Here is a 72,089-nt window from a genome sequence, read left to right as displayed (position 1 = left end):
ATTAAAACAGACCTGTTCGAGACTCAGTCTCGGCTGCTTTCTCATAAACTGTTATTGCCCTGGATACACATTTTTTTTGTGATGAACCCAAAGAAATCGTTGATGAACGAGTTTGTAATATAACAGGACCTGGACATTACTACAGTATTGATGTTAGGTCGTTTGAATGTTGATGCCACTATATATACATGTACATGCATATCGAGAGCTAAAGTCCTCGTCAACATGTCTACATATACACACAAAACACTTAAATAGCAGTCACGCTATGTTTAACACAGCGTCCGTCGAATTCAGCGAGAATGTAGTCAATTCAGACAGGTATGGGTATCACGTGTTTAGGTACTGTTCCGTCTATCATCCGTGACAGAGAAGATGATTGGATGTTCAGACAGGCATTGGTATCACGTGTTTAGGTACTGTTCCGTCTATCATCCGTGACAGAGAAGATGATTGGATGTTCAGACAGGCATTGGTATCACGTGTTTAGGTACTGTTCCGTCTATCATCCGTGACAGAGAAGATGATTGGAGGTTCAGACAGACATTGGTATCACGTGTTTAGGTACTGTTCAGTCTATCATTCGTGACAGAGAAGATGATTGGAGGTTCAGAGAGGCATTGGTACCACGTGTTTAGGTACTGTTCCGTCTATCATCCGTGACAGAGAAGATGATTGGAGGTTCAGACAGGCATGAGTATCACGTGTTTAGGTACTGTTGCGTCTATCATCCGTGACAGAGAAGTTTGGAGGTTCAGACTCGGTTGTGTTATTCTTGTTATCTACTCCGTAAATTGCTATAGCATTGGCTTTCTGGATTTTTGAGATTAACCCGAAAATAAAGCTGAATGAAACAATTTGAACGATAGCAAGAATTGGACAGTACCATTTCAACAATGTCGTGTGGGTGTTGATAGCATTGTACAAAGTGTCATAGCACGGACTCACAAACAAACTGTAGGATCTTACATCAGTTGCAAGCGTCACATTGACATCGATACATTTCCGTTCCTTACGTCGCCAATCCGACTCGCACTTACAGCTATCTAATGCTGTCGTTGATATTGTTTCTGAGAAATTATATGTATCTGACGAGTCGCTTATCCAATCACGATAACCGTCTATCCCGCAACATCTGAACTCTTTCTGCATTTCTGTCCAGCATTCCAGTCGTTCTTTCTGATCGTCTTCCTCCTTTTCGTTGCTGATAAGCCAATGAGTCGAAGTCATACTATTACGGAAAGTCTTGTCATCGAGTTTATGTTTATCAACCGTTGACACAATGGCGGCAGACAACTCCAGTGCTATCAGGAGCACAAAAAAGATGGCAAATGGTCGTAGAGTAGGTGTGTTCTTCGCTTTGGAGGAGGACAGCGCCCCTAATGAACATACACAAATGTTAAGCACTCCAGAGACCAGGACCAAGACACTCGCGACATGGATCTGATAGTTAACGAAACAGTCTATCACCACACGAAGTCGCACAATTAGCCATATCCCAATGCTCAGAGACGCCAGACCTTCCAGGAGGTAGACGAACAGGAAAGCCAACATCAACCGTTTAAAAAGTTTAGCCTTTTCTTTTAAGGCAAAATGCGGTACTTTGGTATTCAACATACTGTACTTTTGTTTTGTCAAGTGATTATGTTGTCTCTATTCGGTACAGGATAAGTCATGCCCTGCAAATAGAAGAGGCAAACATGATTGCAAAGTTCACCACATGCAGTCATCGCTAAATACTTGCAATAAAAACTTTTTAAATATATTTCAAAAGAGGCATGTCACATACAGATTAAGAAGTACCAACTTCAGCAAAATAAATTTTAGTCAGAGAAAAAAAAATTAAAATAGACATTATTAGAACAATACATTATGTTTACTGACTTTATAATGACATTATATTTAATGACTTAAACGGGACATTATATTTACTGACTTTATAGGGACATTATATTTACTGACTTTATAGGGACATTATATTTACTGACTTTACAGGGACATTATATTTACTGTCTTTGCTGGGACATTATATTTACTGACTTTACTGGGACATTATATTTACTGACTTTACAGGGACATTATATTTACTGACTTTACTGGGACATTATATTTACTGACTTTACTGGGACATTATATTTACTGACTTTACTGGGACACTATATTTACTGTCTTTACATGGACATTATATTTACTGACTTTATAGGGACATTATATTTACTGAGTTTACTGGGACATTATATTTACTGACTTTACAGGGACAATATATTTACTGACTTTACTGGGACATTATATTTACTGTCTTTACAGTGATATTATATTTACTGTCTTTATAGGGACATTATATTTACTGACTTGATAGGGACATTATATTTACTGACTTTACAGGGACATTATATTTACTGACTTTACTGGGACATTATATTTAATGACTTTACAGGGACACTATATTTACTGACTTTACTGGGACATTATATTCACTAACTTTACAGGGACATTATATTTACTGACTTTATTGGGACATTATATTTACTGACTTTACTGGGACATTATATTTACTGACTTTACATGGACCTTATATTTACTGTCTTTACTGGGACATTATATTTACTGACTTTACAGGGACATTATATTTACTGACTTTACAGGGACATTATATTGACTAACTTTACAAGGACATTATATTGACTGACTTTACAAGGACATTATATTTACTGACTTTATATGGACATTATATTTACTGACTTTACTGGGACATTATATTTACTGTCTTTACAGGGACATTATATTTACTGACTTTACAGGGACATTATATTTACTGACTTTACTGGGACATTATATTTACTGACTTTACTGGGACATTATATTTACTGACTTTACTGGGACATTATATTGACTGACTTAACTGGGACATTATATTTACTGACTTTACCGGGACATTATATTTACTGATTTTACAGGGACACTATATTTACTGACTTTACAGGGACATTATATTGACTGACTTAACTGGGACATTATATTTACTGACTTTACTGGGACATTATATTGACTGACTTAACTGGGACATTATATTTAATGACTTTACAGGGACATTATATTTACTGACTTTACCGGGACATTATATTTACTGATTTTACAGGGACACTATATTTACTGACTTTACAGGGACCTTATATTTACTGACTTTACTGGGACATTATATTTACTGACTTTACTGGGACATTATATTTACTGACTTTACAGGGACATTATATTAAGTGACTTTACAGGGACATTATATTTACTGACTTTACATGGACATTATTTTTACTGTCTTTACAGGGACATTATATTTAGTGACTTTACAGGGACAATATATTTACTGACTTAACCGGGACATTATATTTACTGTCTTCACAGGGACATTATATTTACTGACTTTACAGGGACATTATATTTACTGACTTTACTGGGACATTATATTCACTGACTTGATAGGGACATTATATTTACTGACTTTACAAGGACATTATATTCACTGACTTTACTGGGACATTATATTTACTGACTTTACTGGGACATTATATTTACTGACTTTACTGGGACATTATATTTACTGACTTTACTGGGACATTATATTCACTGACTTTACAGGGACATTATATTTACTGACTTTACTGGGACATTATATTTACTGACTTAACTGGGACATTATATTTACTGACTTTACAGGGACATTATATTTACTGACTTTACTGGGACATTATATTTACTGACTTAACTGGGACATTATATTTAATGACTTTACAGGGACATTATATTTACTGACTTTACAAGGACATTATATTCACTGACTTTACTGGGACATTATATTTACTGACTTTACTGGGACATTATATTCACTGACTTTACTGGGACATTATATTTACTGACTTGATAGGGACGTTATATTTACTGTCTTTTTACGGACATTACATTTACTGACTTGATAGCGACATTATATTTACTGTCTTTTTAGGGACATTATATTTACTGACTTGATAGCGACATTATATTTACTGTCTTTTTAGGGACATTATATTTACTGACTTTATAGGGACATTATATTTACTGACTTTACAGGGACATTATATTTACTGACTTTACTGGGACATTATATTTACTGACTTTATAGGGACATTATATTTACTGTCTTTTTAGGGACATTATATTTACTGACTTGATAGCGACATTATATTTACTGTCTTTTTAGGGACATTATATTTAATGACTTGATAGGGACATTATATTAACTGACTTTACAGGGACATTATATTTACTGACTTTACTGGGACATTATATTTACTGATTTTACAGGGACTTTATATTTACTGACTTTGCTGGGACATTATATTTACTGACTTAACTGGGACATTATATTTACTGACTTTACAGGGACACTATATTCACTGACTTGACAGGGACATTATATTTACTGTCTTTACTTGGACATTATATTTACTGACTTTACTGGGACATTATATTTACTGACTTTACAGCGACATTATATTTACTGACTTGATAGGGACACTATATTTACTCCCATTCCTAAGACATTATATTCACTGACTTTACTTTGACATTATATTTACTGACTTTACAGGGACATTATATTCACTGACTTTACCGGGACATTATATTTACTGACTTGATAGGGACATTACATTTACTGACTTTACTGGGACATTATATTTACTGGCTTTACTGGGACATTATATTTACTGACTTTACCGGGACATTATATTTACTGACTTTATTGGGACATTATATTTACTGACTTCACAGGGACATTATATTTACTGACTTTACGGGGACATTATATTCACTGTCTTTACACGGACATTATATTTACTGACTTTACAGGGACATTATATTTACTGACTTTACAGGGACATTATATTCACTGACTTTACAGGGACATTATATTCACTGACTTTACTGGGACATTATATTTACTGACTTTATAATGACATTATATTTACTGACTTTACTTTGACATTATATTTACTGACTTTACTGGGACATTATATTTACCGACTTTACACAGATATTATATTTACTGACTTTACAGGAACATTATATTTACTGACTTTACAGGGACATTATATTTACTGACTTTACAGGGACATTATATTTACTGACTTTACAGGGACATTATATTTACTGACTTTACTGGAACATTATATTTACTGACTTTACTGTGACATTATATTTACTGTCTTTACTGGAACATTATATTTACTGACTTTACTGTGACATTATATTTACTGACTTCATATCGACATTATATTTACTGACTTGATAGGGACATTATATTCACTGAGTTTACTGGGACATTATATTCACTGACTTTACTGGGACATTACATTTACTGACTTTACAGGGACATTATATTTACTGACTTTACTGGGACATTATATTTACTGACTTTACAGGGACATTATATTTACTGACTTTACAGTGACATTATTTTTACTGTCTTTTCAGGGACATTATATTTACTGGCTTTACTGGGACATTATATTTACTGACTTTGCTGGGACATTATATTTACTGTCTTTACCGGGACATTATATTTACTGTCTTTACATGGACATTATATTTACTGACTTTATAGGGACATTATATTTACTGACTTTACTGGGACATTATATTTACTGATTTTACAGGGACATTTTATTTATTGACTTTACTGGGACATTATATTTACTGACTTTACATGGACATTATATCTACTGACTTGATAGGGACATTATATTTACTGACTTTACTGGGACATTATGTTTACTGACTTTACTGGGACATTATATTTACTGACTTTACAGGGACATTATATATACTGACTTTACAGGGACATTATATTAACTGACTTTACAGGGACATTATATTTACTGACTTAACTGGGACATTATATTTACTGACTTGATAGGGACATTATATTTACTGACTTTACTGGGACATTATATTTACTGACTTTACTGGGACATTATATTTACTGACTTAACTGGGACATTATATTTACTGACTTGATAGGGACATTATATTTACTGACTTTACAGGGACATTATATTAACTGACTTTACAGGGACATTATATTTACTGACTTAACTGGGACATTATATTTACTGACTTGATAGGGACATTATATTTACTGACTTTACTGGGACATTATATTTACTGACTTTACTGGGACATTATATTTACTGACTTTACTGGGACATTATATTTACTGACTTTACTGGGACATTATATTTACTGTCTTGACAGGGACATTATCTTTACTGGGACACTATATTTACTGACTTTAGTGGGACATTATATTCACTGACTTTACACGGACATTATATTTACTGACTTTACAGGGACATTATATTTACTGACTTTACTGGGACATTATATTTACTGACTTTACAGGGACATTATATTTACTGACTTTACAGGGACATTATATTTACTTACTTTACAGGGACATTATATTTACTGACTTTACAGGGACATTATATTTACTGACTTGATAGCGACATTATATTTACTGTCTTTACAGGGACATTATATTTACTGACTTTACTGGGACACTATATTTACTGACTTTACTGGGACATTATATTTACTGACTTTACTGGGACATTATATTTAATGACTTTACAGGGACATTATATTTACTGTCTTTACAGGGACATTATATTTACTGACTTGATAGGGACATTATATTTACTGTCTTTACAGGGACATTATATTTACTGTCTTAACAGGGACATTATATTTACAGACTTGATAGGGACATTATATTTACTGTCTTTACAGGGACATTATATTGACTGACTTTACAGGGACATTATATTTACTGTCTTGACATGGACATTACATTTACTGTCTTTACAGGGACATTATATTTACTGACTTTATATGGACATAATATTTACTGTCTTTACAGGGACATTATATTTACTGACTTGATAGGGACATTATATTTACTGACTTTACAGGGACATTATATTTAGTGACTTGACTGGGACATTATATTTACTGACTTTACCGGGACATTATATTAACAGACTTTACTGGGACATTATATTTACTGTCTTTACAGGGATATTATATTTACTGTCTTGATAGGGACATTATATTTACTGACTTTACCGGGACATTATATTTACTGACTTTACTGGGACATTACATTTACTGAGTTTACTTGGACATTATATTTACTGACTTTACAGGGACATTATATTTACTGACTTTACTTGGACATTATATTTACTGACTTTACAGGGACATTATATTTACTGACTTGACTGGGACATTATATTTACTGTCTTGACAGGGACAATACATTTACTGTCTTTACAGGGACATTATATTTACTGACTTTATATGGACATTATATTTACTGTCTTTACAGGGACATTATATTTACTGACTTGATATGGACATTATATTTACTGTCTTTACAGGGACATTATATTTACTGACTTTATATGGACATTATATTTACTGACTAGACTGGGACATTATATTTACTGACTAGACTGGGACATTATATTTACTGACTTTATATGGACATTATATTTACTGACTTTACAGGGACATTATATTTACTGACTTTACAGGGACATTATATTTACTGACTTTACAGGGACATTATATTTACTGACTTTACCGGGACATTATATTTACTGACTTTACAGGGACAATATATTTACTGACTTGACTGGGACATTATATTTACTGACTTTACATGGACATTATATTTACTGACTTTACCGGGACATTATATTTACTGACTTCACCGAGACATTATATTGACTGACTTTACTGGGACATTATATTTACTGACTTTACATAGACATTATATTTACTGACTTTACATGAACATTATATTCACTGACTTTACTGGGACATTATATTTACTGACTATACATGGACACTATATTTACTGTCTTCACAGGGAAATTATATTTACTATCTTTTTATTTTTAATTTATTTTTTATTCATTTTCAAATTTTGTTTACAAAACATGACATATACAAAATACACGAGTAAACACAAATATTCACACTTTATACATCCACAGTTACATTTTCACTCCACCCAAATAAATAATGTAGTTAAAATTAAACTTTGCTCAAAAGGCATTATGTCAGTGGAATAAGAGTATAAGCAAACAAAAGAGAGAAAAAGGAATAAACAAACAAAATAGTATATACAAAAACAACTGAAAACAGAAAGGATACAATACAATAAATCTAGATCAGAGATGTTGTACATTTGTATTCTCATTTTAGATTTGTAGCCCCTGCTGTATTTGTGTGTCAATATGTATTTTGTTTTTAATGTTACTTTTGGATATTAACATTTTGTGCACTTTTAACTCAAAATCAAAATGATTTTTTGGACTGTTCATATAAGGTTAGTAAGTTTATTAATTTGCTTGCCAAAGATGAATTCCTGTTTATCGAATCTAAGACTCAGGTTTTCAGTAGTACCTAATAATGATCCTTAATTATTCTATCAAATTTGATATACATTGTATACTCACAATCCTATAAAAGATGTATACTTGTTTCAGGATGAGAATTACAAAATGTACATCAGTTATTGTGATTTTTTTTTTTAATTTTGAATAAAAAAGTTTGTATAGTCAAAACTCTGTGGTTAAATCTAAATTGCAGCCATTGAAATTTGGAACTACATGTAGTATAAGTGTTAAAAGGATACTCTCTTGACTGGGGCATTGTACCAGGTATTTATGTTTTAATGATGGTTACAAACATTTAGTTTCCAGCTTGTGATATATCATAGATTGAGTTGTAGTGTTTAGAAGATTTTATAAGCACATGTACACATGGCATGACTAAATATTAGTTGTAGATGTGTATATATATACATGTAAACACTGTATGCATGTAAAGGCTATTGGAATGTGAATATTGTGTATATACATGTATATCGGATAAAAAGGATTATTTATAGATACACAAATGTACCGAGTAATACAAACCTCAACCAGTGTATTAATATGATATGAAGGAAATTCTCTGGGACATAATGTGAAATGTTGTCCTTTTTTAGGGACATATACTAAGAATGAAATCAAGAAAATTTAAGAATTTGTACGATCAAAAAATATAACAAGAATCACGTTAACCTTTATTGAGTGGTTAAGTTACACAGTCTATTCAACAGTAAAATGTACACATGTGTCATCCAAAAAAATGAAATAATTAAGCTGTTTTCTTGGTAGACTGATCATCAGTTTGAGAAAACTTGTATGTTGACCAAATATTCAGTTTATATTCAGCATGAAAGTGGTATACATATGTACACTGTAGACTTGTTTCATTGATCACACATGTTCTATGAAATTGATCGATTTTCAATCGTGTATGTAACCTATATATACATGTATAAGCACTAAGGCAAGGGTTAAAAGTTAACGTTGCTCAAAGTCTAATTGATGCATAACTTGAATCTTAATATTTTCAAAAGATTAGATAATTAAATATAAAATTCATAGAGACTTAAAATAAGAAAGGAAAATGTATGTACATGTAATTGTCCCATCGACTAAAGATATTGTTAGATTTTTCCAAGATAAAGTTTGAACCAAAGGATTATAATAGTTGAGATCTGAAATCACTAATGTCAGGGGAAATTAAAATATTCTAAACATAAAATACAATCGCATCAATTTAATTCAATTTGATATTTCACTAAATTAGACCCAACAATATTTCTGTTTTCATGAAATGAAGATGATATACATCATACATAAATATTTTTACAAAATGATGTACATAAATGTATTTCAAATCATAAATGTGAGTTGACACAATAAATTATATACATATATATGTATATAAGCTTTAGATAGATCATGTTGACATCATCCCAGACTATAGTTGAAAACATACGAGCGTACAGGTACAGCATATATGTATAGCATGTGTGATGACAACATGTATTCTGTAGATTAATTAATTGTAAATTATTAAATAAATGTTAACGCATATACAGTGTACATGTACAACTGTATTATGCCTTGATGAATAAAAAAATTAAATTCAACATAAATTAAGTAACAATAGATTGAATGAAAGTGACAAATACTAACCTGTCTGTGTGAACGTACCCAGATTATTTCAACATATTTAAAAACATCAATGTATTTCATAATGCAGTGGTCTATAAATAGAACAGTGTATGTATAATGACGACATTTAAATTCATCGACATTAGCTGATCTGATATGTACATAATAGTACAATAATTACAAACATATTACCTGCATAATCCTTATAACTAACAACACTTAATACGATGGAACTTTAAACCACCAACAAAGAAGAATTCACCTGTCAAAGTTCTATCGTACTCCTGACTGAAAGTGGGTCATCTTTGACAATGAAGTACATGTCACGATTTTAAACTTCAATTAAAATCACTGACTGGATGTTGTGGGTCAAATGCCATCAGGTGAAATAATATAGAGATCACAGCGGACTACATATAGACAAATACGAGGACTAGGATGATATTAAAAAGCGTACCTTCTCCCATCTCGCTGACGCAGCCTTCCTCCAAAACAGGTAGATAGAACTAATCGATTATTGGAGTGTTAAGGTAAACAATGCATCTAGGGTCCACGTATGTTTACAGTCAACGAGCTGGCAGCGCAGAGTCAGAAAATCCTCACCTTTGACACGCTTGAACGCTGAGGTCATTGTAAATTAAAGAACCCGACAAATATTCCGGATTGCAAAGAAAAATCATCATCGCTAGCTCGTGAACCAACACGAGAGCTCATTGAAATGACGTATATTGCAGTGTACTTTGTTTATCTATTTAGGAGAGATATGTTAAGCTAACTGATAAAAACATGCATATCAAATTAAATATATTCATGCCCTGCGCAGTTATAAAATAATAATATATTTTTCATGAATCATGAATTTACAGTTGAGTGTAAGCTAACCTGTACACCCTAGTGCACTCCTAGTGCACTACATTTAAACTAGTAGTGCACTACATTTAAGCTACAGGTAAACTAGTAGTGCACTACGTCCAGTCAGGTGTGACCACACTTCCCCCTATACAGGCACAGGTCCTAGCCTCGTCTGTCAATACATCCAATATATAATCTGTGTTAGATACCTGTAGTTGTTACATATATAGCCCTGTGTAAATTGACTGCCTTATATCTGTCATCCTGACTTTACCAGGTATATCTAAATGTTGATAAAATTTGATCTTATATTAACTCAAAATAAAATTGGCTGCGGTTCTTATATATATTGCACAAGAGGAATTAAAACTCTATCTATATAACAGCCATACAAACAGGATATTTCTAAATGTCTTAAAGGTCGTCTCACTATGAACACCCGAGTTTTACAATTATATCAGATGCTACAGCGCCGACAAACAGTGATTATGATTGATTTAAAACAAGAAAAGAAAAGACTAGGGTATATTTTTATACAATACCAAAATTTAAATACTGTATGTAATAACAACCCTCCAAAGTTTTAACTTCTAATTTTGTCTTTAAAATTGCATCCCGAAAAATGCTATCGTGTTCCACCTCTACCAACAGTCGCGTTGACTTTTTCGCGGGATACGAAAAGTAGTTGTGTATAGGTATATATATGTTTTCGTGTATCGAGTACATACAAGTAAACAATATGGGGTATCCGGTTCTAATATTACATACATATATGTACAAGCGATTTCGGAAGACAACAGTGAACAATAACGGTCTTTAAATATTATACAATAATAGTAAGCTTACTTAGTATAGTCCCTGCGTCACAGACCCAATGTGCCTGTACAATAGGCCTACTGATCCAGTCGTTGGATTATAAGCAGGTACATGTATATTGTGTACAGTACATTCATTTGTATAGTAGGTTAAAAAATAATTAATTCATGCTACAGACGTACATATGTTTTGATCATTTTAACAGTTAACAAAATCGAATTATCTTGGTCTCCGTCTGACTCTGGTTCTTGGAGTATTTTATTTTGTCTGTTTCAATACTCGAGTAATTCAATTTTGCAGCAAGAATGACAGCACTATTTTATTCTTTTTCATTTCTTGGTTTTAATTAGAATTTTTTTTATAGGTAATTGGAAACCTCGGCCCTGCACAATGTCAGCCGGGCCGAGGTGCCTCGGTATAAGTCGGTGTAAAAGTAAAAGTCGGCCAATTTTTATACAGTTTTGTGACCGTGTATAGGCTATCGGCACTGTAACATCTTTAATATACCGAAAGGAAAATGAAACGCATTTAGAAATTGCACGGATTATATACTACGGGAAATCAAAAGATGTCATAGAATGTAATTATGGTGTAATTGAAAGTCAAATTTCTGATTGATCCAAAGCTACCCCTTTCAAAATAAATAACGTTTTTGGCCCATCTGTGTCGTGTATACCCCCATGAACTGCAGTGGTTGCAAGGACACTTTTGTGCATTTAATTGGTCAGGGTATTGACCCTGTGGGATACGCTTCATTCCTCACCCAGCGCCAACGTTAACTAATCGACTTTGACTACAGAGTTCGGCCTATGATTGTTTTATCGAGGAGAGGTCAGATCTACCTGAAATTTAATTGCACCATTATTACATCTTATTACAACTTCTTTATTTCTCGAAATCTAATCGCGTTTCTTTCCCCTTTCAGTACATATTGTGCAATACGCTGTCCTGTTTTTTCTCTCCATTTAACAACATGAATGTCTGATCTATATATCATTCTGGCTTTCTTGACAGTAACGAAAAATAAAGTAACAACACATGGTCAGAGGATAATTCATGGCAAGTTTAATACACACACAGAAGCTAAACTATAGTAAAAACTTGTTCATAGGTCACAAAAAGAGATGATGTTTGAGAAGTCTTCATACAATGGAGGGTATAATGTCCCCTCGTCCGCGTTCAGGTACCACCGTACACTGCCCGTGTGTTTCCTTTCCAGATAAGCTCTAATACATGACCCATGGACACCCTGTTCTGTCATCCTAGCATAGTGACCTGGCTATCTTTTTTTCCTCGAGAGTTGTGTCCTTTCTCAGATGCGCCGCGAGATGATTTACCCAGCAGCTGACATTGACCTTGGTCAAGGCACCCTGGTGTAGGCCAAACAGGGTCACTTACTCACCCATGGACAGGCACAACTGCTGATGAAATAAATGACGTTTTACAGCAGCAATGCGACAGAATCAACTTAGTCATATTCTGATTTACACAGCATCTGACATTGACCTTAATTGGTCAAGACCCCCTGGTGAAGGCCAGACAGGGCCATTGTCTGGTAATGGTAAAACGTCATAGACTAGAAACATAAATAAAACGAGGAACGTTGCATTTTTGTTTTTTAATTTACATGTACAAAAATAATGATACATACACGTACGAATGCAGACATATCTTACTTATCCCGTTTAAATAAAAAAGTCAAAGTTGGATGGTGCGGTCTCGAATGTTCGGTATTTGGTCAACGTTAACACATTATCAATAAAAAACATGTCATATTTATGTATCTGTATGGGAAGTACACAGCCAGATGTTGCCTTTGCAACTCCGGACTCCAATGATTCTTCATTTAGTAATCGTTGTAGGATTTTTAGGCTAATCAAGTTCTATACATTTGATGAGCCCCTATACTAAGAGATATAGTGGGCACTCAAACTCACAGCAAGTTCCAACATGAAAAAGCACGAGTCAAGGACTCAATTATTAGAGTCCCAAAAAGCACTCCTAGATACTGGATACCACACATCGGGTGTATATTGTATCGTCTGAAGACGCCTTGTAGACCAATAATTTGTTGTCCACAATCAGTAGGCCTTCATCTGTTCCACTGTTCTTCCTTGTTATCAGTTGCGATCCGCTCAGTAGCTATTTGCTTGAGTTCTGCTATATGAACCTACAATCAAACGCAAAGTAGTAATTAGTCTAACATAAACATATTATGCATCAAATTAAAAAAAATAATCAAAAAAAAAGATTAACTAACTAATTAATGGTAAAATAAACGAAAACCGGTCAACTTTGATCCCTGTCAGAAGTGAATTCCACTCAGGTGTTTGCTACCTCTCATTGGGTTTCCTTTCTATCTGATTTGCGTGGACATTAAACTCCGTACAAAAAAGAACAAGGAAACAAAAAACAAAAACAATAACGAAAAACAAAACAAGAATGTTTAGACTATTGCGATAATTGCGTGGTGTACTATAGTATACTAGTATAATTCTATTGTTATCGCACGTACCGTGTTCATTTAAGCATTGAACGGCTTTCAGATGGCATTCATAGTCAATATGAATGCCAACTGGACAGAGGCAAATTCCATGAAGCGCGCTAGCGCTTCATGTTGAATTTGCCTCTGTCCAGTTGGTATTCATATTGACTATGAATGCCAACTGAAAGCCGTTCAATTCTTATATTTACCATCTGCGATTTTTTTATTTGTCATGCGATTTTTGTTTTGAAATTTTCAAATTCAAATTTCCCGCGCTTACCAGTAGCAGATATCACTTCCTGTTGGCAGTTCATAGGCTGGTGAACTCGCAACTGAATTGGTAGGGTTATATAGTGGCAGTGCCATACAATGGTAAATATATAAAAATAGACACAGAACAGATTTCTTTGCGTTTTATGTCCGGCTTACAGTATTCATCAACAAATAAGCATTTATCGATAGTAGACTAAGATATAGGATCAGGCGGTGTACTTTAGTTTATTGGGATAATAAATTATGTTTTAATATCAAAAGAACTTGACCTTAAATTCTCATGTCAGTCTATAATCGTTATGATCAAAGGAAAGTAATTAAACATGAATAAATACTAGTAAATCGAAATTAGGCTGGTTACCTTATTACGGGCACCGATTCGGGGTAGCTTTTCTAACACAAAGTAGTAGAGTGGACACTGTAGAAACATCAGCTGATACAAATGTGACAAGGGAAACAGAGATATAAATATCAACATATCCATATACATTAATCTATATATATTTCAGTTGCAATCGACATCTTGAGGTATGTTAAAAGAGACACGATACTGTAATGACGTCTTCAAAAAGCCACATATATATTGAAAAAAAAATATTAAACTTACATTGAGTAATAATCTTATGAAAATGAACCGTATAAAAAATATCGAAAGATAACAGCTGTTTACGTAAGACTATGGCATATACATATACAGTGTATGTGTTTAATTTTATGAGTTTTACGAAAATAAGGCTAGTAAAGTTGAACCATCATATCGGTGTCATTACCTTTGATTGAAAGTACGACTCTAACTCATCCTCCGTTAGTGTAGCTTCATGTTTTAACCTGTTACACAGATGTAAATATTTTGATATCCAGTTTATGTTTTAAATTTATTTTACAGAAACTAAAGTTGCGCAAGAATAGAACATGGAATTAGTGTAAGTTACACCGATACTTTAGAATTTCTCAATGAATAAAATGACACACAAAATTATTTCTTTAATTTATTCAATGAAGTTAATTAGATCAGATTTGGATCTAACTGATAGGTACAGGATAGGAAGGTGACAGGTTCAAACAGCTTAAACTATTTATATACATATTTTAAATTTGTTCTTAGAGTCAACAAACAGCTGAAACTAATCATATATTATTTTATATATTTATATACAAATTTTAAATTCGAGTCCAACTTACTCAACAAAGAGGCAGACATCATCACCTAACCTATCATCAGGGATCCCAATGACCTGTAAGAATAAGCCGATAACACCACAGTAGTTATTATGGTAGCATGAACGGTATTCATTAAAATTAAAATATTCGAACGAATTTCATTTTTAAATTAAATATGTTCATATATAAAACAATATATATCTTAATTCAGGAAATATAATAATCAAAAGTAGCTCTCCATTATCACCAGACCCCTTGATTACGAAATGAGCCATAATAATTATGAATTCATTCCTATTAGATTTGTTGCTTAAGACGAACGACACTTTATAACTCAGCACTTATTACTTTCTAAGAATAATGTAAATATGTAATGGGATAAATGTAATGAATAGATATTACACTAGCTGTTCTGTTTGGCCATAGAATAACAAAACATCACATTCTGATAAAACACACAATTCAAGTTCATCAAACATTGAAACCACTGTTCATTTTATTGATCCATCTGTAGCTGTATATTCGCTTGTCAATTTATTGATTCCGCTCTAACTTTATATTCACGACTACCACCTCCGATATACTGACTATCCAGAAGCACAAATATGTACTGACGTTTTTTATGACACCGTATCGATTTTTATTCCTTCGTATTTTTTATGTAGACAGTCAAATGGTGATTCAGTAAGGTTTAGAGGCATAACTTACGACAGCTGTTTCGACCTTTGGATGAGATCTCGCGGTGTCCAGTATCAAAGAAGGGAACACCTTTTCGCCCATATGTTTGAATGTCACACACTCAGCCAGCCGCCCCAGTAGTTTAACGTGACCTGTTTTATCCATCATTCCAACGTCACTAAAACATTTACAAAAATAGATGAACAAAGCCTCACCTCGAATACTTAAAAAATCGATTTTTTAGAGAATAAGATAGTTAACTACTTGGATACTTACTTCGAGTTGTCGCCCTTTAATGTATTTACATATAAAAATATATATATATTGCCGCGCAGCATTCCTACACACGTACCTGTGGTGTTTCATTGTTTAGGTATACATTTGTATCTCGAAATAATGATTATAGCAAAACTCAAAATATCACAACATTGAGAATATTCAGTATTATGATATTGATACACAAACATTCCGTAATATTGGATTTGGGTAATATTTTATTATTGGTTTTTATTTTATAAAGTATCTAACGAATAATAGTAGTGGCATATGTCCTTAATATTCCAGTGTATGTGTATCTCCTAAAATGTACCCCATATGAATCCAGTTACTGTTGCCCTTGGCAGCAGCCGTTGCTCTTGGATCATTGAAGTAGCATAAGAACGATGCCCAACCGCGGACACAGACCTCGCCGGGATTGTCAACAGGAACAGTCTCACCGTGTTTACCAACAATCTTCAACTGAAATCAACAAGAGAAATGACACATACATACCCAAACAACACATAAACAAGTTTACTGGGTATTAACCTTGGCCCAAACACCCAGGAACTCGACCTTGACCGAGATACCATAATCCTGTATCATTATATAATGTATTTTCAAATTCCCTCAAGGAATGAAGCTTCTAGAGCACAGATAAACTTTACGCACATACGTACAAGACGGACGGAGAAAAAAACCTTTAGATATCCAGTTTCACGGATAAGGGACTAATAAAGACCACAAATACCCACATACTGTTTATAAAAAATACACGGTACTTTCAATAATGAATCAGGATGGTGGACGCGATCAAGAACGTCTCCATTATAGGTCGTGTAAGTATTCCGTAATAATTTCACTAACCTCCATATGTGGTAGAGGATATCCGACAGAATTGCGTTTTAGATCGAATGTGGAGTGTAATGTCGATGTCATTGTGGCCAGGACCTCTGTAGAACCATATGCATTCTGAGGAAGAATAATGATTTTAATGTATGTTATAAACAATGTCAATGTCTAAAATTAACTTGTTTTAACATCTCGGAGGTGAAAGAAAGACTTTATCATGAAAATGCAGAAAGGATAACGAGAGAACGCAGACAACATAAGGGGAAACGGGGAAATGAAGATAATACCCAAAGGAAAAGACAACATACAACGACATAATTAGAGTTTATCTACAAACAACGACAATAACAGGGAATGAAAAAAAAATGAATTAGAAAGCAACAACAGACACAATACCGGGGAAAAGGACAATGGAAACACCAGATAACAGAAGAAAATAACAGGGAATCGGACAATGGAAACACCAGACAACAGGAACAATAACAGGGAATCGGACAATGGAAACACCAGACAACAGAAAAAAATAACAGGGAATCGGACAATGGAAACACCAGACAACAGAAAAAATAACAGGGAATCGGACAATGGAAACACCAGACAACAGAAAAAATAACAGGGAATCGGACAATGGAAACACCAGACAACAGACAAAATACCGGGGAAACGGACAATGGAAACACCAGACTAACAACACAAGGGCAACGAACAACAGCAAGCAACAAAGCCGCAGGAAGCGCATAACAATAGTTACAGATTACAAATGCAGAGGCATAGCACGCTGGAAACGCGCAGACAACCGCAGCGAAAAGACATAACAACAGAATCTGGGATGAAACAACGAAGATACAGGAAAAATAACTATTACCATTGTATCGGGAAATTGGTCAAAGATCCTTTCAAGATTGTGACTACTGACGCTCTGTCCGGTAACTACAACTGTAGAAAATACATAATTTAAATTATAATCAACATATATATAGTGGGATTACCAACATCAAATCTAATATAACAGAAACTTACAATGATATGGCTTAAACAAGTTTTAATTTCTTGCCGTATGTGCTGTACTCCCGGGCCATGTTACAAGACGGTTCTTTTTACAAATATAATGTATGGCTATCATTTATAAATTCTTAGTGCCTAAAAGATACAAATAATATAAATTAATGATAAATATGTACATGTAGCACTGAGTTCAGATTTAAATGCATTCATTGTTGACTTAATGCACATGGGTATGACTTTCGTACTAAATCCCATTATATTGTCACCTACGTTATACCATCAAAATCAGCACGGCGCAAAAAATGACGGTATATCGAGGGGTGGGGTGGAAATTAAAAGTTGATATATCAATTACATTATAACCTAATGGATTGTGATAGTGAGTTTACCAGCGCTGAGTGAGCTAATGTCATAACGGTTCAGATCTGGAGAGTCCAACATCTTAATGATTTCGTATGGATATCCACTATACCATGTTAATCTGCAGTGATAAAGTGTATCTTACTGATGGCATCTGTATGTTCATTATATCGCATGTCTTTAGCAATACATGTATAAACAGTCAAACTTTGTTAATTCGAAGTAAACATTCAGTTCCTACTCGGTTTCCTCGACTACTCTTCTGGATAAGTTTGTCCATGATCCCATTGACTTTGAAATAACGAGATTTGACTGCACTTTACTGATCATGGCGAATAGCACTTTAAACGTACTTTTGTTGGCACAGTCAAATATCTGTCCATACCCAAATTAAAAGAAGTCATCGCCTTGATGTATTGGCGCTACAATGCGTGTCATAGAAATCAACAGAAATTACACTTAACACAATCATTGATGATAAAACAATGGAGCCTAACACAATATGATAGAATCCATTTAACATTCAAAGAGTGACGTTCATTTAAGCATTGAACGGCTTTCAGTTGGCATTCATATTGACTATGAATGCCAACTGAAAGCCGTTCAATGCTTATATTTACCATCTGCGATTTTTTATTTGTCGTGCAATTTTTTTTTTTAATTTTCAAATTCAAATTTCAGTTGGCAGTTCATAAGCTGGTGAACTCGCAACTGAATTGGTAGGGTTATGTAGTGGCAGTGCCATACAATGGTAAATATAACGCAATAAACGCAAATCTATAATTCATCAACATTTAAACGTCGTTACAACCTACCTTTCCTGTTCTATGCATTTCATAAAAGAACTGATATCGCGCATGTAGAAGTCGACATCCGAGGGCACGAACACTGCGTACATCGTCCGCCATTTAAACACCGCCTCGGTACATTTGATTACACACATCCCGTCGTCTGTGACGGGGCTCCGAACACCAGCTACTTCTGGCTGCAAAATAACACACGGAGTGAAGTTTAATACGGAACGAGAAGTGGATTCTTTCCCCTGGACAAAATACGAAGGCCAATCTACGAAGGCCAAGTTTGATGAACGATAATGAAATGTTTCCATACCAAATGTTTTGGTTTTCGCCTGTTGTAAAATCTTGCAAAATTCACCATATAGAATTGACTGCGACAAACAAACTTCACATCTCCTGTTGTACCCTGGAATAAATAAATAAACAAATACAGACAAATTCTGCTGTATACTCAAAAGACACAGATACAAAATGAATTATCAAATCATATAATTTTAACAGTAGCTTTTACCATTTAATATAAACTATGAAGTATTTTAGTTAAAATAATCATATCGATATCATTTCATAAAGTGTTGTTACAAATAGCACAATGCAATGTAGAATCATGGCACCAGGTTTATGAAAAATATAATCGATGGAATGATTTTATTTTGATATCCACATCATAACACATATTATGTGTAGTGCATACGTACAGATGTTGTCAGTATAATAGCCGATTCGTCACAGCTGACGTGTGATCTTATTTCAGATAATGTGTCATCTGATACAGTAGCTCCGGAACCCAGGAAATCAGAATACGACAGATATCTACAACACAATAATATATTATAAATCATAATTCGATGTATAATACAATGTTATGAATCATAAAACGATACGTATGATAATATTATGTTATAAATTATAACACGACATGTATCTATAATACAATGTTATAAATTATAATACGGTTTGTATCTATAATAATTACAATGTTATAAATTATAATACACTATGTATTCATAATACAATGATATAGATAATAACTCGATACGTACATGTATCTATTACACAATGTTATAATTCATAACACGATTCGTATCTATGCTACTTTGTTATTAAGCATAATACGATACTTATCTATGATACAATAATATATTTTCTCACACTTGTGACAGAGTTTTCCCGTAGTTTTACTAGTTGGGATATTCCTGTCCCAACCTAGGGTGGGACAGCTCGTGCTATGACGTCACAATGCAACCGCAGCAATCTCTTGAAATCGAAGGATTTTTTTCTTCCTCAAAAACATATAGTTCGTTTTTTTTTCAACTGTTATTTTAAATAAATTGCATGGAATCAAATAACATAAAAAGAAAATGTTTAATAAATACAATGAATTTTATTTTCATCAATATACACATTGAAATTCTTCCGGTAAATCAATTTAAGCGAAAACGTCAGCCTGTGTACTCCGAAACACGCTAATATAAGCTTAACGTTAACGTTAAAATCACCGGCCCCTGTGGTTAGAATAAATACAATGTACCAATGTATAGGTCACTGGAAGTCGTCATCGCTATCACTGAAGACTAAAGCTGGTCTCCTTCGTTTTGCTGGGCGTTTTTGGCTATGGTTATGAATATGAACGTTGAAAGTGCCCCCGTGAATCGTGGCACCGTCAAAAACAGATCTCAGCGTGCTGGAAGTACTAGTGTTTACAGTGTGTTTCGTTGTGCTTGACTGCGTCGACGACTGGAGACCGGATATCCGTTCATTCGGTAAGCAAGGGCGAGTAATTCCACACAACATGTTCGAGACATGCAACTGAGTTTCTGAAGACACAGTTCTGTAATTGTTCAGCAAGTTTGGGTTTTTATGGCCGGTCCAATGCACAGCCTGTGTGTCGGGCACGTTGTTGTCCAGCAGAAGTTGACAGAGATGTTTTCTGGCGCTAGTGTTGGTAAGTCGTTTGCCTTCGTCATTCATGTTTGATTTTTTTATCATTGTTGACATCAGAGATCTCAGTTTGTTTACACCAATAGGTCCACTTAAAAACCATTTCTCCTCATCAGTTGGATTGGCCACATGTGTAACCACAGCTAGATAAAATGGATGATGTGGTTGACTGAAACCAGCTGGTCGTTTGTCCGAGAATTTTTTGTAAGTCGTGACTGGACAGCGGTCTTTTTTGTCGGGTAGTTCATACATTTTTGGGTTTGAATAACGAATATTGGTAAGGTCAGCACCGGTTCTGGTTTTTGTCTGTCTCTCGTTATGTGTTAAATATTCTAAGCCCAAATTGTGATCGTATTTATGCTCCAAGTCGCCCCAACGCATGGCTCTGTGCTCTTCAGCACCACCTCTCATGCCAAAATGCAAAGTGTTATTCAGCCAAAGGGTATTGATTAAACTAGAGGGTCATTTCCAAGTTGACCAGCACTGTAAAATTGTTCAATGTCTTTTTGAGTGATTGGGTCAGCTGCTTTAGGTTTATTTCCAAGCCCTTGTTTTTTTAGGTCCTTTTGCTTAGATTTCAACGCATCCCTTGTCTTAGAAAAAGGAAACCCTCCAATTATGTTACACTCATACTTGTGTCGTTTCAAATGGCGGTCAAAAGAACCAATCATTCCTCGCAATACTGACGGCTGATACTCCTTACCATCTTTTTGTCTGACAGAGATGATGAATTGACACAGATATTCATTAAGCTGTTCAGGCGGTATGTTTTGGGGTTCTCTAACCTCATTTTTGGATTCCAGAAATGTTTTCAACAGTTTTATATGGCTCAATGTTTTTCTTGCTGTGTTTTTATTTTCATTTTCATTCAAAAATTTCTCCACATCACCATCATCAATAGGAACAAATCTAGAAGTGGAATCTTGACCAGTTTTGGCAGAATTTGGAAATGAAGGATCTGGGGGTAGGGATGAACCTGTAGCCGCAGAATTCTCAGATTGTATTTGTGCATGACCATTATCTGTGTGAGTAGGTGTATCAAATATATCATGAAGTAGAGAGTGATCATACTTGTCTGCAAGTTCCTCTCCAAATATTTAACCAAAATAAAATTCATCCATGGGCATTCCTTTAACCAGTTCATGCCTGGCAGCACTTACAATATTTCCATCATCTAACAGTTGTATTTTGTACATGGTTATGTACCCAAGGGTTTTTCAGTGTTTACAATTTTTCCTTTCTTACCACCTGCACCAACAGTCACATAATCACCAATCTTAAATGTTTTTTTTCCATTTCAGAATACAATATGATGAACTGAAGCAGAAGACAGACAACGGGAAGTTGACAGACAGACAACAGGAAGTTGACCGACAGACAGGAAGTGGAAGTAGTGCTGAACGTATTACTGCGCCAACATCTAAAATGGTTTAATTGCTACAGGAAATACTAATTTATGCAATATAAACTCTGTCACAAGTGTGAGAAAAATAATCAATCGCTAGTTATTGTGTGGGATAGAGAAATCTCAACCACTCAGGTTTAGATTTTTAGTCCAGGACTCGGCAAGCCTCGTCCTGGACAAAAATCTAAACCTTCGTGGTTGCGATTTCTCTATCCCACACACTAACTAGCGATAGATTCTATTAATAAATCAAAGTACGATACATATACCTATGCTATGATATCAAAATGTGTATGTGTCATTTATCAGAAAGCGATAGATATCTACAATTATAACTTTTTATATCATCAATCAGCATAAAATATGCATCTCCACAGCATAAACTTTTGAACAAAGACAGTTTTCTTCAAAAACCTAAATTCATCAAAATAAAAAATGGTAATCTTTCCCAATAAAAAACGTCTATAAGATATGATAACAGTCGCCTTTATTTGTAATAGAAGCGTCATTTTACAACAGATAAATGTCTTATTCATAGGAAATACTGTGTATAGTCTTATTTATCTATATTGTTCTGATATCAATTAAGGTGTTAAGCTATCTTACCCGGACTCACAGTTTTCTTCTAAAGACACCACACCTATCAGGTTTGACGGTCTGCAAAGAATATAGACATTGTTAAGATTTTTTTTTTTTAGAACAATTAGTATCGGGTAAATATATTTTATTGAACACGGGGGGATAACGTGGACGAAAATCGTTTAATCCGTTTCTTGGTACAATAGTACATGATTAATGTGATAATATCATTATTTGTCTAATCGATTTTTGCTATTTTTACTCCATGAGGATTATCGACATGGCATGACAATGTAGGGTCCATGCATTTTAAAACAAATCTTGTATATATATTTATTCGATAAAATGATCACTTTATTTACCCTTTAATGTAAAACTTTAACCTTAAACGGGGACAATACCAATACCTTGCGTCATTTTTGTTCAGTACGATGTCGTTTAACAATTCTTTAACAGTCGGTATAACAAGACTTCCCACAAATATCACAGACGGGTTCGTCTAAAAGGCAAAATGTTAAAGTTAAAAGTGATTATGTAGAATATGTAAAATAATAAAGTTTAAACAGACTGGTAGGTTTTATTTTCAACGAATCGTTGTTAAATTGGACAAATATCAAAACAATGTCAAGACGTTATATGCATAATAAAGATTAATACAATAGCATGCATAACAAAAGAAATCACACGCCCCTACAGTTACAGCGCTGGTGGATATATCTTATCTGGTGTTGTATGTACATGTACTTTAATTATTTATCTCGGCTAGATAAAACAAAACAAACAGAGTAGTGACCCCAAGTCACGGTACCACGTGAACAGAAATCATATCCAGTTTATATATAGCATCTGTTTATCCTCGCGCTCATACGGTGTCTTTATATAACTGAACACGTACATATTATACTACTGCCTTTCAATTATCAAATACAATGTAGAATTCTTCATATAATGTGAATATGATTTTTGTGACAAAGATTAAGGTATATCGCAAAGTTTAAAGTTAAAATGGAAAGCTATCATATTAAACATAAATCAACATAATGCAGCTGTCATATAGTAACTGAAATATTATAATCAAAACATTAATTAAAAGAAAATCAATACATTGGAATATACAGATGAAATTTCAGAATCTCTTGCTTTTAAGCTGCTCACATACATATACTTCAAACAATTTTATAAACCGAATCTTAATCATAATAAAAAAAATAACTAGAAACGTCCATGCTACTTGGTTGCTTTATGTTTGAAAATTATATTGAGGATTATATTCAAAATAAAATGAGACTACAATGTACATCTTTTTCGAAACATATTTTCAAAATGTTTTAACATAGGAGTTCCATGTAACTTCTGGATCCTTGGCTGTTACCACCGGATACTAAAGTAAACAGAATAAATTTCGAAGTTTTTCCCAACGCAACATGATATAGTTTTTAAGTGTATTGATAAACATAAATTTAATTGATTACAATAGCGATCAGAAACATAATGTATAACAGCAGCAATATATCCCTAGTTAAATACGATACATTGATATAACTGTCAAACGGTTCCCTACCTTTAAACTGACAGGAAAGAACTTTTCAAAGGGGTATCGCATGGTGGGCTGAAAAAAAAACCCATTATGTTAAGCTCACTTTAAGTCGGATATGGCAAATATTATTAAAGATACACGTATTCATTAGGTTCTAATATACTGTACAATTAACTGCATTTAAATCATACACCTGACAGTAATTATAAAGCTTTTTCCCACCACGTGTATTATACATGTAATATTTTATCTTGTACGTACATGTATCATACTTCATAAGTTGAAAGTATTAACCCTTAAATTAATGATTATTTTCACGCTTCAAATATTTTTGTTTTCATCAAAAACATCTCAAAACGGAGAATAAAATGAAAATTTTACACAGTTTATGTCGCTTTAAGGTAAATAAATCAAAAAGACAATTTTGAATTTTCAAACATTAAACCATAATGCATAAAATTATGAAGTTGTAGTCGCTTTAATGCTATAAACAATAAGCAGCATTTATTTCGTGCATTTCAATAGTACTCTCCTTAACGGTGATTTATAACGTAGGCAATTTTCAATGAATGTGACGGAAGCGTATTAGGGCCACTATAAAAAAAATTAAATCGTACGTACGATTTACTAATCCGTACGTACAATTTACTAATTCGTACGTACGATTTACTAATCCGTACGTACGGATTACTAATTCGTACTAATTCCAGAGACATAATATCTATATATGTCTCTGCTAATTCGTACGTACGAATTAGTAAATCGTACGTACGAATAAGTAAATCGTACGTACGAATTACATTGTAGTAATCCGTACGTACGGATTAGTTAATCGTACGTACGAATTAATAATCCGTACGAACGAATTAGTAAATCGTACGTACGAATTAGTAACCCGTACGAACGAATTAGTAAATCGTACGTACGAATTAGTAATCCGTACGTATGAATTAATAAATCGTTCGTACGAATTAGTAAATCGTACGTACGCTTTAATTTTGTTATAGTGGCCCTAATATGCTTCACTAGAATGTTAAGCTGCTTTTCCGTTGAAGAATTATTTTGCAGCAGTAACATTAGTAGCTTGTCGCTTTCAGGTTCAATGATGACGTTAACAACTTTCACTTCAATCGCTTTAACGTTGTAGAAAATGTATATAATTTTCGCTTGCAGACATAGATGTCTTACACAGATAATATATAAATACATTAAGCATTATTTTGCTTGCAGATATTTGCATATAAATTAGACAAACTATTTACTTTAAGTATACACATCGTTTTAGAGGACATTCTTTCGTTTTAATAAAGCGTATGTCGCCAAAATGAAACTTAATGAGAAATGTGTACTTTTTCCAAGTAGTAAAAGTTATGATCTTCAAATTAATACGACTATTTTACTCTCAAGAGGAAACCAAAGTGTTTCAATGTATTACATCATAAAGATTCTCAATTCGACCCTAAGTGTCACTAATTACCACAAAGGCAGGCGGTAATTGTGTACGAAACGCCATTTTTTTCTGCACATTTAGGCGTTACTTTCATTACTTGTAGGCACAAAAACTCATATAATTCTCATTCGGGCATAGATTTTATCAATAGAAAGTTTGCACGTTTTTGGTGTCCGAATACAGGAATGCCCCATTAACCATTTTATCCCTAAAATGATAGTTTCCTACTATCTGATACTTACAACGTAAAACTGCAGACCCAGTGATACAGTAGCATAGTACAGCGTCATATACTCTCCATCTCCTACACCATTTAACATGACGACGTCACCTCTCTTTAGTCCCATTTCTACCAAACTCCTGGATATCGTGTTTGCCTGGTGAAATTAATCCAGCTGTGTTAATTGAGTATTGGCATTGTTAGTCTTACCAAGGGTGAATACAACTGAAGACTGTTTTTTCCTGTATATCCTGTTTATTTATAAACAAATCTATTAATAGATATTACGAAATCACAAAACAAACTAAAAAAAAAATAAAACAATGACTTTTTGTTTATGTTTTGTAACAAAGAACAGGACTGTAGCATAAAAGTAACAAACCAAAAACATAAAACGATGAAATATGTTTAAGCATGAAAGAGCCGTAACAAAGTTTACCTGTCAATATGGCAGTTTGATTTTCAACACGTCTCGATACTGAGCATGCATAAACGATCATTTAATTGAATTGTAATAGCAATCGTCAAATATCAAAATCCAAGCAGGTTCACTGATCGGTCATTTTCTTATACTGATCAACTGAACAATATAGAGCTAGTGACCAATGGGAACCAACACATGGAATTTGACAAATATCGTTGCAGTTTGATATACATGTAGTAGTATTCCACTAAACCTCTGTTGCTATTTTGTTTGAACGTCAGTTTCAAGATGAATAGTTCACAACTCGTGACAAAGAGATACACATTATCAGAAATTTAAGGAAGATCATTGGGGGAATTTTTTGAGATATAGCGGTTGCTTCCATTGCCAGTTCCAAGATGACTGCTTTTCTCTTTCTCAGACTCTTAGCTGAAAGAGCATATGACGTTTTAGAAAGACATTGGTAGTTTTTCTTTAAAGCGATTCTGAACGGACAGATTTGATAATTCAATATCAATTTAGCAAACAAAAATCTATTTTCTTATACACACCCTTTCGAAAATATATTTGAGTGTGTATTCCTGACGAAACTCTGGTACTTTCAAAGCCACATGATCAGGTGGTGCTTGCTGGGCTGCAGACTCCAGTCCAGCAAACAGCGACTGGTTGGTTAGAGGTGTTCCACATATTCCATGATAGTAACTTCGTGTCAGGGGGCGTTCCGAAGGCAAACATTCTCTGCTGTCAACGATAATTTAAAGTTCATTAAATTTGAGCGAAAGGACTAGACTAATTACTAATTGTTGACCAGCGAGACATAAATTGGCATTGAATTGATCATTGATGCACAGATACATGTACTATTAAATGCTTCTTTCATAATTATATTCAGTATTCATACCTATACTTAAACACAACTTTCATTTGTAACTCACTACATCTTCAATGCAAACGCGTATTCACAATTACAACAGCATGTATAATATAAACAAAAACTTGAAATTAATTAGAAACAGTAATCATATTAGTAATTTAATAAAACTAAGAAGTAAAGGTGTCCCAGGCGGTAAGAAATGTACCGTGTGCGTTCACCTTTTCGGATGAAGATCAGGGGAGTATTAAATAGGTCAACAAGGGAAGGTATGGAAATGAAACCATGATGACACTCGGATAAAGTGTTCAAATGTATCCATGCTGGTCAACCGAGACTGCCAGCTGGCATCGCCCCTGTTACTTAGAGAGAACACCTAGGGTAGTAAGTCATTCCGTTTGGAGGGAAAGCTGTTATATTGTGGTCGACTAAGGTAAACTTGGTGTCAGATATAAAGTGCATCACGAGTATTTTTAGACAAAACATTGCTTGCATTTTACAAATGTCCTGTATATGTATAGTTATTAGCATGAGTTTGTAATGAAACATGTACAGTTGTTAGTAACATGTACATGACGTATGGACACATTCGAACAGTACATACATATCTCTGTTCAAGGTCTACAGGTCAAAAACTAATGTTATCTTATTTATAAGTCAACAACTCATGATCACTGACACACTACTGCCATCTGTGAAGTACAATTATATGTCATATACAATGAACAATCATATTTCACCGCAAGACAAAGAGACAACGCATCACTAACTCGGACAAATTCTTTATTTGCTGAAAAATATTGCATTTGAATGCGGATGCATTTGACTATAGACATTTCATGGTCGAGAAAGGGCAAACTGCATCCTGAAATTAAAGAAATGTCAAAGTATTACCATCCAATAATCATCATTGATATAACGACATAATTTTTCTCATTTATCTATATTTACCAGTTATTTAGGTTTTAGGTAGGTTGTATGGTCTCATCATATTTTTTATTCGAGTCTGGAAATATGATATATAGACAGGTAATATACAATCATAGTCTATCATATTACCTGTCTCAAACCTAAATAATAAATATATATGTCTTGAACCTAAATAATAAATATACCTGTCTAAAACCTTAATAATAAATATACCTGCCTAAAATCTAAATAATGAATATACCTGTCTAAAACCTAAATAATAAATATACCTGTCTAAAACCTAAATAATAAATATTCCTGTCTAAAACCTAAATAATAAATATACCTGTCTAAAACCTCAATAATAAATATACCTGTCTTAAACCTAAATAATGAATATACATATCTTAAACCTAAATAATAAATATACCTTTCTTAAACCTAAATAACGAATACGTCATACTGCAAAATCTACTTTTATGATAACTACATATGCATTATGATAAAATTACCAAAATTATCCTTTTATTCAAGAAAAAGCTTGTTAAGTCAGCAGATTCCGCCATTGCTGTTGAAATTATATTTGCACGCGACTGTATGTTACCTGCGCGTGACTTCAAATTACCCGTGAAATCAGAATACAGAACATCATAGCGGGGTCATTTGCCAATCAAATGCTTTAGCTTATATTTTCGAGTATGACAAATTATCTTGTTATCTCGCACTGATTGTCAATATAAAATACTGACACAATGATGGTTTCCACGTACACACGTTATCCCACATTTAACACATCTTATCGTGAATTATTATCATCTGTAAATAATGCACTTCACATAAAAAATATGTGATGTAAATAACACCGCCCTTAATATGATAAAGTACACCTAAATCAACTAAACGATCAAACCACGTCAGGCCGAAGTCAGTGGCATCGCGGGAAACCTCGAGTGGCATTGCGGGAAATTTCGGGTGGCATAGCGGGAAACTTCGAGTGGCATCGCTGGAAACTTCGAGTGGCATCACGGGAAACTTCGAGTGGCATCACGGGTAACTTCGAGTGGCATCGCGGGAAACTTCGAATGGCATCGCCGGAAACCTAGAGTGGCATCGCCGGAAACTTCGGGTGGCATCGCGGGAAACTTCGAGCGGCATCGCGGGAAACTTCGAGATATTCTGATTATTCGAGATAACTGGGTATATTTTATAAAATGTTTTTCCTTACTTAATCCATGGTTTACTTTGAGTTAAGTAGGGTCTACTCATCTCCTCTTTATCAGGATGGGGAAATATATCTCGAACCTACTACGGAGTTTACCACGTTACTTTATAGGTAAAAGGTTACGTTTACTCTACGCAATAAGTCATATTAAATTATACATGTGATTACAGACATCTGAAGAAAACAGATGTTTTTTGACTGCATTAAGTCAAAGTGTTAATGACAACATAGAAATTAGTATATGGGGAAATACAAGGTTATGATTTCGCTGAACTTTCTACAAATTTGACCTTGGAAATGTGGGTCACAGCGACCACATCACAATATACTAGCCTATAATCAACAGTACAGACAATACTTCCCTTATAAACGCGCACATGTTTTAATTTTGACAAAGAGCATGGTACTTACCTAGAATTCGCCGAGGAATTATCGCCGATCTGATCCACATTAACATCCATTTTAATCATCAGTTATATCGCAACGCTGTGACTTTTCACTTTTGCCTTGGTAATTCATTTAAGATATATTGTTACTGGGTGACACGTGATGTACACATTCCTCTGTCACTGCCAATACATATCACTGTGGTTATCTTCGTGTCAACAGCAGGTCAACAGGTATATCGAACCATTGTGTGATAGACTGATCATCCCTTCAACCTAGCCAGGTGTTCTAGGTCAATTATTACTACCACTGCATCAAAACCTTGTACAGCAGATACACGAATGTATATATAGCGCCTTTAAACAGGAAAGTATAAGCGGAATCATGTATCTGTATTACATGTACATGTACCACCTCCCATGTACATGTATCTCATCATCTCAACCACCACCCCTTATAGCTTATTACAGCAAATCACAAGTAATGTGATAGTCTTGAATTAATTGCACACAATACATTTTCTTTTCCGTAATAATGTTTATTTATACTGTAACAGAAGTGTTCATAAAGCCAACTTGTGCATGAAGACGTGTTTTGTCATCATCATCATCATCATCATCATCATCACCACCACCACCACCACCATCATCATCATCATCATCATCATCATCATCATCATCACAACCACCACCAACAACAATCATCATCATCATCACCACCACCACCACCAACACCACCACCACCATCATCATCATCATCATCATCATCACCACCATCACCACCACCACCACCACCACCACCATCATCATCACCACCACCACCACCACCACCACCACCACCACCATCATCATCATCATCACCATCACCATCATCATCATCATCATCATCATCACCACCACCACCACCACCACCACCATCATCATCATCACCACCATCACCACCACCACCACCACCATCACCACCACCACCACCACCACCATCACCACCACCACCATCACCACCACCACCATCATCATCATCATCACCACCACCACCATCACCACCACCACCACCACCACCACCACCATCATCATCATCACCACCACCACCACCACCACCACCATCACCATCATCATTATCATCATCATCATCATCATCATCATCATCATCAACCATTGATTTGACATACATTTGTACATGTTCTTTCATATTTTGAATACACCTTAATGTAAAATCGATTTATAGAGATACTTTAAAAAGTATCAGAATTAAATCAGGAGTTCCAAAGCGTCATCAACGACACTCACCATGGCCATGGATTCGCTAATATAAAAAAAATACCCGTAATACAATATACATTGTACATGTTTACACGTCATAATAACAGCTTGTGTAAACATTTTTCTGTTGTATCACATATTGTTGTCGCGTTGGAATCTAAAATATGCTACTTCCATGTCGTGTCCTCAAGGATTTTGTTTACCTTCAAATCATTTCGATGCATGATGTGATCTACCCATCTATTCAGGATGAACACAAACCTCCATGTCTATGTCACAACAGGGCTAGAGAAAGACAACTCTTGTCAATGTCATGGCCATTACTGTGAGTGTTGTTTTATTTATCTATTTATTTATTTTTCATTACTATTATTTAATTTATTTGATATTGTATTGGTAATTGTATAGTCCAACAAGAATGACCTGTTAAGTTTCAAGTTTTATTCAAAACTTTAGGTCATTGGCAAATCAGTATAACAGAGCAAAAATACAGTAGAGATACAATGAATAACGTATAGAGAATGAATCCCTTCTGACATACAATATACAATTATATCAGATCAAAATATATTCAAGCAGTTCTTAACTTATTCGATTCGAAAATATATTTACCTAATGCACATAGTTCATTAATACTTTGTGGTATAGCCTTGAAAACTGAAGCATTTTTTCAGTAATATTTTGTTTATATTTTTGTTACAAATTAGTAAGAATTGAAATTCATCTTCCACATCAAGGGAGTTACATTGTTTACAAATCCTCGCTTCTCTCGGAATGTTTCTGTATCTTCCTGTCTAAATTTCCAGTGAATGAGCCGAAATACGTAATTTAGTAAGACATATTTTATATTTTGATAGATAGAATTGTAGAGGAAGCTTATTGACTACAAGATATTTTTTATGAAATAAACATTTAGATGATGTATCTAAAGCAGCTTGTAGAGTGTGTTCGACTTGATCAAAATCTCTGTTTAATCTCTAGCAGAGTTAATTGTTTAGCATTCATTGAATAGGTTCAACTATACAACTCTAAAATCCTAGAATATTCAAATCATCTCTGATACTATTTGCCCAGTTGAATACATTTCTATTTCCACTCCAATTTACCAAAAATATCATAACAGCTAGAGAAAACACAGTTCTCGCTATAAACCACTTTAAACCAGTATTATATTCTTTTAAATTTCCTTAATACATCCAAGAGAAAGCGACCTGATTTTAAATAAATCATGTTGTTATTTGTTGATTTCTTTACTTTTAATAGTTTCTTACAAAAAAATAGATGATCATTTTCTACACCAGGGGCTTTACAAACACCCCAACCTTCACTAGCATAACACAAAATATACTACCCATATATGTATCAAAAAGATGTAGCATTGTTTTAATATTTAAACTTAAATTTGAACAGTTTGAAAATAATTCAAACATGGCTTTCCGTGCTTGAACTGAAAGTTTGTTTGGGTTTTTTTTTTGTTTTTTTTTTAATATTACAAAATTGTAGTAAATTTATTCGTGTAACTTAACATTACTCCTAAATGTATCGGGGATAATATTTCATTCTGTAATAAACCGATATTATCATCGAAAAAGCCAGACAACTTATCATTCAGTTTAACACAATATTCACATGTACACATATAGATTTAATTACTTTAAAGAGATTTTTTCCTCTTATTCCTGTTTTCGAAAATTTATACCAGAGTTTGAGCCTATCAATTCTATCGAACGCTTTTCTGAAATCAACAAAACAACAGAAAAGTCGTTGATTTCTACTAAAAGACTTTGTTATAACGGAATGTAAACAAAAAAAATGCATCAACTATTTTAAGTCTGGTCTGAACCCGAACTGGGCATCAGAAGTAATAGCATTGATTTTGATCATTGTAATAGTCTGTTATTTAACACTGAAGTGACCAATTTTCCTAAACATCTAAAAATATTTATTCCCCTAAAATCATTAGGATCTGATATATCACCCTTCTTACATATAGGAGTTAAAACAGCAACAGGCCAATCTGATGAAAATTGTCAGGGTTTAAAATGTTATTAAACAAGTTACATAATGCAGGTAGCCAAATATCTCTGCCATGTAAAAAAAAAAAAAACACAAAAAAAAACAAAAAAACATTCATTCAAAACACCATCTATACCATGTGATTTTCCTTGTTTCAATTCTTAAAGCATTATTAATCTCTTTAATAGTAATTGCTTCATCTAGCTCCTGGTATAATGTTGCATCATCTTCTTGTAAGAAATTAGCAATCAAGTTCTGTTCACTATCAGCCATAACAGAGTTGTCGTTCTTCGCTAAACAAATTTTCAGTAATCTTGAAGGGTAATCTACATTTGTTTGTTTGTTTGTTTGTTTTACCTGGACATGCCAAATTTTCTATAAAATTGCTTTTGATTATTTAAACACAATTACTCCAGCATGTCACCTTCCAACCTAGAATACTGCCTTTTTCAAGGCCTTTTGTAACTTATATCTCCTTTTATGATTAATCAACAAAGTATGATTGGACATGGCCTTGTTTTTGTTAAAAGTATGTAAAGCATTTTTATACAATGAATAGAGTGATTTTAAATCTTCGTCAAACCACGGCTTATCGGTATTATAGTTCAAAGTTTTACTTATACGAGTTGTTTTTACTCTTTGTAGAGGGCAACTTAACAACATTTCCCTATATGATTATCGACACGTCTGTAATCAATATGTAAATCAAATTCAACACGACATGTCATTCTGGTTAGACTAGAATTAAACGGTTTAATCCTGTTTCTCCCAAAACTGAAAATCTAGGTAATTTTTTTTTGGGAGAAACAGGATTTGTTTACACAGGGGTCTAATTATTAAGTAAACACAGAAGGTCATTGTCTCTCTCATTCATTTATTGCAAAATCCAGGTAAATACAGGTAAATACGGGTAGATAGGTGATAGAACTACAAAAATGTCAATTTAATGTTATACTGTGAGATGTGAAATTACATATTATTTCATTGACAAAATCATATATATGCGAATATATATTTCAAACATTTTCTAAACTTTAAAAAGTTAAAAAATAATGCATTTATATTACACACATATATGTACAATGTACTTTTTACTGGTGATATGATACTTGTACAATGGATAAGTAATAAGACTATTATCTCCAAAATACAATATAATAACCACCATATAAATATTCATACATACATTACAAATGAGCACTATTTATATCATAAATAAACCAATAGTTTACTTTCTCTGTATAATATGGTGTCATTATCCTCGCCTTTGTCAATAACGCTAATTGGACGAGTCTAGATATCAAGCGATGTGCCTCTGACATGTTCGCACAAAAGTCCAGCAAATGTGCGAGCACTACAGCACATGTTTATATATGTGTAAGTATCATATATTCATAACAAACGTCGAGTTCACATATTTCACAGAATACCAGCAAGTATACATGTACTTCATTATAAAGCATATATCTAGGTATATCAAACACGACAGCACAGACCGGCCTGTCCGAAACGGGCTAGGCGTGTGTGGGCCATCGTAGTCTTCATTACTGACTGAATGACACACTTTTTTTTACCGACTTAAAATGAACATTTTTAACCAATCGTGGCGATCTAATTCTGCTTTGGATATTATGTAATATATTGGTTTTTAATCTAATCTTTTCACTGAGTATTAACTACATATACGCTTTAATTGAATGGTCTTTGTAAAGTCTTCGTCAGTTACTTTAAATCTATATCCGCTGTTATTTTTAAGCTTAATTTCCTAAGATAGCTTGCCCCTTTTTATAAGACAAAATTACATTTTGGATTTTATCTTCGTCAGAATACCGATTTACCCTTCCTGGCAAGAAAGTCTATTGATTATGTAGCCTTCTATGTTATTTTCACGTTGAAACTGGTTATAAAATGTGAAGAGACCGATTGCTGGAAATCCACATAATTAGAAATTAGCCATGAACTACATGTATATACATCAGACAATCAATCGTTACTATGGATACCTGGTAGATACTGTTAAGGGAAACTATCTCAATTATCTGTATGATTATGAAGTGTTAGGTATAGAAGTTAATGATTTCACCAGTAATGTCATCCTTTTTTCCTGTTTAGAGTTTTTAAAACAATATCCTAAAGAGTTGTCTATAGCTTTGGTAAGCAACTTCCAGTTTACACGTTATGACATTCAATGCCTAAAAGACTAAATTAGGTTTAGACCGCGATAGTGTACCCCCGGTACTTCGTTTTCCTCCCATAGTAGGACCCCTCGCGTGCTTCATCCGGCCCAACAGGTGTGATCAATATCAGTCGATAAGACAGGTGTCGCAATTGTTTTAAAGTAAATACTCGTAAAGTTTACATTTAAAAGACTTGATTTTACCATTATTTTCTTAGTGGTATTACTAATGTCTGTAAAACAAATCTGAAAATGGTGAAAATAGCGAAGCACGTAATAAACAGCAATATTATTATTATCATATATTGAACGGCAATTTTATACAGTATGTTTTCGGACTAAGACTCGCACAGAAGAATAACCTGTGCAGCAATTTATGATCAATTTTGTTTTGTCATGTCTAATCTACAGGAAATTTTGTATCGATTAACCAGGAAAGCGCTTTATAACCTCTATACTGTAGCATTGAAACACACCTGGATACACTCAAAATATACAGTAAATATAGCTGGAATTATTCGTATGTGGTTAAACGTCGTTTCAACATTCAGGCTCATAGGAGGACGTGTGTCATGGAGACACCAACAGTCATTCTCATTAGAGAACGTGTGCCTAGGAGACATCATCATCAAGGTTCATAAGAGGACGTGTGTCAATGAGACACCATCAGCCAGGCTCATAAGAGGACGGGTGTCAATGAGACACCTAGTCAGTCTCGTAAAAGCATCGGGTTCAATGAGAAACCATCAGCCAGGTTCATAAGAAGATATGTGTCAATGAGACACCATCAGTCAGTCTCATAAGAGGACGTGTATCAAGAAGACACCAACAGCTAAGCTTATATTATCTATGAACATTTCGATTGATATGGAATCAAGTGGATTTGGATTTGCTGGTACATTGAATGTTACGACCAAGACACCAACTCGGCACAACATTTACAGTGTATTCTAGTTGAGTAGCGAACTTCAACACCAACTCGTCACATCAATGACACGTGTACATAAAATACAATGACGAAAACATTATAATTATAACATTATGACGATCGTTTTTAAAGACCACAAATGGTCACTTTTCATTCAGTATTTTCTTACCTTTCCTGAATGAGTGCATTATTTTGAATCTAATTATAAGTGGATCTCAAAAATTTGACCGAAACATTCTCAATGTCACTATTGTTTTCTTAAAGCTTTAATTAACATAAAACGTTATCACGTTAAACCCCTCTGGGTCCACGATGTGTCGTGTTCTGTAAACATGTGAAAGGACCATTGGCTACATCCGTGTTTGTTTTAAAGATAATAGTTGCTGCAACATCTGTTTAAAACAACATACATATATTAATCCTCTTCTACTGGTAAGTATTCATACCCACACTCGTGCAACATCTGCCGTCTATGTTCTATAACCACCCTGTATACGTGTATCACGCGTCTTCGCCTTCCGACTGAGCGTCCGTCCAGGCAGGAAACACCATCGGAACTGTCTCCAGATCGGGAAAAACCTGTTTAAAATTAATACATACTGATCTCTGCTTGATGTTCAGAAGTTTGTTGTAAAGACTGATTATAGGTCAGTGTTGTATTACGTGGTCATACGTGTATACTCTTCATTATAAACCAGCGACCCTGAAAATAATACATATTTACCTGTGATTCCTTCAGGCTCAACTGTTATCAATACAGGTAAAACACAATAGACTGACTAGCTCATGTAACATTGGACGGTGGCCTCATATCGCGGAAATGGCCCGGACAAATTGAACTTAATATGTGTTAAAACATCCAATGATTTGTTCGTCTGTGTATGTGTTCAATAGGTTATTTAAATGTATGAACTACCAGAAGGATTCCTTCGGATAAAGATAAGCGGTGCTTCTATTGTTACACCTACACATATGTACACTCGCTCGAATGTCTATCTTACGAGATTGTATTTAGTCGATGGTTAAATGGACAGTTACAGTTTTTTTGTTTGTTTTTTTAAGTGGTGTCTTTATATTTCGCAAACAGAAATATGAAGGTTATAATTACGTGTTCCTGTCATAGCAACGGCCATGTTTGATTTGTGTTTAGATACCATGTCGAGACAGGTCCAGTTGCGATTCTCAAGTAATATCGTTCTGACTGAAGTACAGATTTGGTCTTAACCATGCCAAAACTTCACTGGTTTCCTTTCTGGAGACATACGAGATCAAGCCAAAATTGGGCCAGTGTTGCAGCCACAATATGTGTTGCCGGTTTCCTCGTTTTCTCTTGGAAGATGATGTGGGATCTGCACATCCGAAGCTTGAATGATCTGTTGACGTCATGTGATGGAATACAACAGGAGCCCGGCCGTCTGATGGCTAGTGTCGAGTTGTCGGGAGGATTGGGCAACCTAATGTTCCAGGTATGTAGAGTAAAAGGTAGGGGGGGGGGGGGGGGGGGTGTGTGTGGCGCTAAAAAGGTTTGATCAACTGAAGTTGTGAGGCACGGGGGGGGGGGGGGGGGGGGGGGGGGGCTAAAAAGGTTTGATCAACTGAAGTTGTGAGGCACATGTACATATAAGACAGACTGTTCTAATAATATATATAATTATATGTCCATATTTAATTCATATCTAAAAGCATTGCTTCTAGACATATTTATATTGCATATATCTGAACATATTTAGTTGGAATAGAATTGCATTGGTGCCCAATGTTTTACTACAGTGGTAAAGCTGGTTATAAAATGAAAACTACACAAGTGTTCAAGGTCTGCGAAACTCAGTCCAAAAGTTACAATCGTACACCTTCACGTAAATCGCTTGGAGTTAGTATCAAGCATGATAATTATAAGCCCATTTCATTTTAATTTCGGGTGGCACAGTGGTAACACATGTACAGTAGCCTTTCACCTAGGCGCCAGGGTTTCATTTCCCAATAGGACGTGAAAAGGTATAGAGTCACCTGCCCGACCACGTGGGTTTCCCCCGAGTTCTACGGTTTCCTTCTCTCGCGCGCTACCATCCGGGCCAACAAGCGTGATAAATATAAGTTGATATAACTTGTTTCGCAATTGTTGTCAAATGAATGAAGTTTACAGATTTATTTAAGGCGGATTTTCGAGATAGTTATATTATCCATTATTCACAAAAATCGGTATCAAAGTTAAATATTTGGGGACGGGATCGTATGCGTGGGGTAAGTGTTTACATATACCAAGTGTACATTATCTTGGGCCAGGGTGGCATTGATAGACACATACACACACATACACCGGGAATTAAAAGTCTACGATGAATGGCCAGTGTAGTGTTTTATTATGCTCGCTCAATGTATTCATCGACTTATTGAATACGACATACACAGATGGAACCAAGCGTGACCTGTCGTCCTAGACGGACAGTCAAATGTGTATGGGGGCCTAGCGGAATTGAGAGGGTACATTGTGGTCTTTGATAGGGTCACGAATCCATAAAATTATGTATTACTACTGATAATATATACTACTAGCCAACCCTTTGAAGTTATTAATTGACAAATACCTGCGGAGTGAACAAACAACTGTCGACAAGAAAGTGATAGTGATGATCGATGTCCGTGTCCGTACCTATAAGTTAAATGTCCGTGTTAAGGGGAAAGGGAGTTTGTGTCTTGTTACTAGGTAGGAGAGTAGAAAGACAATGTTATATTATAGACTTGGGCGGGACCTTAAGATAGGGAGTGCGGATGGGTACGTGGGGACCTTATTATGTGAAGGGGACGGGAACCTTATGAGAAGGGGGTGGGGAACTTACTATGGGAAGGGGGTTTAAACCTTATTATGGGAAGGGGGTGGGGACGTTGTTATCAGAAGAGGGTCGGGGAAGTTATGTAATGCTATGGGAAGGGGGTGGGGACCTTGTTACGGGGATGGGGGTGGGTACCTTGTTATGGGGATAGGGCTGGGGACCTTGTTACGGGGATAGGGGTGGGGACCTTGTTACGGGGATAGGGGTGGGGACCTTGTTACGGGGATGGGGTTGGGGACCTTGTTACGGGGATAGGGGTGGGGACCTTGTTACGGGGATGGGGGTGGGGACCTTGTTACGGGGTGGGGTTGGGGACCTTGTTACGGGGATAGGGGTGGGGACCTTGTTACGGGGATAGGGGTGGGGACCTTGTTACGGGGATGGGGTTGGGGACCTTGTCAAGGGGATGGGGGTGGGGACCTTGTTACGGGGATGGGGGTGGGGACCTTGTTACGGGGATGGGGGTGGGGACCTTGTTACGGGGATAGGGGTGGGGACCTTGTTATGGGAAGGGGGTGGGGGACCTTGTTACGGGGATGGGGGTGGGGACCTTGTTACGGGGATGGGGGTGGGGACCTTGTTACGAAGATGGTGGTGGGGACCTTGTTATGGGAATGGGGTGGGGACCTTGTTACAGGTATAGGGGTGGGGACCTTGTTATGGGAATGGGGTGGGGACCTTGTTATGGGAATGGGGTGGGGACCTTGTTACGGGGATGGGGGTGGGGACCTTGTTATGGGAAGGGGGTGGGGACCTTGTTACGGGGATGGGGTGGGGACCTTGTTACGGGGATGGGGTGGGGACCGTGTTACGGGGATGGGGGTGGGGACCTTGTTACGGGGATAGGAATGGGGACCTTGTTACGGGGATGGGGGTGGGGACCTTGTTACGGGGATGGGGGTGGGGACCTTGTTACGGGGATGGGGTGGGGACCTTGTTACGGGGATGAGGGTGGGGACCTTGTTACGGGGATGGGGTGGGGACCTTGTTACGGGGATAGGGGTGGGGACCTTGTTACGGGGATGGGGGTGGGGACCTTGTTACGGGGATGGGGTGGGGACCTTGTTACGGGGATAGGGGTGGGGACCTTGTTACGGGGATGAGGGTGGGGACCTTGTTACGGGGATGGGGTTGGGGACCTTGTTACGGGGATGGGGGTGGGGACCTTGTTACGGGGATAGGGGTGGGGACCTTGTTACAGGAATGGGGTGGGGACCTTGTTACGGGGATGGGGTTGGGGACCTTGTTACGGGAAGGGGGTGGGGACCTTGTTATGGGGATGGGGGTGGGGACCTTGTTATGGGGATGGGGGTGGGGACCTTGTTACGGGGATGGGGTTGGGGACCTTGTTACGGGAAGGGGGTGGGGACCTTGTTATGGGGATGGGGGTGGGGACCTTGTTACGGGGATGGGGTGGGGACCTTGTTATGGGGATGGGGGTGGGGACCTTGTTACGGGGATGGGGGTGGGGACCTTGTTACGGGGATAGGGGTGGGGACCTTGTTACAGGAATGGGGTGGGGACCTTGTTACGGGGATGGGGTTGGGGACCTTGTTACGGGAAGGGGGTGGGGACCTTGTTATGGGGATGGGGGTGGGGACCTTGTTACGGAGATGGGGGTTGGGGACCTTGTTACGGGGATAGGGATGGGGACCTTGTTACGGGGATGGGGGTGGGGACCTTGTTACGGGGATGGGGGTGGGGACCTTGTTACGGGGATGGGGTTGGGGACCTTGTTACGGGGATGGGGTGGGGACCTTGTTACGGGAATAGGGGTGGGGACCTTGTTACGGGGATAGGGGTTGGGACCTTGTTACGGGGATGGGGGTGGGGACCTTGTTACGGGGATAGGGGTGGGGACCTTGTTACGGGGATGGGGGTGGGGACCTTGTTACGGGGATGGGGGTGGGGACCTTGTTACGGGGATAGGGGTGGGGACCTTGTTACAGGAATGGGGTGGGGACCTTGTTACGGGGATGGGGTTGGGGACCTTGTTACGGGAAGGGGGTGGGGACCTTGTTATGGGAAGGGGGTGGGGACCTTGTTACGGAGATGGGGGTTGGGGACCTTGTTACGGGGATAGGGATGGGGACCTTGTTACGGGGATGGGGGTGGGGACCTTGTTACGGGGATGGGGGTGGGGACCTTGTTACGGGGATGGGGTTGGGGACCTTGTTACGGGGATGGGGTGGGGACCTTGTTACGGGAATAGGGGTGGGGACCTTGTTACGGGGATAGGGGTTGGGACCTTGTTACGGGGATGGGGGTGGGGACCTTGTTACGGGGATGAGGGTGGGGACCTTGTTACGGGGATGGGGGTGGGGACCTTGTTACGGGATAGGGGTGGGGACCTTGTTACGGGGATAGGGCTGGGGACCTTGTTACGGGGATGGGGGTGGGGACCTTGTTACGGGGATAGGGGTGGGGACCTTGTTACGGGGATGGGGTTGGGGACCTTGTTACGGGGATAGGGGTGGGGACCTTGTTACGGGGATGAGGGTGGGGACCTTGTTACGGGGATACGGGTGGGGACCTTGTTACGGGGATGGGGGTGGGGACCTTGTTACGGGGATGGGGTGGGGACCTTGTTACGGGAATGGGGTGGGGACCTTGTTACGGGGATAGGGGTGGGGACCTTGTTACGGGAAGGGGGTGGGGACCTTGTTATGGGAAGGGGGTGGAGACCTTGTTACGGAGATGGAGGTTGGGGACCTTGTTACGGGGATGGGGATGGGGACCTTGTTACGGGGATGGGGACCTTGTTACGGGGATGGGGGTGGGGACCTTGTTATGGGAAGGGGGTGGGGACCTTGTTACGGAGATGGGGGTTGGGGACCTTGTTACGGGGATGGGGATGGGGACCTTGTTACGGGGATGGGGATGGGGACCTTGTTACGGGGATAGGGGTGGGGACCTTGTTACGGGGATAGGGGTGGGGACCTTGTTATGGGGATGGGGGTGGGGACCTTGTTACGCGAAACGGAGGCGGGGACCTTCTTACGAACGAACTCAACATGTACAAGCTGTAAAGGGATGTTTGGGAAGCAGAGAGTTGTTACCCTTTGATACTATCGAAAAAAGGAGATATTCACAGTGAGGGTATTGAACCTATCACGCTTAACATTAAGCCGCCCAGGTTGGTAACTCACCAGTGGATGTAAAGCTCGGCACAAGCGGCTAGTGTAGAAGATCAGAAGGGCACCTTTACATTCAAACTACGTCTACAGAAGCAACATTTCTCAAAATGTCATTAAAACCTTTAAATATTCCTACATATAACCGTTACAAATTGTTAACCACATCCACCGATATGTTTTACCCTTCATGTAAAGCGTTTGTAGCCTTACATTTAGGATAATGTTTAAATCACAAGTTACTGTTCCATCGTTGATACAGCAGTGTAAATTATATGTTTCTGTTGCAGTTTGCCTTTCTCTACGTCGTAGCCAAGACCCATGAGTATCAGATAGTTCTTCCTAGAACCAAGGAACTCGAGAAACTGAAGGAAGCTTTTGAAATCGATTTTAGTCCTTTTGAGGTATGCAATTTACAATAAAGTCTGTTGTGTTGAGGGTTGGTAATAGCATTAGGCCTGAGCACATTATAATCTCCCCTTACCTTGAATGTGTGATAAAGATATTTCCAATCCGAGGGATGTATTCCTGTTTAACCCGAAGTTCTACCGAGATTCCTCTTTCACATCCTCAAGATAGAGAATGAGTATTTTTCTCCCATCTTACTTTCTTATTTACACATGAGGCAGTTATTGCAATGGCTAACAATTTTGAACGTGGCATGATTGAATATTGTCGACATGATGTCCTTGAATTGTTGCCGTGACGTCATTGTATTATCGTCGTGACGTCAATGTATTAGTGCAAGGACGTGCGATCTGTCATTCCCTAGGGGTTGACTACCCGTTCGTTCCCTTATCGGGTCCATTCCGATTGTACCGGTACGAATCTGATGTAAATTACTCATAATGGAACACGGCGTGCCAGTAGAACCGGTTCATGAACATATAGTTCGTTTCCTGACACGTACATAATGTACCGCTTGGATCCAAGATGGCGGAACTGTGGTGCTTCATTCATCATGCTAATGTACGTTTTTTAAAAACGAGACGAGGTATCTTCCTTTGCGATGAAATTATAAAAAATACATTGTAAAAAAAGGTGATTGCTTTTTTTTTTTTTTTTTTAAGCGTATACTTTGAAGAAACTGCCGCCATCTTGGAAACTCACTTGAGATTCAACTGCGTTCCATTATATGGTACCGTATTGTTAACTGGTACGAACCAAATAAACACACGGAGGGATTTCTCACATAATTCGCAGGGTAATCCCACGGTTGCTAGGGGAAATATCCATCGGTCTCGCACAGGGGATTTAAGACAGCTGGCAGTCGCTATATGACGCTGCTCATAATAACGTAACGTCATTAACTTACGTGGAGTAACCATGTCGTAAATTATTACGTAATAAGTTTTGACGCACATTCCAAGGAACATAGTAGACGGCGCGATGAAAAACTCTCATAAAAACTTGCAAGTATGGGGAAAATAATCAAACACGTGTCTGTTCCACGAACAAGGATATCTCAACCCTCGTATAAGAGTTTGGCTGGCCAGTACTCAGAAAGCCTTGTGCTGATTTGCCAAACTCTTACACTCGGGTTGAGATTAATAGAATCTTTCCCTGCCTTGAGGGTGTGACAGAGAAATCTCAACCTGAGGGGGAGATTCTTGAATGTCCAACCCGAGGCTTGCCGAGGGTTTGGACATTCAAGAATCTCCACCGAAGGTTGAGATTTCTTTGTTACACCCTCAAGGTAGGGAATGATTATTTTTCTCCCACCTCTTTTCTTTGTGTTTTCCCATCGGCGATCTCCGTCTGTTTGTAAACAAGTACACATGTCAAAAAAACCGCGGGAAATATGCACACACTTCCATTCATCCATTTCACGTGGGGTGACGTCACTCACTCATCACTGTCCGACTCGGAGTAAATCACATGAGGTCGCTTTGAAACCGACTTTGTGTTGTCATTATGGCTGTGGAAATGGATGTTAAATGTTCCTCCACTGATTGTGGATCCATAAAACACCGATCTTGTGACATCGGACGGAGTTGGGCACAAGGAAATGCTGCGATCTTTTTACTTGTGACAGTTGAACAATTTTGTCGCGATCGGTGCAGGTAGGTGCACTTGTGCTCTCAGTTTCAGTTGTAGGCCTACAGCTGGGGGATTCATTTGTATTTGAAAGAATGGCAAACATTTTTTGTTTTTGGAAACTGGTCAGTTGTCTGTAGTTGTTTAGAGACTGGGGATTTTTGTATTATTGTGTACACAATTTGTTTGTTGACGTAGCAGACGACGTAATGTAAACAAAAAAGTAGTTCCGGTAGTACTTCCGGTGAAGAAAGTGAGCGCGTGCAATCTGTCACACCCTAGGGTATGACAGATTGCACACGCTAAAAAAGACAGAGAAATCTTGTACAATCAAAACGGGAGACAAATCAGTGAAAGGTGGGAGAAATCCCTGTCCACGGAACACATCAATGTTGCATTATGTGTTCTCCCACCGTTCACTGATTTGTCTCCCGTTTTGAGTGTAATCATTCCCTACCTTGAGGGTGTAACAAAGAAATCTCAACCTTCGGTGGAGATTCTTGAATGTCCAAACCCTCGGCAAGCCTCGGGTTGGACATTCAAGAATCTCCCCCTCAGGTTGAGATTTCTCTGTCACACCCTCAAGGTAGGGAAAGATTCTATTATTCAACACCCTATAAGGTGACTGAGAAATCTTCAAGTAAAATGTGGGACAAATATCCACATACTTCGCAGATGAATCCAAGTTTTTATTAGTGAAAAGACTAATAGAATCTAATAATACTAATAGATTGTATGACGTCATCATTTACGATTTGGTTACTCAACGTAAAATGATGACGTTACGTTATTGTGAGCAGCGTCATATAACGCATGCCAGCTGTCTTTATCTCCCCTTTGTAAGATCGATTGATCTTTTCCCCAGCAACCGCTGGATAACCATGTGAAGTTGTGAGAATAATAGAATCGTTCACCCCTTTTGGGGTGAGATAGGGGGATCTCAGCCCGAGGGTGAGATTGTTAAATTCCCAAACACGAGGCTTGTCGAGTGTTTGGGAACTTAACAATCTCCCTCCGAGGGTTGAGATCCCCCTATCTCATCCCAAAAAGAGGTGAATGATTATTTTTCTCTTACCCTGTTTTCCAGTCGTAGTGTGAACGAAATCCAAACGTATGTAAACAACAACACTTGGACGGCGGATGGCAGTTGTGATAAGGCTGCAGCATACGCTTTACACCTGAAGATGTTGATTTCATACAAAATATAGTTCCGATTAGCTTGTCAAAAAGAACACCAAACACTCAGTTAACTCTGATAATTAATACTTATTTTAATTTCTTTTGTGAATAATACCGATACGTAACATTCAAACGTTCCGGGTCAGATCAAAGTGACGTCACCCTATCGAGAACAAGAGCACGTTCAAAGAGCACGTGTAGCTTGTCTTTTCCCTAGGGTGATATACAAAAATCTCACCCCGGTAAATCTGCGGATATCCCTGTCCAGGGTAAGAGAATAATAGAATCTATCATGGGTCTGTTCCGTGGACAGGGATATCTCAACCCGAGTGTAAGAGTTTGGCAGTCAGCACGAGGCTTGCCGAGTGCTGGCCAGCCAAACTCTTACACGAGGGTTGAGATATCCTTGTTTGCGGAACAGACCCATGATTGATTATTTTTCTCACATACTTGCTACCAAAAGTTTTTATGAAAGTTTTTCACCGCGTCGTCTTGAATGCTCCTTGGAATGTGCGTCAAAATTTATGACGTCATCATTTACGACTTGGTTACTCAACGTAAAATTATGACGTTACGTTATTGTGAGCAGCGTCATATAGCGCGTGCCGCTGTCTTTACCCACCTTGTGTAATATCGATTTATCTTTTCCCTAGCAACCGCCGGATAACCATGTGAAGTATGGGAGAATAAATAGAATCTTTAACCCCCTTGGGGGTGAGACAGGGGAATCTCAACCCGAGGGGAAGATTCTTACGTTGCCAAACACGAGGCTTGCCGAGTGTTTGGCAGCTTAATTATCTTACCCGAGGGTTGAGATTCCCGTCTCACTTCCATGGGGGTGAATGATTATTTTTCTCTTACCCTGTTTACCCTCTTATGTATCTAATATTGACGTTACATAAATGCAAGGAAATGTTGACGTGACGTAATTGAATTGTCGACGTGACGTCATTGTACTGTTGCCGTGACGTCTTGGTATGGTTGACGTGACGAAATGCAAATTGTTGAGAACGTGACAAGAGCACGTGTAGCTTGTCTTTTCCCTAGTGTGAGATAAGAAAATCTCACCCCGGTAAAATTGCGGATATCCCTGTCCAGGGTAAGAGAAAATCTGTCTTTTACCTGGGTATGGAAAAGACAGCTCACACGGGCTATGACGCAACTCACAATAGCGCAACGTCATCATTTTATGCAACGTTACCACGTCGCAAGTTGAGAACGTCATCAATTTTGATGCACTTTCAAGGACATTGATGATAGTGCGATAGATACATGTAGGTTTCACGGCACTTTGCAATTTGTAATTTTGTTTAAAGTAGAACAATTTATGTGACAAAAACTAGAGATGTATGGGATTTCTACCAACAGTGTGTTGTCTCTTACGCCGGCTGTGCCCATTGATAACAATCTTTTTAATATACAAATGTAAATGATCTGGTCCCTGTTTCATCAAAGGTCTTTAAATTGAAGCTATAACTTAACTTGAAATTTCCCATATGAAAGCATTATTGAACTTCAGGAAAACATAGAATTCTCCTTGAATTCTCTAATGCTTTCCTACGAAAAAACACGAAGGAATATTGATGAAGCTTGAGTCGGTGTACAATAATGCACGTTGGAAATATAGCACCACAGACGCATATCGGTAGTTCATAGTTGAATACACGTTATAGCAAATTATGATGTTCTATTTTTGACTCATATATTTGTACAAACTTATCATCTTTTATTTAAACAGAAACCAAACTGGGACGGAAAGCTGACAGAGAAATGTTTTAAAGTCATTGAGGACGATTGGGATTGTGCTTACGATTCCAAGATAGTGGAGAAGTCATGGAAGAACGTACACTATAAAGGCTATTTCCAGTCCTGGAAATATTTTGTGTCATATGAAGAAGATCTTCGCAAAATGTTCAGATTTCATCCACATATTCTGAACGAGGCAGCTTCAATTCTACACAAAGCGCTCGCTAGTAAATTAGGTGTGTTTAATAATACGGGCGACCGACCAGTGTTAGTGGGAGTCCATATAAGAAGGGGTGATATGAAAAACGAGAAAATATTTGTTGATTTCGGTTATAAAATTGCAGATGCTGCTTATGTAAAAACTGCCATGACTTACTTTCGGCGGAATTATCAAAACATTATATTTATTGTTAGCAGTAACGATGTGAGCTGGGCGAAAGAAAACATCAGGACGGCAGCTGATGTATTCATTGTTGAAGGGAATACTGCGGTCATGGACATGGCGGTTTTATCTTTGACCAACCACACAATCATGTCCGTTGGGACGTTCGGTTGGTGGATCAGTTTCCTTACGAACGGACATACAGTTTACTACAAGTATCCGTTCGTACCCGGATCTCCACTTAGTGAACAGTTTAAAGGTAATACCGACACTCACCTGTTTCCACAGTGGATCGGATTAGACGGGGAGGACAAATTATAGTTAATGTCCTAACAGATAGGAAGTCATCGTCACGGTGAGAAACACCACAGCTACGGAGGGATGATTGATATTTTGTGAGGCTGGTATTGAAGTAGGTACTCAAAAATGTTCTGCATAAGTCCTACTATTATTTGACTATTTTGGGCCGTGTACCCAAGGACTGGTCTCATTTGGATAGTTTATATCGACGAAAAATTACGGGATAATATTAACCTTAAGCGCCGCGAAAAGCTCACTAAAGGTGTGTCATTCCATCAGGAAAATGCTCCTGTTCACAAGTCTGTCATTGCTATGACGGCCATTAACGATTGTGGCTTAAATTGATTGAGCATCCGCCTTATTCACCTGATCTCGCTCCATCAGACTTTCATCTATTTCCAAAACAGCTATTTCAGGCACTCACTTTCAGTCTGATGATAACGTCATACATGCAGTGAATCACTTTCTGAACAGCCATGAAAAGGAGTTCTATAAAAGTGGCATTGAGGCTCTTAAACTCCGCTGGCAAAAGTGTATAGATACTGAAGGGGATAGAATGTGACGGGTCTCGTGGTAGTGATACATAATAACCAAAATGGTGCAATAAACCCCGAAAAAGCGATGTGCAAGGAGGAGTTCCAGAAAAAAAGGCTGCTGTTAGTTTTTATATCATCTGGATTATGGCTGATAAGGTTATGTGCCTTGCAGCATATTGGTATCAATGTATTTCTTTATTGCAGTATCCTGTCGAACAAAATTCTGATCTAAATTGATGTAATGACTGTCTTAAGGACGGGATTTACTACAATGGAAACAAGTACAGGGTCGACAGGATTCCGCGCCATACAGAATATGAGTTGACAATGTTACACCTTATACTGCTTCTCATTAGTGAGGTTTCAGTGTATACAGAGTCCCCGAAATTTCATCAATTTTTATATAAACTGTTGATAAAGTAAAATGTCACATGATCAGGAAATAGTCCGAAGTCTGAAAAATAACGTGTTAAACGTTTAACGTGTAGTTAACTTGGTTTTTAAGAGATACCTTGATATGCAAGGAAATGGTAAATATTTAAATACTATTTATATCGATTGGCAGGTATGTCATTGCATGATAATTATGTATACATTTACAAGGTGTCACTGATGTGTATGTGTCTACAAGGTGTCACTGATGTGTATGTCTACAAGGTGTCATTGATGTGTATGTGTCTACAAGGTGTCACTGATGTGTATGTCTACAAGGTGTCACTGATGTGTGTATGTGTCTACAAGGTGTCACTGATGTGTATGTGTCTACAAGATGTCACTGATGTGTATGTCTACAAGGTGTCACTGATGTGTATGTCTACAAGGTGTCACTGATGTGTGTATGTGTCTACAAGGGGTCACTGATGTGTATGTCTACAAGGTGTCACTGATGTGTGTGTGTCTACAAGGTGTCACTGATGTGTATGTATCTACAAAGTGTCACTGATGTGTGTATGTCTACAAGGTGTCACTGATGTGTGTGTGTCTACAAGGTGTCACTGATGTGTATGTGTGTCTACAAGGTGTCACTGATGTGTATGTCTACAAGGTGTCACTGATGTGTGTGTGTCTACAAGGTGTCACGGATGTGTGTGTCTACAAGGTGTCACTGATGTGTGTGTGTCTACAAGGTGTCACTGATGTGTATGTGTGTCTACAAGGTGTCACTGATGTGTGTATGTCTACAAGGTGTCACTGATGTGTATGTGTCTACAAGGTGTCACTGATGTGTATGTCTACAAGGTGTCACTGATGTGTGTGTGTCTACAAGGTGTCACTGATGTGTATGTGTCTACAAGGTGTCACTGATGTGTCTACAAGGTGTCACTGATGTGTATGTCTACAAGGTGTCACTGATGTGTGTGTGTCTACAAGGTGTCACTGATGTGTATGTGTCTACAAGGTATCACTGATGTTTGTGTGTCTACAAGATGTCACTGATGCGTGTATGTGTCTAGAAGGTGTCACTGATGTGTATGTCTACAAGGTGTCACTGATGTGTATGTCTACAAGGTGTCACTGATGTGTATGTGTGTACAAGGTGTCACTGATGTGTATGTGTGTCTACAAGTTGTCACTGATGTATGTGTCTACAAGGTTTCACTGATGTGTATGTGTCTACAAGGTGTCACCGAGGGTGTATGCTACAAGGTGTCATGGATGTGTGTATGTCTACAAGGTGTCACTGATGTGTATGTGTCTACAAGATGTCACTGTTGTGTGTGTGTGTCTACAAGGTGTCATGGATGTGTGTGTGTCTACAAGGTGTCACTGATGTGTATGTGTCTACAAGGTGTCACTGATGTGTGTGTGTCTACAAGGTGTCACTGATGTGTGTGTGTCTACAGGGTGTCACTGATGTGTATGTGTCTACAAGGTGTCACTGATGTGTATGTCTACAATGTGTCACTGATGTGTGTATGTGTCTACAAGGTGTCACTGATGTGTATGTGTAACCAAGGTGTCACTGATGTGTGTATGTCTACAACGTGTCACTGATGTGTATGTGTCTACAGGGTGTCACTGATGTGTATGTGTATACAATGTGTCACTGATGTGTATGACTACAAGGTGTCACTGATGTGTATTTGTCTACAAGATGTCACTGATGTGTGTGTCTACAAGGTGTCACTGATGTGTGTGTGTCTACAAGATGTCACTGGTGTGTGTGTCTACAAGGTGTCACTGATGTTTGTATGTGTCTACAAGGTGTCACTGATGTGTATGTCTACAAGGTGTCACTGGTGTGTATGTGTCTACAAGGTGTCACTGATGTGTGTATGTCTACAACGTGTCACTGATGTGTGTGTGTCTACAAGGTGTCACTGATGTGTATGTGTCTACAAGGTGTCACTGATGTGTCTATAAGGTGTCACTGGTGTGTGTATATCTACAAGGTGTCACTGATGTGTGTGTCTACAAGGTGTCATTGATGTGTGTATGTGTCTACAAGGTGTAACTGATGTGTGTATATCTACAAGGTGTCACTCATGTGTGTGTGTCTACAAGGTGTCACTGATGTTTATACATCTACATAGGTGTCACTGATGTGTATGTCTACAAGGTGTCACTGATGTGTATGTGTCTACAAGGTGTCACTGATATGTGTGTATGTGTCTACAATGTGTCACTGATGTGTGTGTGTCTACAAGGTGTCACTGATGTGTGTATGTCTACAAGGTGTCACTGATGTGTTTGTGTCTACAAGGTGTCACTGGTGTGTACAAGGTGTCACTGATGTGTATGTGTATACAAGGTGTAAATGATGTGTATTTCTACACGGTGTCACTGATGTATGTGTCTACAAGGTGTCACTGATGTGTGTGTGTCTACAAGGTGTCACTGATGTGTGTGTGTCTACAGGGTGTCACTGATGTGTATGTGTCTACAAGGTGTCACTGATGTGTATGTCTACAATGTGTCACTAATGTGTGTATGTGTCTACAAGGTGTCACTGATGTGTATGTGTAACCAAGGTGTCACTGATGTGTGTATGTCTACAACGTGTCACTGATGTGTATGTGTCTACAGGGTGTCACTGATGTGTATGTGTATACAATGTGTCACTGATGTGTATGACTACAAGGTGTCACTGATGTGTATTTGTCTACAAGATGTCACTGATGTGTGTGTCTACAAGGTGTCACTGATGTGTATGTCTACAAGGTGTCACTGGTGTGTATGTGTCTACAAGGTGTCACTGATGTGTGTATGTCTACAACGTGTCACTGATGTGTGTGTGTCTACAAGGTGTCACTGATGTGTATGTGTCTACAAGGTGTCACTGATGTGTCTATAAGGTGTCACTGGTGTGTGTATATCTACAAGGTGTCACTGATGTGTGTGTCTACAAGGTGTCATTGATGTGTGTATGTGTCTACAAGGTGTAACTGATGTGTGTATATCTACAAGGTGTCACTCATGTGTGTGTGTCTACAAGGTGTCACTGATGTTTATACATCTACATAGGTGTCACTGATGTGTATGTCTACAAGGTGTCACTGATGTGTATGTGTCTACAAGGTGTCACTGATATGTGTGTATGTGTCTACAATGTGTCAGTGATGTGTGTGTGTCTACAAGGTGTCACTGATGTGTGTATGTCTACAAGGTGTCACTGATGTGTTTGTGTCTACAAGGTGTCACTGGTGTGTACAAGGTGTCACTGATGTGTATGTGTATACAAGGTGTAAATGATGTGTATTTCTACACGGTGTCACTGATGTATGTGTCTACAAGATGTCAATGATGTGTATGTCTACAAGGTGTCACTGATGTGTATGTGTCTACAAGGTGTCACTGATGTGTGTGTGTCTACAAGGTGTCACTGATGTGTGTCTACAAGGTGTCACTGATGTGTATGTGTCTACAAGGTGTCACTGATGTGTGTATGTGTCTACAATGTGTCACTGATGTGTGTATGTCTACAAGGTGTCACTGATGTGTATGTGTCTACAAGGTGTCACTGATGTGTATGTGTCTACAAGGTGTCACTGATGTGTGTGTGTGTCTACAAGGTGTCACTGATGTGTGTGTGTCTACAAGGTGTCACCGATGTGTGTGTCTACAAGGTGTCACTGGCGTGTATGTGTCTACAAGGTGTCACCGATGTGTGTGTCTACAAGGTGTCACTGATGTGTATGTGTCTACAAAGTGTCACCGATGTGTATGTCTACAAGGTGTCACTGATGTGTATGTGTCTACAAGGTGTCACTGATGTGTATGTCTACAAGGTGTCACTGATGTGTATGTGTCTACAAAGTGTCACCGATGTGTGTGGCTACAAGGTGTCACTGATGTGTGTGTCTACAAGGTGTCACTGATGTGTGTGTCTACAAGGTGTCACTGATGTGTATGTGTCTACAAGGTGTCACTGATGTGTGTGTGTGTCTACAAGGTGTCACTGATGTGTGTATGTGTCTACAAGGTGTCACTGATGTGTATGTGTCTACAAGGTGTCACTGGTGTGTGTGTCTACAAGGTGTCACTGATGTTTGTATGTGTCTACAAGGTGTCACTGATGTGTATGTCTACAAGGTGTCACTGGTGTGTATGTGTCTACAAGGTGTCACTGATGTGTGTATGTCTACAACGTGTCACTGATGTGTGTGTGTCTACAAGGTGTCACTGATGTGTATGTGTCTACAAGGTGTCACTGATGTGTCTATAAGGTGTCACTGGTGTGTGTATATCTACAAGGTGTCACTGATGTGTGTGTCTACAAGGTGTCATTGATGTGTGTATGTGTCTACAAGGTGTAACTGATGTGTGTATATCTACAAGGTGTCACTCATGTGTGTGTGTCTACAAGGTGTCACTGATGTTTATACATCTACATAGGTGTCACTGATGTGTATGTCTACAAGGTGTCACTGATGTGTATGTGTCTACAAGGTGTCACTGATATGTGTGTATGTGTCTACAATGTGTCACTGATGTGTGTGTGTCTACAAGGTGTCACTGATGTGTGTATGTCTACAAGGTGTCACTGATGTGTTTGTGTCTACAAGGTGTCACTGGTGTGTACAAGGTGTCACTGATGTGTATGTGTATACAAGGTGTAAATGATGTGTATTTCTACACGGTGTCACTGATGTATGTGTCTACAAGGTGTCACTGATGTGTGTGTGTCTACAAGGTGTCACTGATGTGTGTGTGTCTACAGGGTGTCACTGATGTGTATGTGTCTACAAGGTGTCACTGATGTGTATGTCTACAATGTGTCACTAATGTGTGTATGTGTCTACAAGGTGTCACTGATGTGTATGTGTAACCAAGGTGTCACTGATGTGTGTATGTCTACAACGTGTCACTGATGTGTATGTGTCTACAGGGTGTCACTGATGTGTATGTGTATACAATGTGTCACTGATGTGTATGACTACAAGGTGTCACTGATGTGTATTTGTCTACAAGATGTCACTGATGTGTGTGTCTACAAGGTGTCACTGATGTGTATGTCTACAAGGTGTCACTGGTGTGTATGTGTCTACAAGGTGTCACTGATGTGTGTATGTCTACAACGTGTCACTGATGTGTGTGTGTCTACAAGGTGTCACTGATGTGTATGTGTCTACAAGGTGTCACTGATGTGTCTATAAGGTGTCACTGGTGTGTGTATATCTACAAGGTGTCACTGATGTGTGTGTCTACAAGGTGTCATTGATGTGTGTATGTGTCTACAAGGTGTAACTGATGTGTGTATATCTACAAGGTGTCACTCATGTGTGTGTGTCTACAAGGTGTCACTGATGTTTATACATCTACATAGGTGTCACTGATGTGTATGTCTACAAGGTGTCACTGATGTGTATGTGTCTACAAGGTGTCACTGATATGTGTGTATGTGTCTACAATGTGTCAGTGATGTGTGTGTGTCTACAAGGTGTCACTGATGTGTGTATGTCTACAAGGTGTCACTGATGTGTTTGTGTCTACAAGGTGTCACTGGTGTGTACAAGGTGTCACTGATGTGTATGTGTATACAAGGTGTAAATGATGTGTATTTCTACACGGTGTCACTGATGTATGTGTCTACAAGATGTCAATGATGTGTATGTCTACAAGGTGTCACTGATGTGTATGTGTCTACAAGGTGTCACTGATGTGTGTGTGTCTACAAGGTGTCACTGATGTGTGTCTACAAGGTGTCACTGATGTGTATGTGTCTACAAGGTGTCACTGATGTGTGTATGTGTCTACAATGTGTCACTGATGTGTGTATGTCTACAAGGTGTCACTGATGTGTATGTGTCTACAAGGTGTCACTGATGTGTATGTGTCTACAAGGTGTCACTGATGTGTGTGTGTGTCTACAAGGTGTCACTGATGTGTGTGTGTCTACAAGGTGTCACCGATGTGTGTGTCTACAAGGTGTCACTGGCGTGTATGTGTCTACAAGGTGTCACCGATGTGTGTGTCTACAAGGTGTCACTGATGTGTATGTGTCTACAAAGTGTCACCGATGTGTATGTCTACAAGGTGTCACTGATGTGTATGTGTCTACAAGGTGTCACTGATGTGTATGTCTACAAGGTGTCACTGATGTGTATGTGTCTACAAAGTGTCACCGATGTGTGTGGCTACAAGGTGTCACTGATGTGTGTGTCTACAAGGTGTCACTGATGTGTGTGTCTACAAGGTGTCACTGATGTGTATGTGTCTACAAGGTGTCACTGATGTGTGTGTGTGTCTACAAGGTGTCACTGATGTGTGTATGTGTCTACAAGGTGTCACTGATGTGTATGTGTCTACAAGGTGTCACTGATGTGTATGTGTCTACAAGGTGTCACTGATGTGTGTGTGTCTACAAGGTGTCACCGATGTGTATGTGTCTACAAGGTGTCACTGATGTGTGTGTGTCTACAAGGTGTCACCGATGTGTGTGTATCTACAACGTGTCACTGATGTGTATGTGTCTACAAGGTGTCACCGATGTGTGTGTGTCTACAAGGTGTCACTGATGTGTGTATGTCTACAAGGTGTCACTGATGTGTGTATGTCTACAAGGTGTCACTGATGTGTGTGTGTCTACAAGGTGTCACTGATGTGTATGTGTGTCTACAAGGTGTCACTGATGTGTATGTGTGTCTGCAATGTGTCCCTGATATTTATTTGCCCCTACAAGGCGTCACGGAAGTGTGTGTTGATGGCGTCACCGATGTTGGTATATGTATTTACACAAACTAAAACAGGTTTGGAATGATGTGTGTGTCATATTTCACCGATATGTTCTTTTTATAGATCTCTTTTCACTGAAGTGTTGAATTTGATGTAATTGATATGATGGATGTGTGGCTTGTTCAAATCATATTTTTTTTATATGTATTTATATATAAGTTTAAAATGTTATACAAAAGCTGAATTATCTAAGATTTGTTCTAATAAAATTGTAACAATAACCTTTAGAGAACCTTTATTATTTGTGGTCCCTGTCCGAAATTAAAAGCAACAAGATTTACTTGTTTGTTTTTAATCTGAGGAAACACACTCCACCTTGTAAAAAGTGACCATGCATTTATAATTTCTTGCAAATGTAGAAATTTGTCGTGATAGAGTTTTGCAAACACCAACAAACAAATGTTATAGATATACCATTATACTGTATAAATAAACGGGTCTTTTGTAATTAAGCTACACAACCCAACCAATAATAAGGGTAGGTTTGGCTTGTTATGTCTCTATTTACATTTTTTTTCGACTCCGTTCACGAGGGTTGTTGTGTACAGGCGCCGTGATGGGGTCGGTGGTCGAATGCCTCTAGTTCCTCTTCTGATAAGTAATGTCCCATCCATCCGGTACGTCCACAGGTCCAGACAGCTCCCTGGGACGAAGTCTATCTGAAATAACTTGTCAATGAGTCAGTCAAAGACAAGATGACCTTTCAAGGTTAGAGTAATCACCATTATTGTGTGCATATCTGTCCAAATAAAATCGTTTTTCACTTGTTTACACACAGTCAATTTGACACGCTAGTACCAATTGTGTGCTTGATTGAAGGGGGAAAAGAAGGTGGGACATTTAAACGGTATAGTTCGAAATGATTATGGTTAGGATCCTCGTCACTGTTATCTACCTATTTTAAGATAGGGGTTTTCTTTATTGATCACAATGCGTATCTAACACGTCTGTTATTCGTTCCGGTCGTGATAATTCATCGACAATATCTCAAAATTGCATAAATGGTTTCATTGGCACTGTCTGCAAGTAATTTCTCGACATGAATGAACATGAACACAAATCGTGTTTTTACAAGATATTCAACCGTGCATTTTTCAAATATTTTCTCCATTGTTGGACATATTACATACCATGTTACATTAAAACTCTTTAACATTAGGTAGCAAGGAGTTTTTCCAATCCAAACTTACGCTTACATTGTAAGAAATACAGATATAGGTACATAATTTAACCACGCTAAAAAGAATCCATTTTTACAATAAAACAAGAGAATCCTGCTATGTTGGAGTTAATGAAATATGTTCGTTATGCTGAAGTCCCTAATGTATTCAAATCAACGTCATGATACGAGACGAATTATATAAGGAATGGTAATCAAGTTACTATAATCAAAACTGATTCTGAAATCTTCATTTTTCTATAATGTGCTTACTTAGCCTACGACGAGGTAAGACAGATACATAGGTAAGATAGATACACAGGTAAGATAGATACATAGGTAAGATATATACATAGGTAAGATAGATACATAGGTAAGACAGATACATAGGTAAGACACATACATAGGTAAGACACATACATAGGTAAGATAGATACAACAGTAAGACTGATGTGATCGATATGAGCATTTTGTTTTGTATGGAGAATGGGTAACCACTAACGCCATAGTGTAGTCAATCGATATGCAAAACTCATATTAATACAAATTGATACCAAATTGGTTTATTTTACACTCCTATTATTGCCCTGCAGTTCAATTTAAATAAATTGCGAGTATTCGCTCTGCTTATAATTTGTAAAATGTAAGCAACTTTGAGTCGCGTTCTTTTTGCTTCAATCATGGCTGAACGTCCTTGCATTGTAGGGCGCAGATATGAAATTATCAGTACTAAACAGCATACAAAATAACAGGAAATGATTTCCATAACATCTTATGATTTATTGCACAAACAAAACATAAAGATAGGACAGAAGTTATTACAACACTACAAAGGCCTGCTCCACAATTAAACGAGACACATTATAGAAATGATTACAACGAATGCCGTTTGACATCCAAACCTGACTGACGTCATACGAAATACACAAACATGTAACAATACATCAAAGCTGTTTTATAACGTGACTCCTACAAGGTGAAGTGTTAACGACTGTATGAGAGGATAATATAACGGCAAGCTGTTCATTACAATACAACAGTACCGTCAAACTCGTGTACTTGGCGCATTTCTGGAAATAGTACCCCCTCAGAATAATACAGTGATTTTCTTTAGCTTCTATTCCTTAACTCTGTCCGTCCATCCGGACATCCATCTGTCTGTTTTTGCTCTACTAAAAGAGTTTCAATTGTTTTACAGACTACTAATTTATCGATAAGCTGTGAGTAATTACACAAATAAATGCTTTAGAATTCTCTGGGGTAAACAAAAGTATAGCAAAAACTTTGATATTATTACCATGCCATTCAAAAAGTATGTAATTACACAAATGCCATAGATTTGAAATAAAATTTGAGCGAATCAACATCCTTCGAATTCCCTCCGTTCTCTGGGTCACAAAACTCGCCTTTGCGCATCAGCCTTTTTATAGCTTCCGGAATCGGAAGTTGGTCTAATTTGACATTGGTGTTTCTATTCAGAGCCTTGAAAATAGCGAGTATTGCCGAATGAAATAATAACAGAGGGTTGCTAGCCTGGAACTGAAGGAACGCGTACATTCCCGGGCTCTGTGTGAGCGATTTAGGAGTGTTTCCGGTGAAACCCAGTCTGAGATATGGTAGTCGACTGACGCAATATCCGGCCGACACCAGAGTCACAGCGACATCCCAATATCCCTTTTCAATCGCTAGCTCCATAGGGTCAAGTACGAGTTCGTCATATTTGTTAAAGGCGACTCGTCCCTTCATATCAAGTCGGCAGTTCCACTCCAGTAGAGCTCGTATGCATGGCAGGTCACGCTTCATCACCGACACAAGTAGGGCGGTAGTGCCGCTCCGAACTATAAAAGTAACATGACAGTAAATATAGACACAAATCATCGGAATACACTGTTTAAAACCAGACAATATAACACATAACTTAATAAAGCGACTATAATAGTCAAAAACTCTGTAGGAAAAGGATACCCCGCGCAATATCTTCAAAAAATATATATGATAAAACTAAGACTTCACTTTAATTACAAAAGTTCCAAATGTCTACAACCATCATTTGTAAATACCTAAACCAGGGCAAAACAATAACATTATAGTTTGGTAGGTCCTACAAGGATGCATATGTTGCCGCTCGAAAGCAGAACGCTGCGCGGACTCGTCACTCGCACTCACGTGACTTCATTCGGCTTTCTCCATTTGGCATTCTTTACAAACATCAAAGGGGGTAAAAGGTGCTTTAAAACTCATAAAAATATGTCTATAGAATATTTTTGACGGGATAGTTTCTTGAATAATAACTTAAACCCATTACACTATCTTTATGAATAAATAACCGTTTTATGAGTATAAATTATAGTCGCTTATTGCACCAGTCGTTTTCGTCTCTAATGTAAACCGGCATAATGTGTGTATTGCTTTATGAATAAACGGCATATATTAATAAGAAAAAGGACAATTGGCTTTTGCTGAATGAGGTTAAGGGAAAGAAATGATAAGTATGCTACACAGTTATGGTGGAGTTCCAAAGGTTGAAAGTTCAGCCTCTTGTTAAATACTAAGTATGTAATTAAGATTTCAAAGTCAAATTCAAAATGGTATTCTTGTTTGCAGACTAAACTATAATACACATCAAATTAACCTATGGTTCGAGTCTTTACCATTTATCGAAGTTGTCGTGACAACAGTTTTTGTTTTTGTTTTGTTTTTATCGTTTAAGACAACATTAATACGCTAACTTTTAAATACATGGTAACATTTCATGGTGACATTTGATATGGTATATACGTACATGTAACATCCGGGTCCGCTCCATAGTCGAGGATGACTCGTATTAACTTTGAGGCTTTGACAAATGCAGCATTGACCAAAGGGTTGCTGTATTCACACATGTTGTTGTTGAGATTAGTCCCGGCTTGTATCAGCTGAATGGCGGCAGCCAAGACGTCATCACTAATATCCGGTTGTCGGTCCGTAATCCGCGCATGCCTACAGATAAGATTGGTCAATGGGCTTCTTCCGGTTACATCTAGTATGTTTGGATCGGAGCCTGCGCCTAACAATATTTCGAAAAGCTCGAAATTTCCGTTTATAACTGCATTCTGTGAACATGAAGCACGTAAATATTTTTAATGATAATTAGCAGTTTGTGACTAACCCTAATAACAAATCGTCTAACACTTTACCGTTAATTATAAGGTTATCTCAACTGTAATATATATATATATCTAAATCATAAGCAATGGTACAATGTAGTGTTAAAGTTAGTACTTTATTGTACATACAATTATTTAAGATTATGCAATAGGCCATCTCATACAGGACTTGTCGAATAAACAAAATGTTATTTTGTTAAAGATGTGGTTTTACTTAGTTGATAACATATATGAATTCACAAGTAAATTATCAAACAATTTGATTTCCATTAATGAATCTACACTTTAAATTTCCCTAGTCATTATACTCACGTGCAGGGCGGTTCGTTTGCACTTGTAGTCCCTCATAGAAACATCAGCACCAGCTTCAATGAGCATGCGCGCCAACGTGGTTTTGTTCTCAATGTTTGAGTCCATACACAGCACCATGAGTGGTGTGATTCCGTTGTCGGTAAAGGAGTTAACATTTGCGGAGTTTTTCAGTAAGAGCTCTACAAATTCTGGTTGTCCTGTTTCGATGGCCATGTGAAGAGCGGATTTGCCCTCAATATCGCGGCAGTGCACCATTTCTGAGTCACGTGATAACAACATCTTTGCCATCCCCATGTCCTGTCTCACCATGCAGTACATCAGTGACGTCATGCCCCATTCATCTGTAACAGTGATTGCAGCACCATGGTCCAACAAAATGGTCGCACATTCTATATGTCCCTTATCACAACAAATATGGAGAAGTGCTCTCGATTTGTCCTCGAAAGGTTTCAACCCCGGGTCGGCGCCATTGTCTAGGAGTCGGCGTAATTCGTTTCTGTCATCTCTCTCTATGGCGCGGTATAGCTCGATTGCATAATCGTATTCCTCCTCCTCTTCATCTTCTTCGTCGCTTTCTTCATCTTCGTCCTCCTCTTGTTCGTCAGGATCCTCTTCGTTCCCGTCGTAGAAACGATACATACTGATAGTGTGCTAGGAATCTCTGTAAATAAAAATGAACAACAAGAAGTTAATTTAGATTTTGTCTTGCCACTCATTAAATTGGTCAATCACCAAATATAAGCTGGTGGATACTCTACAATTATACAGACCAGAGCGAACGATAATATTGAAGCAGGGAAATTTGAATTAGGAAGCTTCAACGACAGCTCCAGCTGTCACATTTGACAGAAAAGTGAATATTGGTATATGTGCCAATATCGAGAATGTATACTCTAGTTTTTGCTTCGAAAACGAAAGCGGTAACATCAGTCAGTTTTGACAAGCCGATGTTTGAACATTTAAAAAAAGGGCGAAACAGCATGGCCACGTTACATAAAACGTAATTTGAATGAACCTAAGAGTTAAATTGATGATTTTATTTTGCATTTACCTAAAGGAATATCAAGCAACGTTGATCAATAGCTTCATGCTTATTTATATATGAATACATTGGCATAAAATATGATATAACATGTTTAATCTTAAAACATGAAAGAGCAATATTTCTAGCTAGCGTGATCCGAAGGACAGGTAAGCTTACGTCAATGCGCGGGTGTCCGACGTCCGTCACTGTTTCCTAATAATAACTACATGTAGTTAGGAACGACTGCATGGATTTTGACCCGTTTGGTCAGAAGCACTCTTGTGGAAGTGGAGCAAATTTTGCATAAATGGTTACTCTGGCCAGCTCTGGCCCACACTGGTCCAATTTTGTCCTTTATCACTACACTGTAGTAGCAACTAAAAGGACTTACCTCTATTTTCCCTTTTGAGAAACTCCGATCCGCCTGCCGCAGGGAGATAGAGTCACCGTTTAAGCAAATTTTGTTTCACTTTCCAAATGAATGTTTTTACTTTAATTTTATCAAAATCCGCTCAGTCGTTCATGACCAGTATATGTAGCGATTATTCGGGAAAGTTGACTGTCGACGGACGTCGGATGTCACCAAGGCTTAGACTCACCGGTCAATTTAAGTAGGTGAAGCTAACTATATCTACAACTGCTATAACTGTGTATATAATGTAAAGCCGGTGTTACGCTATAAAATTAGATCCTATCAATGAAAATGCGTTAGGCATTTCCACGGACAGAATTTTACACGTGACATCTGTCCGTCAAAATGTTTAATATCTGGTGTAGAGGCCAGATGAAACCTGGGCTACTATTCTGAGCACGTTCAGTACACCAGGTTGTCTGAATGTCTTTTGAGATGGTCCCTACTTTACCAATTCCGCCATCATGCAGTAAAATTGTTGAACGACGCACATTCTGTTGTTGCTGTGATTGACTGCTATAGAGTATATAAACTCAGATCTACACAGCCTCTAGTCCTAGTACAGTTAAACAGACATACGCATGCTGCTGTATGATGTTGTAAACAACCGTGGTTACAACCATATACCTCTACAGAAACTTACCACAATAGTACTTTCTCCTACATCATCAATTTCTATCCCGGAGTCATGTAAAATCAAACCAATACACCAATATGAGTTGAGGAGTTCCGAGTGCACGATGAGTTATGCAAACACGTACTATCGCACGTGTATAATGTACACACTAACGTCGTGTGCGGCGACAGAGAACGCGCAGCAAAATGGTGCTGTAGATAACGATACAGGATACTACTGTTTCTCGTACACATACATACTTGATTATAAATGGCAAAGTTTTATCGAGCTGTGCCTAGATGTCTCGGTTAATATGTCGCCATCGCTTTCGATCACCTCAAAAACATGTAAATCATTGAATCATTCAAAAAAAAAATTTTCCAAATTCATATCGTCCTGATATCACTCTTAATTAAAATTATCTCGTCATAGATGTATCGTCCTTATTATACATGTATCATCCGTAATGGATAGATCTAAATTTATCTTCCAAAGTATCTCGTCCTTAATATATTGTCCTTAACGTATCCCTTCCTGTACCATCCTAAATGCACCATCCTCAGTGGGTCGTCCTAAATGTTTTGTCTTAAATATGCAATATATTGCGGATCGGCTTTGCTATTTCGTCCTAGATATAAAATCCTATTTACACTTATGTATCGTCCTAAATTACCATCCTCACTATATGTCACCAGTAATGTACGATCCATTAGAGGGTATCGCCCTAAAAATATACAGTCTTGAATAATCGGCCTTACTAGATATCGTCCAAAATATATCATCCTTAATATAACATCCATAATATATCCATCCTTACCTTGTATCGTCCTAAATGTACCGTCCATTTAATGTATCGTCCCCAATGTCCTAGATGTACAATATTTATAACGTATGACCCCTAACGTCCTGAATATACCATATTTATGATATATCGTCCCTAATGCACAGACCTTATAGTGTGTCGTCATTTAAGCATTGAACGGCTTTCAGTTGGCATTCATATTGACTATGAATGCCAACTGAAAGCCGTCCAATGCTTATATCTACCATCTGCGATTTTTCATTTGTCGTGCGATTTTTTTTTTTTGGAAATTTTCAAATTCAAATTTCAGTTGGCAGTTCATAAGCTGGTGAACTCGCAACTGAATTGGTAGGGTTATATAGTGGCAGTGCCATACAATGGTAAATATAAATGTATCATCCTAACCCTCTGTATGGTCCTAACATTGATCACAACAGGACAGAGAGGACAAAGCCTACCTGCCAATTTTCAGAGTATGTTCGCACGTTAATGATAAAGCTGAATACTGAAAAATGAGGCAAGTTAAAATCTGTCATAATTTATAAATTGCAGGGATATTCCAACGGTTTGTTAAAACGTGTTCGCACCTCGTTACGGAGGATTTATTGAGTACATGTGTTATGATAGTGTATTACTACGTCAGTTTGTGTATTTCATCCTCTACGTATTGTTCTATGTTTTGTGTACATATAAGCGGGGGGGGGGCAATATATTTGTTTTAACTTTAAATTTTATGCACTATACAAATCGTATACCATCTCCGCAAAGTTTGCCAATAATCATCATTTCAACATCCCATGATAATTTATGTAGTACAAATTAAGTTATTTACGCAAATCAGGATATATTATTTATAGTAAAACATGAATCACCAGGTGCGGATCCAGGATTTTCGAAAGGAGGGGTCCAGTAATTTAGTGATAATGCGAGCGCCGTAGGCGCGAGTCGAATTTTTTTTTCATTTTAAGGCTACAAAAAAATGTCCTCCTCCGAAAAAGGGAAAATTTACCTAGAATAGGTATTCACTTCCAAAACTTATTATTTTTCCTTAATAATTGGCAGGTTTTTAACTTCAAATCTGATAGATAGTGTATCTAAAGCGAACCTTATATGCTGCTAATTTGTCGACAACAGATGCCAGTGCAGTATAACAGTTATATGGTGTTTCATTATTCGTACCTGTTGGTAATTACACTATTCACGTTAAAATCGCGCATTCTTATCCGTGTTGTGTTTCTGTCTTGTTCTCATTATGAAATCAATCAGCTTCACAAATTATCATCAACTTCTCGAATCTCTGTGATGAAGTTAAGCAAAATGTCGTACATTAAGTTATAAATATTGACTTACCAGACTAGTGCAGACGACCGACACACAGGCCTGAGGATTGTATACTAGTATAAAAGTCGGAATGTTCCGGATGTACAAGATTGAGTTTTTATCGTTGCCTTCAAGAAAATATTTTCGGTTCGAAAATTTTCAGATATTTATCGAAATAAATAAATTCGTTAGATTTTTTTCCTTATTTTTAGATTTTAGATGTCAAAAAGTGGGGGGGGGGGGGGCAAAAAGATATGTTTGCCCCCCCCCCCCTGTAGAAAGGGGTGGGGGCATTTACACCCCCCCCCCCCCCTCCCGCTTCCTACGCCACTGTGTAAGTTATGTACATATTCATACGATTAAATACACTTAATTAACAATATATTACCACAAAACATTTGATATAAACATACACTATGATTGCTATACTTGATTACCTGTACTTTCGAACATTATATTTTATAAACATTACAAATGCCTCATTTGATTTCCATGTCTCCAGTTTTGGATTCCTACACTTGTAGACACTAACAGGATATCAATCATTCGACACGCACTGTCCCTGTTATTAAATTCACATTTAAATACGATATCAATTTGTGTGTTTTGTTCAATACTCCAGATTTAAATGTTGATAATATTATATACCAGACAGAGAAGAGATCAGATTTTATCCGCGACCTTATTTGATTCTACTTTTTCAACCCTACCTATGTAAACGTACACACATACGTGAGTGAATTGTTTGATTTCCACATGCATTTGTGCTTTTTATAGGTTTATCTTTATATTCTGAAATATATTCTATAGAAAAAAAACCCTCATTTGTCAAGTTTACACAGGTTCCAAGCTTAAGCTTACATGATTATAGCCTGTTTGCTTTGAACGTTGCACGTTTCATTCTTGAAAGTTGTGTATTCATGGAACATAAATAAAATTTCAATTGACGTCTAACATAAAGACATGAACTATTGTGTTTATGACAGGTGGGATGTTCAGTTAGGAATATCACGTCAGTGACTTCGATATGTTTACGTATTCAATGTAAGCAATTCAACACAAGAGGGTCGTATGTCGATTTTTTTCTGTGACAACAAAATTAATATTTTATTTCAAAGATCTATTCAAGTATACGTGAATAGAGAGTTATGCACTGTATTGATACAAAACTATTAGTTTAATTTCTCAGCTATCACAATTAACACTACTACTCCGGCGCCCTCGTGAGTAGGCTCATTCGACAAACAAGACATCGTATCTACAACATACTCACAACACATAATTATGGCCATCATATGCTCCAAGTAAAAACTACAATATCGCTTGTTTATAAAAAAAACAATTATTCGTCAATAAAATAGAACTATTTGTTAATTTATAAATAGCGATTGTGCGATTTTCACATTGGAGGATGAGTTAACGCATCCAGCGTATACTATATATACTGCCAACATCTGCCAGGCTGTCACTCGATATAAGTGCTTTCACTATGAATTAGATACCTAAATGAACACGAGACATTTCACGATTTATCTCCCTTATAATCAAGACTCGAAGCAAATATTTTTCTTGTTGCTCCATTTTTTTTTAAACTCATTCTTGTCAAACATCACTCCCCCCCCCCCCCCCCACCCCCCACCCCCCACCCCCACCCCACCCCCTTTTAAACGTGTATATGCGTATTCGATAAAGTAAACGGTCAAATACGATGGTATATACTTAATTCAAGTCCCTGCCTGTATAGTCAGGGCAATTTTTCGATTTAAATGTAATCATTGATTTGTAAAATATTTTGCACAAAACAAGTTTAAAATAAACCCATTTTCTAGACCACTTCTGCTCCACAGTGATTAAAAGGGATTGAAAAAGAGAAAGCTTCCATACAATCTGTACTGACGTCAACGTTACTTAACGTAACTAGGGAATTCTGCAAGTTTATTAACTAATTAACTTACATTATGTGAATCACTGTCTCTAATGAATCCTACATGTACTGGTGATATATGCTAAGAAGCTTTCCTCGTCCAATAAGCCTCCTTTGGCGCTCTGTACGCGACATCTCATAGACGTGACGGCAGTACCTTCCGAGATAGAACCAGTCACATTTACAGGGGGCGCTGTATGTCTGTAATGGGACCCGAGGGAACACGCGCTCGGATTTTGTATACATTATATACAGTAGGTTCTGGTCTGTACCCATTAGATTCATGATGATCAGTGACTCTACCACCCGTCTGTAGTCCTCGATAAACACCATAAGATATTCCGGTCTCCCTATAAACATGCCACCTGCCACCCACACCGCATCATTACTGATTACAGAATAGGCCGTGTGTGGCTTAAATGTATTCATTTGTACAAAGGCGATGTGATCGTCCTGAAAGTCGGGGGGTATAAGGAGCTGGAACGACTTCCGGTATCTGATCCGGAAGTAACCAATGTCAATCCACGCCAAGTACTTCGTCCGGAACATACGCTCCCGTATCACCTTTTCTATTAGTTCGTACTTCGCGTGCATGGCACAAGGATATTGTTCTATCACAGTGTTTGGACGGTGTTCCGGGTAGCCAGGTTGTGCGAATATTTTCTTAATTTTCCCGGAAAGACTAAACGCCCACATGTCATTTTTGTTTACAAGATAAATCTTTGTTTTATGTATTGGGAGGTGACTTCTAGCTTTCCACAGCATATTTTCTACATCAGGCGAATCGGTAAAAGCAATTAGGTCATTTTCAAGTTTTGAATATCCTTCCGTCCACGCGAGATAATCCTCCATTCCCCGTCTGATATTGCCCTTAAGGAAAGTGTCTATATGAAAATATGCAGTTACAAGTGTGATATTATTTTCCATGTGTTCACTGTCGATACCTGAATACTTAGGTATTGGTGCCCTCGGGATATGCATCTGAATATAAAAAGGAACAATATGATAATATCAAATATTTATTTGGAAAATGAGACTTCAAGATCTTCGAGACAAACTGATACCACGAAACACTTTCCCATCTCAAGTTTTTATAGATAAAATAGCGATATATTAAGAATATTGCCTCATCAAGCTTCGATGTCTCTTTTGCTTTCAGATGATGTTGCTATTCATATCTTGATATCATTATCATTCTTTTTCATTTCAAATAATTAAGATATCTTCATATGCTACATACGAAATAATAGCCCCTCAGAAGAATATCGTTAAATTATACTTCAGCAATATTTGACAGTCCAAATACACATACGAGGGCGTGTATAACTGTCTGTTCCTTTGATTGACAATGATTATCTAGACAATCGCCACGTTCCACGACATAGCAAGAAGTTCTGAATATGTGTTGCTACCCACAGTATATCAAAGCAGCGGGCTGAAGTTAGCAGCGGATTCGTTATTCGTTATTGGGGATTCGAATCCCAATCCGCTGCCGGCACGGCCTTGGGGATTCGAATAACGTATCCGCTGCTGACTTCAGCCCGCTTATCAAAGCGCTTAGATAGTCAGAATCATACGGACTCCTGATTATGATACTCACTAGTACTGTACATGCAAATCTTCACTGTTATACACTGGAGTACAGAATAGTTTCTACGTACACCGATAACACTGAAGGTCTCGACTACGGGATGGAACCCTTATCCTTACCTCGTGGGAAAGCTCAACTAAGGAGCAATTAAAGAATGAGTGTCAGAAGATATATTTTGGGGAAGTGTTAAGAAAACAGAAACAAAATGTTAAGATACCAAATACACACGCACCCTACAAATCATGCAATATGGTGAGCAGGTACACAATTGTACATTTATATGCTCTGCATGCACGACATCCTACAGGTAAGTGTCACAATAGTTACATATATACATCCCTACAGGTAAGTGTCACAATAGTTACATATATACATCCCTACAGGTAAGTGTCACAATAGTTACATATATACATCCCTACAGGTAAGTGTCACAATAGTTACATATATACATCCCTACAGGTAAGTGTCACAATAGTTACATATATACATCCCTACAGGTAAGTGTCACAATAGTTACATATATACATCCCTACAGGTAACTGTCACAATAGTTACATATATCTATATATACTGTGTATGTGTATATGCTGTAAAGTAATGTATACCGAATGGACAGCATCGTTCCAAGGATTTTGGCGACTCAGCATATCTAAAAACACCAATAGACCACTAACGTATTTACATACAATAGGCCATTGTTCTTCACGATGGAAACAAAATGTAAAACACCAAGTGTGTGGAGTAGTACAGACGAGGCTCAGGATAACATTACATTCACTCAATTAGGCGAATTTATAAAATTAACTCTCCAATGTTCTTAAATTATCCAAAGCTAAAGTTACGTGTATTTGATCTATGGACAGAAGAACAGCCAAGGAGAATATGCATCAACCATGAAATATACCGGAACAAATTTCGGATAAAAACAGGACGAATGTCCAGATTAAACTTAGTGACGATAGAGATTTTGTAGGAGATATTTGGAACTGAAATTTGTCAGGAAAGGACAAAAGATGAACACACAAGAAGCCATTTTAAACATACAATGTAGCTTACAAATAACAGATTACATGTTTTCACAGACAGCGGCTTCTTGTCCACCAATTCTTAAAATATATTTGGCTGATTATGATAATAAGGTAGCAGTGTACAGTAAAAATGCCAAATTCTGAAAAATATGGCACATGTTTTAGATATGTAAACATTGCCAGTTAACCTTACATATAACCTCTAATAAAGTATATATATTTGAAATCTGTACAACATTTGCAATTTTAATAGAGCTCTGAAGGATAAGTAAACTGATATTTTCTGTGATTTTTAGAGCTGTGAATACCATGGTAACAGCTTAAAAAATTCTCAAAAATTGCAAAATATTATGATATTTGACCCTAAATGGCACAATTCTCTACACAATTTTTTTTCTGACACCTATTTAAAATAAAATATCTCTATCCCAAAGACAGAATTAATCTTGTTTGGACATATGTTGTAAATTAAGTTTTTCCGCTATCTTACCTTTTCTGTGGGCTTCCATTTTGCGCTGTAGGCAAAACTAAATTTCCTGTGTAAACACACGTTCGGAAAATCCGGATATTTAAAATCCGGAACCAATTTATTGATTTTTGTTTTAATAAATGTGAAGCCTGTATGTACTAATTCATACTGAATATACCAATTCTAGTGTACAGTTATTTTTTCATTTTTTATGCATATCATAATACAGGAGTTATTTGCTTAACAAAAAAATTGCCATGGCCAGGCTGTCTTACTGTGGTGTGCTACCTAAAGTCTTGTAAATTGTAACAGATGGCAAAAGACCCTAAATCAGTAAATTATCTTCCAATCTTTAAAAAAGTATATAACTCATACATTTTTAGCTAATGCAAATGTATCATCATGACACACCTGCTTGTCTGCTGATGATGGTCTTACTGATTTAAGTTTTAAAATTTGCAAAGATAAGAAATAAATAAATGAATTAAAAAAAAAAAAAACATCGAAATATCAAATAATAAGATAGACTGCGTCAGATAGCAATGAGATATCTACAACCAATTCCACATTTCAGATTTGAATTCTAAGTATGAACACAAATTAATATGTTCGTGTACTTACAGTATACCAAGAGAATCAGGATGGTGTAAGCTTTTATTGGCAACAGCTGGACAATATCTGGGGACCTGCGTTCTATAACATGTTTCAGTCTCCTTGTTGATATGCAAGGCTGTCAATACATCGTAAACATTGTTAGAATTAATACATACAGCTAGTAGACTGTTTATTTTGTGCCTGGTAGTTCCTACCCTAGTTCTGATTTAGAGAATGCCACAAAAACTGGATTTGTATAACAGGTGTCATCCGGAAAACATGTTCTAATTTTCCTTTTTAGTTTCCAAGAAATTGCTTGTGATTATGTTCTGGTTTTTGGTTATTTGCTTGTTTGTCTGTTTGCTTGTTTTTGTTTAATTGTCAGTTTGCTTATTTTTCTAATTTTGCCCCCATTTTGTCGATTGGCAGTGAAAACTGAGGATTTTGATTTTTTGCCTCTTTCTTTACCCAATTTTATTTTAATGTACAGTGCAGTTAGTTATACAACGCTCATTCCCAAAGCTACAAGAGGATACCGAAGTGCATGAAGTCAAAATATGAGAGAGAAAAAATACATCAAGCTCTTCAAAAGGTTAATACTATAATACGACCACGTGTTTCGTAAGGATAAGCGTCATTTGCATCAACGACAACATCAACAACTAAAACTAGCCCAGCATGAATGTAGTACAAAAATACATGTATATTGTTTTCAAGATGAATTGTAAGTTTGTTTTTTGTTTTTTTGTTTTTTGTTTTTTGAATTGTAAGTTAATGAGAACGGAACCACCGGGTACATTAATAGCATATCAAGAGGAAATAGAATACCTCCCAGTGAGATCGTAATGGTGACCACAAAACGTCCTTGGGATTTCATCGTCCTGGATGTATATTGTTTCTGAAGTTACCAACTCAGATTCCTCCTTTGTTCATTTTATAACTGTGTCGTTTAAACTGAGTACTCTAGTTTTATCTTATCATTAAAACAGATCAATGCAAATACTATTAGAGAAAATGTATTATCCATATATGTTACCTTAAACTCATCTGTTGATACCATCTCTGACGACCACACTGAGTTGATATAAAACACAGTCGACGATAATGCATGGATCATTCTACGTACATGCATATATCCAGTAAGAGCGTTTCAGTATGGAGGGGAAAAGGTCTGGAGCCGGAAACAGGGTTAAAGATAGGAAGGAAGATTCTTCCGGCCAAGAGAGCATTCTCTATTCCTAATGCATGTTTCTCTTATTGAACTTACAAACGGGTTGATGTGTATGTATCTTTTTAATAATTTTTTTTTTTTATTTGAATATACTATCATTCATGCGGTAGATAATGTTTATGTAAGTAATAGACATGGTCTTATTTACCTCAATTCTTATTAGCTGA

The 72,089-nt window shown here is 37.4% G+C and overlaps 6 protein-coding genes across 6 annotated transcripts in view; 1 reads left to right on the top strand and 5 right to left on the bottom strand.

The window, feature by feature from the left end:
- LOC117342454 (tetraspanin-4-like) overlaps nt 1–10,712 on the bottom strand; it is an 11,656-nt gene extending 944 nt beyond the window's left edge. Inside the window, exons 1-2 of the mRNA XM_033904615.1 lie at nt 10,570–10,712; nt 1–1,679 (exon numbers count right to left, since the gene is read on the bottom strand). The exon at nt 1–1,679 is cut by the window's left edge and continues 944 nt beyond it. Of these exons, the coding sequence (XP_033760506.1) occupies nt 709–1,617 (909 nt within the window). The 5' untranslated portion in view covers nt 1,618–1,679; nt 10,570–10,712 and the 3' untranslated portion in view covers nt 1–708. The remainder of the gene's footprint in view (nt 1,680–10,569) is intronic.
- Nucleotides 10,713–13,383: 2,671 nt separating this feature from the next.
- On the bottom strand, nt 13,384–23,746 carry LOC117342804 (medium-chain acyl-CoA ligase ACSF2, mitochondrial-like). Its single transcript, XM_033905061.1, has 13 exons — nt 23,602–23,746; nt 20,348–20,462; nt 19,963–20,055; nt 19,668–19,837; nt 18,882–18,973; nt 18,353–18,423; nt 17,503–17,607; nt 16,967–17,115; nt 16,408–16,555; nt 15,721–15,773; nt 15,309–15,366; nt 14,900–14,971; nt 13,384–13,950 (listed from the first exon to the last, which is right to left on the bottom strand). Exons 3-13 carry the CDS (start codon nt 20,008–20,010, stop codon nt 13,873–13,875), a joined length of 1,044 nt encoding a protein of 347 aa, XP_033760952.1. The 5' UTR covers nt 20,011–20,055; nt 20,348–20,462; nt 23,602–23,746; the 3' UTR covers nt 13,384–13,872.
- A 186-nt stretch (nt 23,747–23,932) lies between these two features.
- On the bottom strand, nt 23,933–31,019 carry LOC117341792. The gene is made up of 5 exons (XM_033903655.1): nt 30,619–31,019; nt 27,757–27,946; nt 26,804–26,938; nt 25,136–25,183; nt 23,933–24,073 (listed from the first exon to the last, which is right to left on the bottom strand). The coding sequence occupies exons 1-5, from the start codon at nt 30,675–30,677 to the stop codon at nt 23,933–23,935; spliced, it is 573 nt and encodes a 190-aa protein (XP_033759546.1). The 5' UTR covers nt 30,678–31,019.
- A 5,704-nt stretch (nt 31,020–36,723) lies between these two features.
- Nucleotides 36,724–49,018, top strand: LOC117341595 (galactoside 2-alpha-L-fucosyltransferase 2-like). The gene is made up of 3 exons (XM_033903447.1): nt 36,724–38,439; nt 43,229–43,342; nt 47,893–49,018. The coding sequence occupies exons 1-3, from the start codon at nt 38,200–38,202 to the stop codon at nt 48,601–48,603; spliced, it is 1,065 nt and encodes a 354-aa protein (XP_033759338.1). The 5' UTR covers nt 36,724–38,199; the 3' UTR covers nt 48,604–49,018.
- Nucleotides 49,019–58,209: 9,191 nt separating this feature from the next.
- On the bottom strand, nt 58,210–63,112 carry LOC117342627 (serine/threonine-protein phosphatase 6 regulatory ankyrin repeat subunit A-like). The gene is made up of 4 exons (XM_033904826.1): nt 62,991–63,112; nt 60,912–61,572; nt 60,236–60,545; nt 58,210–59,291 (listed from the first exon to the last, which is right to left on the bottom strand). The coding sequence occupies exons 2-4, from the start codon at nt 61,548–61,550 to the stop codon at nt 58,774–58,776; spliced, it is 1,467 nt and encodes a 488-aa protein (XP_033760717.1). The 5' UTR covers nt 61,551–61,572; nt 62,991–63,112; the 3' UTR covers nt 58,210–58,773.
- A 3,957-nt stretch (nt 63,113–67,069) lies between these two features.
- LOC117341791 lies at nt 67,070–67,990 on the bottom strand. The gene has a single exon (XM_033903654.1). It carries the CDS (start codon nt 67,988–67,990, stop codon nt 67,070–67,072), a length of 921 nt encoding a protein of 306 aa, XP_033759545.1.
- Nucleotides 67,991–72,089: the final 4,099 nt, after the last annotated feature.

The sequence above is a fragment of the Pecten maximus genome, chromosome 14 (assembly GCF_902652985.1).
Source record: "Pecten maximus chromosome 14, xPecMax1.1, whole genome shotgun sequence".
Classification (NCBI taxonomy): Eukaryota; Metazoa; Mollusca; class Bivalvia; order Pectinida; family Pectinidae; genus Pecten; species Pecten maximus.
The sequence above is the reverse complement of the archived record's forward strand: the minus strand, read 5'-3'. Positions and strand labels throughout refer to the sequence as shown.

Coding starts and splice junctions, on each gene's coding strand:
- LOC117342804 (XM_033905061.1), bottom strand. CDS start 20,010: ATGGTGAATTTTGCAAGATTTTACAACAGGCGAAAACCAAAACATTTG. Junction 17,608..18,352: donor ACCAATTTCCCGATACAATG/GTAATAGTTATT, acceptor ATTCTTCCTCAG/AATGCATATGGTTCTACAGA. Junction 17,116..17,502: donor ATCCTCTACCACATATGGAG/GTTAGTGAAATT, acceptor TGTTGATTTCAG/TTGAAGATTGTTGGTAAACA.
- LOC117341791 (XM_033903654.1), bottom strand. CDS start 67,990: ATGCATATCCCGAGGGCACCAATACCTAAGTATTCAGGTATCGACAGT.
- LOC117341595 (XM_033903447.1), top strand. CDS start 38,200: ATGCCAAAACTTCACTGGTTTCCTTTCTGGAGACATACGAGATCAAGC. Junction 38,440..43,228: donor TGGGCAACCTAATGTTCCAG/GTATGTAGAGTA, acceptor TTTCTGTTGCAG/TTTGCCTTTCTCTACGTCGT. Junction 43,343..47,892: donor TCGATTTTAGTCCTTTTGAG/GTATGCAATTTA, acceptor TTATTTAAACAG/AAACCAAACTGGGACGGAAA.
- LOC117341792 (XM_033903655.1), bottom strand. CDS start 30,677: ATGATTAAAATGGATGTTAATGTGGATCAGATCGGCGATAATTCCTCG. Junction 27,947..30,618: donor AATTCCTCGGCGAATTCTAG/GTAAGTACCATG, acceptor TATCGTTGACAG/CAGAGAATGTTTGCCTTCGG. Junction 26,939..27,756: donor TCAAATATATTTTCGAAAGG/GTGTGTATAAGA, acceptor TAATTTCACCAG/GCAAACACGATATCCAGGAG.
- LOC117342627 (XM_033904826.1), bottom strand. CDS start 61,550: ATGTATCGTTTCTACGACGGGAACGAAGAGGATCCTGACGAACAAGAG. Junction 60,546..60,911: donor GCAAACGAACCGCCCTGCAC/GTGAGTATAATG, acceptor TCATGTTCACAG/AATGCAGTTATAAACGGAAA. Junction 59,292..60,235: donor AGCGGACCCGGATGTTACAT/GTACGTATATAC, acceptor TTACTTTTATAG/TTCGGAGCGGCACTACCGCC.